General features: G+C 46.1%; 3 protein-coding genes across 4 annotated transcripts; all 3 read left to right on the forward strand.

Annotated features, from left to right (window-relative positions):
* The first annotated feature begins 6,126 nt into the window (after positions 1-6,126).
* Positions 6,127-11,801, forward strand: PRRG3 (proline rich and Gla domain 3). 2 transcript variants are annotated; one of them, XM_087829303.1, is made up of 4 exons: positions 6,127-6,247; positions 8,883-8,920; positions 10,014-10,174; positions 10,537-11,801. In XM_087829303.1, the coding sequence occupies exons 2-4, from the start codon at positions 8,914-8,916 to the stop codon at positions 11,062-11,064; spliced, it is 696 nt and encodes a 231-aa protein (XP_087685429.1). In that variant the 5' UTR covers positions 6,127-6,247; positions 8,883-8,913; the 3' UTR covers positions 11,065-11,801. The 2 variants fall into 2 exon arrangements, with proteins under 2 accessions (XP_087685429.1, XP_016071311.1); XM_016215825.2 differs by lacking the exon at positions 6,127-6,247 and adding an exon at positions 6,315-6,363.
* A 13,431-nt stretch (positions 11,802-25,232) lies between these two features.
* FATE1 (fetal and adult testis expressed 1) lies at positions 25,233-31,057 on the forward strand. Its single transcript, XM_016215818.1, has 5 exons — positions 25,233-25,338; positions 26,378-26,505; positions 29,602-29,708; positions 30,096-30,174; positions 30,926-31,057. Exons 1-5 carry the CDS (start codon positions 25,233-25,235, stop codon positions 31,055-31,057), a joined length of 552 nt encoding a protein of 183 aa, XP_016071304.1.
* A 13,580-nt stretch (positions 31,058-44,637) lies between these two features.
* On the forward strand, positions 44,638-49,693 carry CNGA2 (cyclic nucleotide gated channel subunit alpha 2). The gene is made up of 6 exons (XM_016215824.2): positions 44,638-44,747; positions 44,962-45,054; positions 45,681-45,851; positions 47,000-47,107; positions 47,909-48,015; positions 48,288-49,693. Exons 1-6 carry the CDS (start codon positions 44,638-44,640, stop codon positions 49,691-49,693), a joined length of 1,995 nt encoding a protein of 664 aa, XP_016071310.2.
* The last annotated feature ends 20,473 nt before the right edge of the window (positions 49,694-70,166 follow it).

Consider the following 70,166-nt stretch of genomic DNA (forward strand, 5'->3'; position numbering starts at 1 on the left):
ACCCTCTGGTGTTTCAGTCCCTTGACCTACTCTCCATCAATGCTGTTCCCCTGATCAACTTCAGCCACTTACTCCTGTGGTCACATGCTAAGACTTTGTCATAATCTATCATCACCACCACCTTTCCATGATCTACATTATATGATGCTCTCTGAAAACCAGCTCATTCTTTTTAACATTACATGAACTCCAAAAATCCTTTGACCATAATTGAGACCCTTTAACTACTGGGTGTTTTTGTTTTTTGTTTTCACTATCCTTCACCAAACCTCTATCCTTATTTCCTTCCTTACCCAGGCTAAAATTCATGATCTGTTATCATAATTTTCCCCTTAAATCCACAAAACCTCCTGTGTCCCTCTGTCATTTCTTTGCACTCATCTAGCAAAATCCAACCTGATAAAACCCACCTTTCCACCTACTTTGGGTCTACACCTATAAGATTGAACATAGCTGGAGAAATTCATGCAGACATGCTGAGTAATTTCACTTTAAATTAATAGCCACTAAACCTCAAGTGGACCCTTAATGCAGACCAATAATCACGCTACATTTCCAACCTCCTCATCTCCCAGAAGACTATTTCAAGCCTTCTCTCCTCAAACCACCAACAACCCCCTCTCCCAGTTGGTATCCTGGTGTCCTGTTTCTCTGACAAAATAGAAGCCATCAGAAGAGAACTGCTCCAAGCTCTACCTTCACCTCTGCTACCTACCTGCATCTGTGTACCTCTCTCTTGCATCAGCAGTTTTTCCTTCTTTACTGGCTCTTTGGCACACAGACATGTCACCATGCTTTAATTTTTCTCATGTTAAAAAAATACTTTTATCTTATCCCTTTGTAGTTCCCAAAGTACCACTCTCCCTTTTTTCTGCTCTCTTTTATAACAAAACTCCTCAAAAGGGTTTTCGGCCACTACTCACTAATGCCAATTTCTCTTTTCCACTCTTGATTGAAAGCACTCTGAACTGCCTTTATGCCCCCATGTCTCCTTGGAAATTGTTCTTGAAGGTCACCAATGACCTTCGCATTGGTAAACACAATAGTCAATTCTTTATCTTCCTCTTACTTGCCCAGTCAGTAGGATTTGAAGAATTGATCACTTTCTTGGTCCCATTTGCTGGTCCCTTCTCATCTACCCCACTTCTAAATGTTAGATGTCCAGGGCTTGATTGTTGTTTTTTTTCTTTTTCTGTACTCATTTCCTTGATCCCATCCAGTTTCATGACTTTTAATACTGATTAAATGCTACTGCCCGGCCTGGCGTGGCTCAGTGGTTGAGCATCGACCTAGGATCCAGGAGATCAGGGTTCGATTCCTGGTCAGGGCACATGCCCGGGTTGTGGGCTCGATCAATGACTCTCTCATCATTGATGTTTCTGTCTCTCTATCTCCCTCCCCTTTCCTCTCTCTGAAATCAATAAAGATATATTTAAAAAATAAATAAATGCTACTTACTTTCCAATTATTTCTCCAACCCTGATGTTTTTTAGCACTCCAGACTCTTTAGCCAACCTACTTCATTCTTCTTCTCCATCTTCCTCAGAGCTGTCCTTGACTCCTGTATTTCTGTCTTAGCTCATTATCAATCTGTCACCAAAATCTAATGATTCTACCATCAAAATCAACCCAGAATCTGCCTACATCTCCCTGCCTCCACTGCATCATCTCGTGTAGCCACCATTCTCTCCCACCTGAATTATTTCGATAGTCCTTAAATAATCCCAGCTTCCACCCTTGTCTTTCTTCAATCTGTTTTCATAAAGTAGCCAGATTGATCATATATATGAAAATAGAAATCAGCCTTACCTCAGATCCCTCAATGTCTCTCCACCTCACTCTAATAACCAAAGTCTTCACGATGGCCTGTGAAACTGTGCATGATCCCTTGCCACCCCCATCATGACTTCTCTGACCACATCTTCCACCATCCTCTTCTCTCACTCTTTCCATGTCAGCACACCAGCCTCCTGGCTGACCTAAAGATGTGTTAGGTATGCCTTTGATTCCAGGGCTTTTGCACATGTGGATCCTTCAACCTGGAACAGTATAGACCCTCATCTCCTTTAGGTCTTGGCTCAAATGCTATCTTCTCAATAGGGTCTTTCATGACCACATATTTAAACACTCCATGCCCCAAGACCATTCTCTGCTTTATTTTTCTCCATAACATTGATACTCACCTAACATCCTGTATTTATGACTTCTCTGTTTCTTTGTTTAATATCCATGACAATAGTTTTTGTTTGTTTGTTTGTTTGTTTCTTTGTTTGTTTTGTTGGCTTCTGCAATCCTGGGTCCTAGAAAAGTACCTGGCACATAGTAACCCTGAGTAAATACTCTGCTCAAGGCTAGAAGTTTGAGATCAAGGTGTCAGCAAGGTTGGTTTATTCAGAGGCCTTTTTCTCCTTGACTTGTAGATGGCTGTCTTCTCCCTGTGGCATCACATGGTCTTCTCTGTGAATTTCTGTGTCCTAATCTTCTCTTATTATAAGGATATCAGCTATATTGGAGTAGAGCCCACCCAAATGGCCTAATTTTACCTTAATTGTCATTGTAAAGACCCTATTTCCAAATATGGTCTAATTCTAGGGTAAGGGGGTTATAACTTCAACACATGAATGGGGGGGGAGCACAATTCAGTCCATAACACTTGATTAATTGGTTAATCAGTTTGCAGAGATTCCTTGAGGCTCTTATGGTATAAGGATCAGGTTTTAGGATCAAGGATGGAGTAAGACTTGGTGAAGACATAAGGGGATGGAGAGCAACAGGGCTCATTAAAAGGTTCAATTCTGGGGTGAATGAGGGTTGGGTAGAGTGAGGTGCCAGGATGAATGAGGCTGCAAAAGGGTACTTGTCTCAGCCAAAGAATGAGACACAAGGATGGGGTTAGGGAGAGGCTGTGTAGAAGATGAAGAAATTGGTGCACTGAGGGCTAAGGAAAGGAGAAGTTGGTCAAAGCTTGAAGAGAGGAGAATGGGAAGAGTCAGAAGAGTGGCAAGGTGGTTGAGAACCTGGAATAAGATCAAGGAATATCGCTGATGGGCAAAATCACTTACATATCTTGCAGGGCTCAGTGCAAAATGAAACTGCAGGTCTCTTGTTCAAAAAGTATTAAGAATTGCAAGATGGCAAAAGCCAAGCCTTAAACCAAGCATAGGGAACACTTCTAAGTATTGGACCCTGTCCAGCTTCATACTTCCAACACCCATGAAGCTGGTCCTGTCAGATGGGAGCTGGATCAGAAATGGAGACAGGTTAGAAGTTCGAACAAGGTTAGGGTGGAAGGTCTGTCTTCTCACACCATATTGGGAATTTTTATTGAAACATGATCTTCCTTTTGTCATCTTTTAAAATTATTAACAACTGTACGGTACACTTTTTTTGGTAGCTGGGTCCTCCCGTGATCCTTAGTGCACTACGCATGTGATTTTGAAGTGTGCCAAGGTGGGTTTGTTGAGATTGCCAATGCAATGAGTAAGAAAGAGAAGGGTGCATGATGGAAGTGATGGAGATAGGGGAGAGGGAGTGAAGGCTCACAGGAAGACCAGAACATCTCTCCAGAATTTAGATAATAAGGATCTAAACTGTGTCAGTAGCCTCAGGGAAGTTAAAGTAACCATGATTTGGTTGAAAAAAAAAATGCATCAAAGTGCCCAGTGCCTGGCCAATGCAGACAAGCCAGTGGCCAAGCCCTTTCCTTCCTAGTGCAGAAAGGAACTATTCAGATCAAGATCTAAAAACTGAGGGGAGGTGAGGATAAAGGGCTTCAGCACTCCTCAGACAATCTCCTGGAGTTCCTGAAACCATCCTGAGGGCAGTTAGAAAGTCCCCTGAGAATGCCAAGATCTGGAGCAAGCCAAGACTCAGGCTCCTCATGGGGAAGAAGCAGGGGCCAGAGTTGCTGGTGTTAAGTTGAAGGCTGAGCTTCACTCCAGCTTTACAACTCAGCCCCCCTCTCCCATCTCAGCTTTACAAGCATCTAGTAACCTTGTTGCAAATGAGGTTCTGTGTTGGATGCTGGGGACACATGAAGAGACAAGATCTCTGACCCCAAGGTAGAGGAGGCAAGTATGCACCCCATGAGCAACCAAATGAACACAATGCATCTGGATTTGACCAAAGCTGACCTGTATTAGGTTCATACTAAGCACCAGGCACACTTGATGTGATTATCCCACTTGCCTTCCTCACCACCTTTTGAGGCAGATACTATTATCATTATTTTTAGTTGACAGATGAGGAAACTGAGATGCAGACAGGTTAAATCACTTGCTGAGGATCACAGTGATGATCAGTGGTACTGCCAAATGTTGAAGCAGGCAGCATGTTTGAGAAATGCTGCTCTGAGTCCTTTCCACCCTTGGCATCTACAGACAACCCCCATTTATAGTCTCTGAAGACCGAGTGCTGAAAATGTAACTGTCAACAAAAGTGGGGGCAGAGAATCCCACAAGACTGCAGAGCAGAGATGTCATCTGAGGTATGTGGGAAGAATGAATACAATGCACAGAAGCTGACAGTGGGAAGAAAGGCATCCTGGGCTGAGAGGGAACTGTTAGACTGGTTATACTGGAGCCAGAGCTTATGTAGGGGACTGAGAGGAGGAAAGAAGCCATAGACCCTTGCCTCATACACTGAAAGCTGTGTGAAGTCTCATGTGAATATAGTGGTTAAGATCAGGATGGGGACATGGTGGTGGACTAGGAGACCCAGGAAGTAAATTCCTAAAGATCCCCAAACAGTTTCCCCTATTAATCATAACACAGGCTCCCTTCCCCTAAAATGAGGGTGCTTCTAAAACATATACAGTGTTTGGGCCCCAAAGGAACCCTATTCTCATTCTCAGGTGATCTTGATTTTTTTTTTCCCAGTGGTAGCTTACCCCACAAGCTAAGGGCTGTGGTCCTGCTGCCTTCAATAGGGGGAGGGTGCCAAGGGTCTCTCCTGGACAAGGAGGGAGCTCCTGCAGCCATAGAAAAGCAAGCAAGGCAGGGGAGGACTCTGAGGACTGGAGGCAGAGATAGAGAGGAAAGCACCTTTGAGAATGGGGGGAGGAGAGGAAGATGAGGAAGAGGGGGAGCTCACACCCACCAAGGCTGTTTTCTGCAGTCTTGGGAGCTGGACTGGAACAGATCCTGGGGTGATGGAGGTCTTTCCCAGCTATTTTTCCCTGTCACTCTGCAGCAGGACAGATTGGTGTTTCTCTGCTTGGAAACTGCCCCAAAGGGCTAAATTTGGAAGGAAGGTGCTCAATTCAAGTGCTTGGCTAGGTTCCAAAGGTGCAGAGAACAAAAAGAGCCCTGAAAACTGAGCAGGGCGCACCTGGCACCTTAGGAGGCTTTGGCAGAGGAGATCTTGAGCTCCCTTAGAATTGTCCTGCCCTCTTTTAGCAGTCCACCCCGTTGCCTGGTTCTCCCTAGACTTCTGTCACTCCTCTGCTACCAGGGTTTTGCCCTGTCAGGCTGAATCTCCCATAGTACTGCCTCTTGAGTGCCCCCACTCCTCCACCCACCCCGCGCTCCCCTTGTAGACCCAGGAGATTCCTTCCTCTCTTCTTTCTGCACCAAGCCCATTTCCTCTTTTATTTTGCTGCAGTCGCATGGGAGGATTCTCCCCATTTCCCGGATTTGACACGGAGAAGACTGGTCTTGGGGCAGGGCGGGAAGGGTATAAGTGAAGAAGCCAAGGTCACTCAGTCATTGGTGGACCTCAGCCTCGACTATGCCTTTCTTCTGCGGGCCCGTTGGAGCCCTGGCAACGTGGACCCAAACTGCTGTCCCATGTCCCTCTTTTCTTGGCTGGCATTCCCGCCGAACCGGGCGTAATGACAGGTGAGCCAGCGTAGGGGACAGTTGGAGGAGTTAGACTGCGCAGGGATCCCTTTTGTGCTGGCATTAGGCGCTCGCTCCAGAGCCTGCTGCAGCGCCTGGGTTTCGGAGGGGCTTTGCCTGGGAGCACGAAGGACCAGCACCTTTGGCGGAGGGTCCCCGGTAATCCCCGAGCCTTTGGGCCAGGCCCCGCCCTCCCCCCCAGGCACGGGCGGGGGCAGGGGCGGTGCCGGTGGAGTGGGGCGTGAGCGCGCTGTGCTTAGTGCGCGCTGCCGCCCCTCCCGCCCAGCTGGTCCGCCAGCCCGATCAACCCCCCTTGGATCCTCTCATCGTCCCCAACTCTCTCCTCTCCTCTTCCCGGCGGCCCGGTGTGCTGTGCGTCCGGAGGATCGCGGCCTGGCGATCGGGGCACGGTGGGCTTGGCGCTAGAGGGTGGCGCGCCAGGCGTGGGGGACGAGACCGGACCTGGTTCGGAGGGTTATTGGGAGACGGGCAGCCCCCAAAGGCCACCAGGGCAGGGGGTACCGAGGTAATGGGCAGGCCTGTGCGTCTGGCTGCGAGGGGCGGGAGCTCCAGGCTCACTTTGGCCCCAGCTGGGCCTGCAAGGGGGCGACCGGGTTGGCGGGAGGGCAACGGGTTGGGGTGAGTGGAAGGAGGAGAAGCCTAGGCTGGGCAGGGGGGTGGGGCTCGGACAGTACGGACCAGGTAGGCGGGGACAGGGGCCCTGCTAGGAGAAGCGCTGCGGTGAGGTGGCTGGCGGCATGAGCCAACAGGGCCTGGAGAACGGTGAGGCCCTTGGGGTTGGGTGCCCGAACCCCGAGGGCACGGTTCGGTGTCCAGGACCACTGAACTGGGCGTGGGGCACTATTGGGGGAGGATCTGGAGGTCCGACCGGGCCAAGGCGTTGGGAGTCTTGAGCAAACCCTGGAGAAGAGTGTTGCTGGACCAGAAGCAGGAGTTCGTGGACAGGGCGCTGGTGGCAGGCTATGGAAGGCGAGTACAGGCATTTTGAGGACTGACATGAATGGAAAGGGACGAGCAGAGTTTGAGTTGGAGCATAATTTGGGAGTTCTTTTTCACTGGGTGGGTTGATGAGTGTTAAGATTTGGAGACCACAGAAGCTTTCCCAGGGATCAGTTCTAATTGAGGGAAATAAAAAGGGCATGGATTTGGAGAAGTGGTTTAGAGGCCATGTCTTGGGATTCCAGGTCTGATGGCCCGCCAGTCCTCATGAGAGGAACTTTGAGAGCCAGGTCTCTGAGTGCTATGATTCCGAGGCTCCAGCCTGGGGTGGGGTTAAGGAAGGTCTTTGTGGTGGCCTTCCTTCCTTTTGTAGGCCTTCAGGATTCAGCTGTGTTGCTGTGGGGAGTGGGTTAAAAATTCTTCCGGCCTACAATCAGCCTTACAGTATCCCCCAGGACAGGAGGAACCTATACATGCGTGACTGCTGCAGCGTTCTCTGTGGTGTAGCCCTCAAACTTCCTCACTGTTGCCATAGTAACAGCCTATTGATGGTGTATTTATACCGGAAGAAGTAGGCAAGGCGCTACATTTGGGGGAAGGAGCAGGAGGAGGCCTCGTAGCTGCAGCAGCAGTGACATTGGCTACAGATTTGTTAATGGAGTGTGGCTATGCCTTGTGAGCTGTTTGGGGGAGTTCTTGGCTTGTTTGAAGCTTGAAAATGAACTAATGACTTTTGCAGGTATCAGGATAGCACACATTTGGGGTTATGGGATGTGTGGGTATGCAATACCATCAGGTGTTTGGGGGCAAGATGTGGCTATTTGTAAGCTATTATGTAATTTTTCCACGTAAAGATGAAAAAAAAAAATCTAATGCCGCAGTTCTCTTTGATAAACAATGAAACATATTTTTCTATCTTCACTTATTAGTAAAGCCTTTACTCATTCTCTTCAAAACCTGGCACAAAGGCTCCATCTTTCTTCAATCAAAAACCTTGCTGTTAGGCATGCCACACCCTCACTCTGGCCACATGGCCAGCGTTAGCTATAGGGGAACCTCAGAGATCCACAGTGGAGGGAGAATTTAGAGATAATAGTCCATCTTCATTCTCCTAAACACTGAGGGTCAACTTTCCTCATAATAGTAGGCCCATTATTGACAGATTCACACGTTGATAGTTTTGGATGGGATTGTTGTGGGGTTCAAAAGAGAAAAGCCCCCTTAACATGGTGTTTCCATAGATGGATGTTAGATGTACTGTTTTTCCTTTAGTTTTAATTTTATTTATGATTTCTATCCTGTTTGCCAAAAGGATTGGAAGATATATTTGAAATATACTTAAGACTTTGTAAACATAAGTTAAAAAGTGTATACTATGTCACAGGGGAGAAGTATATGTTCTGAACAGCTGGGCATCCAGGGCGCCTGTGCTTGATGGTCAATGTTAATGCTGAACTTCCTGGCAGCCTAAGAAAAAAGGGTAGCACAATGGGTTATACCGCTCACCTGTCCTGCATCCAGTTACTCTTAAAACCAGAGTTTCTGCTTGGGCAGTAGAGCTGTGGGGCGATTGCTTCTAGATGTGGACACTTGGGCCAGTGCTCTGGAATATGAACATGAGTGGGGAGGGTGTGTTGAATAGAGCAGTGTGCTATGGACGAGGTTTACATACTGGCTGGATAATTCCTGAGCAGGGGCAAATGTTTCAGACAATAGCTCACATCAGAGGCAACACTGAACAGATTCCTTGATGGAAGTGAGAAAGGAGAGCCTCAGTCTGTAGGAGTTTTTCAGAAAAAAGTCAAGGTCTAGGTCTTCTAAATTTTTAGAATATTCTTGGGGGACAGAGCTAGAATGTTTGCCTTGGGTCCTGCAGGGCTTTGGGGAGCTCTGGAGGAGAGCTCAGGGTAGAATGGGAAACAGTAGAGCTGTGAGTGGCCACACAGAGGGTGCTGTGCCACATAAGGTGCTGCTTTGACCTTTGACCAAACCATTGGGAGTTGGTTTACATGCTAGGGCCAAGAGGGTGCCCTGTAGGTTTTGGGGTGTGATTTCAACTGTGACTCTGCCTTTCTCTTTTGCCAGGCAAGTGAGAAGCTGGATCTGAGGGAGGACTATGGCAGGTGAGTTTTTCTGAGCCTGGACCAAGTGGGAAAGGCCCATGCCTAAAGGCTCATGGGAAAAGTACATATCTACCTTTCAATTCCTTCACAGCTTTCCTTTCCCCAGTTGTCCCTGTGGCCTCTGTCCAATTAGCTTTTTCTGGAGAACATGCTCATTTGGACATGTGCACCTACCCAGGCCACTATGAGAGAATCTAATGTGATAGACTATAAGGCCTGGGGAAGAATATCTGCCTGCTGGCAAAGCCCTACCTGCCTGGGCATGAGAGGGACTGGTTGACATGAGAACTAAGAAGTCTCACCTCTAGGGGAATATCAGGAGCAGATGTCACCTCTTCCTTTATTCTCTAAAGTCTCAGGTCAGGCTTATGGAGGTGCATAGCTCATATTATGCCAATCAGCTCAACTGTAGTTGAGTTTCTACCTTTGGAATAAGTAGATATAGTTACGACTTAATGGCATTTTTCCAGGAAGCAACTGTGCCCAGTCAACAAAGACTTAGATTTTCTTCATGGATCCTGCTACCCTCTTCCCAAGTTCATGTACATTTAGTCCTCTGATCTACCCCTGCCTGGGTTTGTGCTAGACTGTCTTGGGCATGGCTATTAATGACAGGCATTTTGATGGCACAGGTGGTGATTCAGGTAGAGGGAAGCCACCCTGATAGAGTCTTATGATGCTGTTTGGTATTGGTCACCAGCATCAGCTTCAAAGAATACATTCTCATGATAAGAGGTCTGATTTTATTTTGATATGAGGCAGGAGATAGTGTTTTTTCACTGGTGACTGCAATACTCAAAATCCTTCATGCCCATCGTTTCTACACAACGTGCACTCTCCATTTTCCTCCATAGCACCAGAGACATGAGTCTTGTTGGGTCCCTGGTATTCTAAGCAGATACATCATGGCATCATAGAAAGTCAGCCATTCCATTCTTGTCACAAAGGGCCAGCTATGTCTGAGATGGTGGCTAGCCAGGTGGCTTTGTCTTGCTTCCCTCCATCATTGTGCTTCTGTGCCTGGGTTGAGTCTGGTTTGAAGGAGTCCCTGGGCACCTCTCCATTCCAGGCTTCAGTGCAGCTTTCTCCTTAGTGTTTCTGGAGGCCAAGAATGCCCATTCGGTCCTGAAACGGTTCCCTCGTGCCAATGAGTTCCTGGAGGAGCTGCGCCAGGGTACCATCGAGCGGGAGTGTATGGAAGAGATCTGCAGCTACGAAGAGGTCAAGGAAGTGTTTGAGGACAAAGAGAAAACGGCATGTACTGCCCTGTGGCTGGGTTCTGGGAGAAAAGGTAACCTCAGGAATAACAAGAGCAGGCCCAGGTGCCTCAGATGGAACAGAAGCAATGAAGGAAAGATGGCCCAGTCCAAGACAGGGCCACTGGGGCCATAGAAAAACAGACAACATGTCCTTAGAGTCCCATCTGCCTGATTCTGGGGGTCTCTTCACATGGGAGTGTTGCTTTTTGTCCTTGGTGCATTTCATAGCCTCTCTGATAGCTCTTAGAGGCCAGTCAGATGGGGTGGAGTGGAGAGCAAACTTGTGAAAGGCCCCTGAGGTCTACCTGGGGCATGAGCTCTTGTGTATAAGTGTACGTGGTCCTTCTTCTTTTGCAGATGGAGTTCTGGAAGGGGTACCCAAATGCAGTCTACTCAGTCAGAGACCCTGCGCAGAGCTCAGATGCCATGTATGTGGTTGTGCCTCTTCTGGGAGTGGCGTTGCTGATTGTCATCGCCTTGTTCATCATCTGGAGGTGCCAGCTGCAGAAAGCTACCCGTCATCACCCCTCATATGCTCAGAACCGGTACCTAGCCAGTCGCACCACTCACAGCCTGCCCCGGGTGATGGTGTACCGGGGCACTGTGCATAGCCAAGGGGAGTCCTCTGGGCACCGGGAAGCAGGGAGCAACCAGCAGGTGGTGCTGGGATCCAGTCGGGGAGGCAGAACCACAGTCCGCCTTGAGAGCACCCTCTACCTTCCTGAGCTCTCTCTCTCCAGACTGTCCAGTGCCACTCCTCCTCCATCCTACGAGGAGGTGACTGCACCCCAGGAGAGCAGCAGTGAAGAGACAAGTGTCTCTTATAGTGATCCACCCCCAAAATATGAGGAGATAGTGGCTTCCAACCCTGGCTCAGACAAGTAATGGGACTTGTGTCCTATCTGGTATGAAAACCTCTTTCAGGAGTCTCCTATTTTCTTTTTAACTTTTTAAAGATTGTGCCACCACAAAACAGCCTTAGCCTCCTTGTTGCCAAATAATTTCCCAACCATGGATTTGTAGGAAGTCAGTTGTCAGAGACAGGTGGAGGGGAGTAGGGAGTATGCATGCCCCTGGAAAGTGACAGGCCACAGAGCCCAGCTCTTCCAGAAGCTCCCATTCCCCTCCATCCTGTCTTCCTGACAAGGACTGGCTTCTCTTATGCCAAAGGAATCACCCCAGGAGTTGACTGTGGCCAGAATGTTCATAGGCTTGGGCCCTGGGGCCACACAGCTGTCTGGAGACTTGTCTGTGTCTGGAAGCTTAGGCCACAGAAATGAGGGAGAGGAGCCAGACCTTCAGCACACTTTCCCCTTAACAGTCCTGTGCTTACTGTCCTGGCTTACATTTTGAGGACAAAAACAGGACTGAACAAAAAACAACAAAAAGACTAATAACAAACAAATAAATAACAAACACAATAAAACAAAACACTGTAACCTAGGCCATTCATAGGGACCAAGGGAAATCAATCTCACAGATTTGTGATGCCTCTCTCCCGCAACACCCACTCCCACCCTCCTGACCAGGTTAAAAGGAATGTCTAGAGCAACCTGGAAGGAGGGCAGGGTGTGTGAAGGATGAGGAGCAGGGACCTGGCTGGCAAAGCTGCCTTCTCCAGATTGAGCAAAAGGGTCTGAGTGAACTTTGCCATCCTGGAGTAGTAGCTCTGGTTCTGGTGTGCTTGGCATCTCGCAGACCTTGGCTCTCCAGACATGTGTACTGGCTGTGCTAAAACTGCTACCCACTGGTATGAGCCCAATCATAGCCCTGTGAAAATTTATCTGGCTGCCTCTGCCTGTGAAGTCCATGGCCTCTGAATGGTTGGGGTACAGGCTGGGGCAGAGAGCTGAGGTTTGCTCTTCATGAGGTTGATTGACCCATAGCACGATTAAACTCCTCATCAATGTGCTCTCTGGTTTTGAACTTTTGGGATACTCTCCTTTCATGAGTAGGTGCACTAAGTTAAAATTGAACTTTAGATGGCTCATTTCTCCTTAACGATGGTGCCCACCTGGGGAGAAGATCCTAAAGCGTCCAGTTTTAAAACTCTTTTCGAGGGAGATAAGGAAGCCCATGACCTGGGGTAGAAGGCACATCCAGAATTTTCCCTGTCATTGCCAGGTGCTGATCTGTTTTTATTAACCTCTTTCTGTGGCCCAGGAGCTGTTCATCTTTCCATTTCAGTGAGGTTTTGGACAGCACTGGGGCAGAGGTGACCTATATTTAACTGTCAATGACCACACAAAAGAATGTTGACACCATCTCCTTCACCCCTCCATCTCCATCCTCCTGGCCTTGGAGCCAAACTATTTTTCCTCTGTGGTGCTTTTTTAAATGTAGCAAATTTTTGTGGGGTCCAAAAGAGTGCACAGCCAGGGTCTCTTAGCAACCACAGCAGTTTAAAACCTACTGAGAAGACAAGCTTCTTTCTGTTTAAATAGCTTTCCAAGGCAGGCATCAGGTCTTCTTGTCTGAATGCAGCCCTGCCTTGTAGCCACAGATGACATCTGGAAGTTCCTTCAGTCCTACACACTTGCCCTGAGACTTGCTTCAAGTCAGGAAGCTTGTGTACTTATCCGAGTGAGGCCACCAGCTTGGACAACTTGACCCTGTGATTGGGGTTTTTCATCCTTCCCCCTACTTCACAAGAGGCTGACTGAGCTAATGCTTGTGTAGTACTATTTGCCCTTAGGAAAATTCTTCTAGAAATGTGTAAGTTGTAAGACAACAGTCTTAGTGGAGGCCTTCATATGACTCTGATGTTGAGTCTCAATCTGGGGAATCAGTCTTCTGCCAGTTGACCTTTTATTTTCCCTCCCCTGAGAGCTCCCTGATGCCAGAGGTGCTGACCAGGTGGCATTCCAACTTTCCTTCCTTCCTCTTTTCCTCCCTCTGTGTCTCTAGCACTATACTCCTACCCTTCCTCACAAAGTCATTTTTGGCCTGGAAAGCCCCTGCCGTTTCCATAAGGCTGGAGTCAATCCTATTTGGCCATGTTGGAGGACCTGGAGCAGTCTTAAACTCTGGGGCCAGCCCTTTTGCTCCCAGCATTTTCTCGAGCAATTACCTGCATGTCACCTGGGAGAAGACATCCCTATGAGTCTCCTTTCCACTTAGCAGAGGGCAAGGCATAGGCCTCATCTACCAGAGCCAAGGAATGCCTACTGCCTTTGGCATCTATTGAGCCTTTCCCTACTGAGCTGCCAGGTATTTTGCAGCTGGGTAGAGACAGGATAGATCTGGAAGCAGGAACTTGGCCTGATGGAAGGTGGCACGTGTCCCTTAGGCGCTGAGCACAGGCTTGCAAAGAGAGCTCATTTGGAAGCAGTTTCTTAAGGCCTTGTGCTCTCTGGTTCAGGTGCTTCACAGCATTCTTCTGGGTGGTCTCTGGGACATTTTTTTTGCAGTATATTGTAGAAAAAGACTGTGCAGTCCACAATTGGCGGTGCACATTTGGTTTTTATGAATGCTCTGTACATATCTTTCTAACTCTGTCTTTGTATGGACATTGATTTGATACAGTACTAATTCTGCGGTAGCCAGATTTTTGTTGTTTTTGGACTTGTGCGTGTGTATGTGTGTGTGTGTGTATTCTTGTGCATGTTGCCTTTTTCCACATGCTTATCTGAAACAATAGCCTGTGTGTGGCTATATTTGTACCAGGAATGTGGGTTTCAGTCTGAAGGGAGGAATGTCCCCTCTTGTGGCTAGGCAGCCTGATGACAAGGCCCCAAGTGAGGAAAGCTAAGATTTGCTGCTGGAGCCCCCCAAAGTTGCCACTTTTTGCCCCTGCTCACAAAAAGCTTTGGAAGAAGATGAAGCAGCTCCATCTTGGAGGCCTCTGCCTGCTGGGATCCCAACTCACATGCTCTTTTTGTTCGGCGCCCCTGGCTTTGGCTCCTGTTCTGTAGATGTGAGCAGCTGAAGGAAATCTGAGCGCTCCTGAGACTTATTTTTATTTTTCTGGTGGAAAGATGTGTCACTATTGACTTTGGGAATGGTGGGGCTAGTTATTTAGATATTTTTCATTTAAAAAGAAAAGGCTTTAAAAACTTCTTGAAATATGACTATCACTCATTTTCAACCAAAAACTTTCTAAGAATTTTAAAAACAAGAGTAACAATCTTGTCCTTTCCTTGCTGCTCCCTGTTGCCCAGGGTTTTCAAACCAAAAGCACAAGAGAAAGAGTGGAGATCACAGGTGCCCAGCATATGTGCACAGCATCAGTGTTGTGCCCTGGCTGATGGAAATGCACCTTGGAGCAACTGGAAGCCAAGGGCCTCCTCTTCTGTTTTCCAATCCCACTGCCATTAGTGTGAATTCCTTAGGGTGCTTTGGGAGACAGGAATCTGCCTGTTTTGTTGGATGTTGTCTTTTTTGTAGCCTGAATATGATGAATTCAGGACAAGAAAGTGTCTGTTAAGGAATTGGAACCTGATTGTTCCTCTCTGGCTGGCTGGGGTTTGATCTTTTGACAACCAAATAGCATCCCATGGGAAGAAGAAAAAAACAACACTGCCTCTAGATTGTTTTTTGATCTGAGAGATCACCGAAAGAGACTCTTACTCACTTGCGCTCTGTCTTTCTAGGAGTATGCACATGCGCTGCGTCTCATGTATGTGTCCTCACGTTTAAGGCTAAGATGGAGAGCTGGGCAGCAGAGTTGCTGGTATAGAGTGCTTTTCAGCTTAACATGTAATGAAGTTCCATTTTAGAATTGTGCTGATTCAGAAACAAGCACATCCTCCCCACTGAACTCTCTTCATATTAATTAGTATAATTAGCTAATTAAAAAGTACTATAATCAGACTGCTTGCAACTATGGTAAAAAGCCCATTAACTTGAAGCCCACTAATTCAGAACTTAGAGAAAATCACAACTTAAGATAATTCACTGTATCTGAAATTCTCGCACTGTATAAATATTTGAAATACTCTTCCCTTTAGTCAATTTTCCGGGTCATGTGTGTAAGAGGGTCATATGTGTAAAAGGTACTCATAAAATTAGTACCTTTTTCAAATGAAAGGCTCAAGATATTAAGGATCCCTGCACAGTGCCTTCAACTTTGGGGTTCAGCAAATTCTCATATGTAAGGCTCTTTCTGTACTGGATAATCTCTTGTTCTCTCTCCATAGTGGGGATGTTGAGTATTGCAGCTTTCCATTCTGCTCTTTTATTTACCTTAGAATAATATATTTTGTGAACTAGACTGCAATTTAAAGTAATATAACTGTGTATCTTGCTAAATATTCTGTAAAGCAGATGTTTTGCTGTCAGGCTGGCCATTTCTATCATTCACCCCCCCAATATTCAAACATAGGGAGTGTTTCATTTTACAGGCTGTGGGTGGTGAGTCTCTCTCTAGCAAGAATTTCTCTGACAAAGATATCCAAACAGCACACCCCCTCAGGCTCAATGCCTCAACAGTTGTTCCACTGTACTGAGATATCTGCCCATTGAACAGTGCCTGGCCTGCTCCCACCTTCAGCCTGAGTATTAACACAGATATTCAAGAATGGGATAAATCCCACAGCTACTTTTGCCTTCAAATCCATCTCCCCTTATGGATGCCACTTTCCCAGATCTGAACACACCTGTTATTTCACTCTGTGATTGTGAATTTGTGATAGTGGAAACTTTAATATGTGCAGCTGAGCTTATAGACATGATTACTGTGAAATGTATTAATTTTGGTACCACTTTAAACTGCTATTATTCATATGTTGACCCATGTCAGCTGGAAAATCTGTGCATTTAGTAATAGGTCAGGATTTCACTGGAGCCTGGAGGCAACAAACAAACTTTCCTCTCATCCCTCTCCCTCTCCCTCTCCCTCTCCCTCTCCCTCTCCCTCTCCCTCTCCCTCTCCCTCTCCCTCCCTCCCTCCCTCTCTCTCTCTCTCTCTCTCTCTCTCTCTCTCTCATCTTTCATTGTAATAATTGAGCTTAGCTGTTAAATTTTGTCTCTTTCTGTACAAGAAGATAATGAATAATAATAAAGAGCAAATGTCATTCCCTTGTGTTCTGTTCTCATCTATTTTGGATCCCCAGACTCCCATGGGGATATGGATGATTGTAAGCTAAACTGGGTTTTCCAAGTCAGGCTGTAGATAAGGAAACAGCCCAAACCAGTTTGTAAGCAGGAAGCAAAGATGTCCTGCATATTAATGTTTGTCCCCATGTGTGTAAGATGATCTCCTGCCCCACCCCCCTGGGATGAAGTTAGTAAGATCTGTCACAAATCAGTAACTTCCCTGTCACCTGATCCTTGGTTATTAACAGAGGTGTCACAGGCTAGGATGGCCTGTTTCATTTCAGAGCTGGGGGAGGAGCTGGAGGGAAGGTTTTTCCTGTGCCCTTTGTAGGTGGGACATGATACTCAGACTTTGTCCTGGCTCAGCTTCTTGAATTTTGAAGATGGCAAGAGTCAGAGACTATTCAAAGGGCAATGATGCCTTAACCCCCTCCTTGGTGTAAGTGTGATCTTAGTCCCAAACACACTCAGCTGTTGATGTGCAGTGAGATATGGCCATAGAGTGTCACTGGAACAAGTTGTGCCAATTCCCAGTAACGAAAATAATTCACTCTTTAATAGGAAAAACCATGGAAGTGTGAGATAATAGGAATAAAATCCAGGGCCTCCATCAAGGATTGAATTTAGAGGCTAAATGCCAAGAATGACAGCCAGAGACCTTGAGTTCCATTCTTATCCCAGCCTGGCTTGTTAAGTGATGCTAACTCTCTGGGGATGCTGTGAAGTCAAATAAAGACTCTTTAAGCAGGCTCCAGCACACAGATGGGCTTAGAACTTTAGGTTCTTTTACCAGAAATGAGCACTGTAGGTAGGCAATGACTTTGAGTCCCAGGCTAGCCCAGGCAAGGAAGGTAACTCATGACAGAGACCCCAGGCTTCCAAAGTCTCCCTTGGAGTACTAGCCAATATTTAAGTTTAGTATGGCTTCCTCAAGGAAGATTTCTTTGGCAGTCCCCATTCCAAGCACAATTTATAGATCTTCTCCACTGTCCTCTGTCCCTTCACTCCATGCAGTCTCAGGCCAACTGCTATAAGGGTGTAGCAATGGGAAAAGGGTGAGAAGAAGGGTCCCAACTTTCCAAACCTCCCTTTCTTATCTGCTGGCTGTATCATAAGACCATAGATTATAGGGCCAAAGCAGTTAGATTGCTTCAAGAGGATGAGGGTAAGTGAGGGAAGGGAGGGACTTAAAGAGGTGATGGTGAAGAGAAACAGTCCTACTTTGGTGTCTCCCAGTCCCTGCTGGAGCAGACACAGGGAATGAGGTGAAGGACAAAGACTGTGCTTTGGAGTTGTGACTTGGAAAGGTGGGACCCCTCTTCTCACCCTTTTCCCACTGCTACACCCTTGTAGCAGTTAGCCTGAGACTGCACGGAATGAAGGGACAGAGGACAATGGGGAAAATTCATGAATTGTGCTTGAAATGGGGACTGCCAAAGAAAGCCTCTCTGAGGAAGCCATGTTCAACTTAAATATTGAAAGATGAGTAGAAATCAGTTAGCAAAAAGCATGGAAGATTATTAAACCAGGCATAGGAGCAGCCTGTGAAGAGACCTGGAGTCCAACAAGCCCACCATATTTTTAAGGAAACAGAAGAAGCCAGAGTAGCATAAGACAAAGACTTGTGCAAGATGAAACTGGAAAAGTTGAGGGAAGTCCATGCAGAACTTCCTAGGCCACACTCAGAACTGTAGGGAGGTCACTGCGAAGTGCTTTAAGGAGCAAGGTGGCATGACCAGGCATGTTATATTTAAAACAACCTCTCTACCTACTGTGTGAAGAATGGACTAAAGGGACCATGATGGGATCAGAGAGATAAAGTAGGAAGCTATTGCAGTCATCCAAGCAAGAGATGCTGATGGGATTGGCTAGGTTGGTAACAGAAGAGACAGAGAGAAGTAGACTACTGAGAAGATTTTTGCTCAAACACTGAATTATGTATTTAAGAGGTTGTATTAGGGCACCACAGAGACACAGAATCAATAGGATGTGTGTGTGTGTGTGTGTGTGTGTGTAGAAAGAGAGATTAAACAGAGATATATAGATATATCTATTTGCTGTTGACCTTTGAACAACATGGGTTTAGACTATGAGTCCACTTATATACAGAAGATTTTCAATAAATAAACAGTCAGCCTTCCATATCCCCAGGTTTTGCATTTGCATATTCAACCAACCTAGGATCAAAAACAGTATTTTTGATCTGCAGCTTAGAATCCATGGATATGGAGGGCTGATTATATGCATTGTTCTTCGCCATTTTGTATAAGGTACTTGATCATCGAGGATTTTTATATCTGCTGGGGGTGGTGTGGTGGGTGGGGGGAAACTATGGGAGTATGGAGTCCTGGAAACCAAGGGAGTAAAGTCTTTCTAGATGGAGAGAGAAGACAATGATATGAAATGTTTCCAAGTAGTCAAATAACGAAGAGTGAAGCGGATTCATTGGATCTGGCTGCCAGGGGGTTATTGGTGACCTTGACCTGGGTGATTTCAGCTGAGTGATGGATGAAAAAGTCAGACTCGAATGAGGAGAGGAACATTTGGGAGATGAAAGAATGGAGACAGTATGCATGGGAGGGTGACTATCAGGGTGTTAAGGGAGGACAGTAGCATGAGTAAGGACAGGTTTTTGTTTGTTTGTTTTAATATTCAGGTCACTTAAATTAAGCAACTATTCAATGAGCTCCTACCACAAGTCAGGCAGTCAACAGGGGAGACAGACAGGGGTGAGAGAAACCGACAAGGTGCTGGGAAAGATGTGACAATATTTCCATGCCAAATTGAATCATCCTGGAGAGGTGAGGAGCTGAAGGCCCAGAAGAATGCAGAGAGATCACTGATAGAGTTGGAGCTGGAGCCACCAGCCTTGCTAGTGGCATGGACAGCTTGTCTTTTGCAAAGGGTGAGTCAGAAGGCCTTGTTGACTGTGGGAAAATCCTAGAAGCTTGGACTTTAAGCACTAGCTCTGCTAGGAGCTGAGTGCTTCACATTCCATGAGCCCTAATCTGTTTTTTCTAGGCAGGATCACTGAGGTACATTGTCTGGTGTCACCCAGCTAAGTGAGAAGCTAGGACTCAAATTCCATGATGAAGGGAAGGGCTTCTAGGACTGTAGAACTGGGCTCTGATTCACCTCACCCTCCTGGTGTGACTGCTGGCTCTGTCTTATAGGGGTGAAGGCATGTTAGAGTGAGATAGGTCAGGAGGATGTTTACTGAAATTCTCTTGAGCCAATTCCTCCCTGGGACCTCCCCCTGTTTTAGCAAGGACCCTGGATTGCCAGTCTGAAGACATCGGTTTACATAGAAGCCTTGCCACTGAATTGCTAAGTGAACTGAGTCATCTCCCAGCCCTCTCTGAGCATCAGCTGGTCCATCCGTAAAATATGGGATACTGAGAAGAGTGTCTGCTTCATAAGCTTGTCACTAGTTTCTTGTCTGAAAAAACAAGCAGCTTCTCAGGCCTGCTACTCCTCTCCTCCATGTCTTTATCCAGCTCAGAGTGGAGGCTGCTGCTTGTGCTTTTGAGGTGGTCAGTGTCTGAGACTTTGCACCACTTTTTCCACCTCCTCATTATTGTTGGCCACTTTCCTTTGGCCTCTGATTCTCCTGAATTTTACATACACATCATATTTCAGCCACTGGGTATGAAAACAATAAAAAGCAGATGCATTTCGACCTGAGGAGTCACCCCACAGGCAAAGTTGAGGGCTCTTCAAAGTCACCTTGTCCAATCCCCTCCCTGGGGGCCAGGAAAGAGTTCCTTCCCCACTTACTTCCCTGTACATGGGCAAAATTGACCAAATAGACAAGTGACTAAACCCCTCTGAGTTTCCAAATTTGCTGCCAGCTTTTGGGGGAAGAAATTCTTGGGCTAGCAGAGAAGAAGAAGGAGAAGCAGAAGCATCAGCTAGACATGGCCAGCATTTCCACCCAACTTGGAGAAGACTTTTCTACCAATCTGAGCCCCCTTGAGAGGTAGTGAGTTATCCTGGAGGTGTGCAGTCAGAGGCTGCAGGTGCTAGGGAAAATGGTCAGGCCCTTCCTCTTAGGTTGATAAAGTTCTAGGGAATCATCACACTCCTAAGGAGACAGTAGGTGGCAGGACGAAGGACAGGGCCACTACAAAAACAAACCCTGCTAATGCCCTCACAGATCCATGGACTTTCTGCCAACTCATGTGTTTCTATCTGCCCTCTAGAGCATGAGGTCCATGAGGATAGGGACCCTGTCCTTATTTCCAATGTCTGGCATTCAGTCAGTTTTGATTCAAAACAGCCATATTGAATGAGAGCAGCCCACACTTGGAAATCTAAATGTCCCCTGTAACCTCCTGCTGGTTGCCTTGTTCCCATGAGGGGTGGGTTCCAAGGGCTACCCAAGGTCCTGCCACTTATTTCCTTCTTTCTGCTCATGAGGTGACCCTCCTTTCCTAGCCAGCTCAGTCCCTGAAGTTTGCTCCTCTGTCCTTCCTGTCTCTTTAAGGAAATAAGACAACTGCAAGGCTCTGGTAGTCCCCCTTCCCCTTCCCCTCTGGCTGGGGGAGGGCCTGGGGCTCCAGGGATGACCTCAGGACTAGCTCCTTCCAGGAGCAGGAAGGAAAATTGTTTACAGATTCATAAGTTTTATTATCAAGTGGAGAGGAAGCTCCCAGTTGCCAAGGAAATCTGGGTTTGTAGCCAAAATCCGATTTTCTTGCTTGGGTTTGGGATTATAGCTGCCTGAGATGGGGCTCTATGCAGAGGAGGCAGCAGACAATCGTGCCCATTGGCTTTTTAAATTCCTTTCTCTTTTTCTCTTTCTCTTTCTTTCTTTCTTTCTTTCTTTCTTTCTTTCTTTCTTTCTTTCTTTCTTTCTTTCTTTCTTTCTTTCTTTCTTCTTTCTTTCTTCCTTTCTTCTTCCTTTCCTTTTCCTCCCTCCCTCCCTCCCTCCCTCCCTCCCTCCCTCCCTCCCTCCCTCCCTCCCTCCCTCCCTCCCTTCCTTCCTTCCTTCCTTCCTTCCTTCCTTCCTTCCTTCCTTCCTTCCTTCCTTCCTTCCTTCTCTCTTTCTTCCTTTCTCTCTTTCTTTCTTTCCTTCTTTAGCCCAATCTTCCATATGAAGGTGGGGATCTGAGGCTCAGAGCAGGGGAAACAACTTGCCTAAGATGACTCAGTGTCAGAACTAGAAGTAACTCCCAGGTGTGCTGACCCTGGGCCTGGGTCCTTGTCAACTACCACTACTGCTTGCAAGGTAGCACACAGGCCATCAGACCTCAAGCTGTTAGAGAATCTGAATAGAGTACATGGCTGGTTAAGCAGCTGGAAGAGGCCAGTGGTGGACACATGTGGTGGGGCAGGCAGAGAGACAGACACAAGACAAGGGCAGACAGATAGGAAGTCAACACCTGCCTGTGTTGCACACCTGTTCTGTGGGTGGCTGGATGCCCTCTAGATTTCAGCACAAACTTGGATGCAATTAATTGTGTTTGTTTGGTCCCCAGTAGAGGCTCTGTGCTCACGAACACCTTTAGGGAAGATTATGATATGTTTTCTTTGGAGATGCTTAGCTTGAATGGAGAGAGAGCTTTTGCCCCCATCCCTTTCTGTTAATAAAGGTGCTTTTATTTCAGTAAAGATCCAAGCCCTCCAGCAGACATTCACAGAAAAGGAACAGAGAAGATCAATAAGCATATGAAAAATTGCTCAGGTTTATTCATAATTAAAGAAATATAAATTAAAGCAACAATGCAATAGCTATCATTTTTCACCCATCATAATGATGCCTTTTAGAAAATTTTATAATACAGTATATTGATAATGCTATGAAGAATCTAGCACTTTCTTCCTTCGGTGAGGTCTCACTTGGTGCAGTCTCTTCAGAGGGAACATTGATAATATCAGTCAATATCAGTCAAAATTGTCAACACACATATCCTAGGACCCCACAATACCTCTTCTAAGCACTTACTCTACAAAATCATGTACCCATGTATGCGGAGGAATGGGCAGTAAAGCTGACTGCAACATTGTTTATAAAAGTGAAAAGCTCTAGACATCCAAAATGTCCATGAGCAGATCAATAAACTGTGGTGCAGCTGTGCAGCAAAATTCTGTGCTGTGTTTAAAAGATGTGAGGTACATTTCTTTTGACATGGAAGATTCCCCAAGGGACACAGTGCACTTAAAGTAAGTTGCAGAATAACATGTATCTCAAATGTATGATCTCATTTGTGTAAAACATGGCAAACATACACACACACACTTAAGCCAGATGTTCTCTAGATTCCCACCCTCCCCTTCCCAGAAGTATCTGTCTAACTTCTGAGGTGGTAAGAACTTTGGGTCCCTGGCCCTCTCCACTGGGGGCTTTCCACAGGGGTCCAGGTCACTGCAGCCCATCACTTACACTTGGCCATGGGCCATTCTCCTGGTCCCCATAAAGTTTGGCAAATCTCTCTGTTCTCTGGATACTCTAGTCCTTCAGGCCCCCAAGGCTGACATATGAGAAAGTGGGGGGTTTTCAGAGTGTTTGGAATGAGAATTTGGGGCAATTTCAGAAGAAAATTATGATAGAGGGAAAAGTTTAGCCTGCTGTAGAGACATATTAAGGAAAACATTCAAGACCCTTCCTCTGTCTGTCCTTAAAGAAGCCACATATCCTTTGCACTCTCTGGACAGCTTGCCTGCAGCAGTTCACCTCTTATGTACATGCTCTTCTCCAACATAAATCTCCCCCACCAAAAAAAAAAAAAAAAAGTGAGAAAGAAACAGCATGCAAATTTTGTCTCCCACACCCCAGCCATCCTTGGTGCCCAAGGTGAAATGTCAGGGTTTCTGGGTCTCATTGGGAGGTTGGAAGGGAAGTTTCCCCACCCATTTTGCTTGGCTTTAGGTAGTGGATTCCTTTGCCACCAGGAGTCAGTGCTTCTGCATGCACCTGGCCTAGTGCTCCAGTGCCCAGGAAGCCCCAACTGATCAAGACCAGTTGGCAGTCAGAAGATAATCTGATCTGAAGTTAATAATGCAAAGTCTTGCTTGTGCCTATCCACACTATTTCAACTCTGCTGACTTCAGTGTTCTCCCAATCCAGCCACCCTGTAGGGAGAGGATTGTTAACTTTACCATCCAATGAGTAGATTCAGGCCCCAAGAAAGGAAAGACTTGCTCAAGCTCAAATATTGAGATCGTGGTGAGGATGGACAGAGCATAGGGTTGCCAGATAAAATCCAGATACCCAGATAAATGTGAATGTCAGATAAACTGTGAATAATTTTAGTAAGACGTCTCAAATGTTTCATGGAGCATTTTACACTAAAAAGAATTATTTATTGTTTATTTGAGATTCAAATTCAGTTGACATCCTGTATTTTTATTTTCTCAATCTGGCAAGCCTGGTCTGGCAGAAACCCATGGCTCCTGTTTCCCAAGCTCCTGAGTCCCACAGAGTACACTTCTCTGCCCCTAAGGTGCCCATAGAAAGCTCAGATTTCATGACAGTTGCTCTGCTGGAGATAGGAAAGGCTCCTTCAAGGGCCCTCAGGAATGCAGGTAGGGCTTATGTCAGCTCTGCTCCAAAACTTGCTTAGAGAAGGTGGTGAAATCTTGGCTGCCTGTTGCCGTCCCTGGCCCCAACTGTCTAGCTCTGGGACCAATCTCTCTGGAGCAGAGTTGACAGGGGTGAGGGGGACAGGAAGAGATTAACCTAAGAATTTATATACACATATGCATAGCCCATGGACACAGGCAATAGTGTGGTGAAGGCCTGGGGTGGGGCAGGGACTGGGTGGAAGGGAGAAAGGGAGGAAATGGGGGACATCTGTAATACTGTCAACAATATAACAAACAAACAAACAAATAGCCTCCTCTTCCCCTAAGCTTTGGGGATGTTCTGAAGAGCTGAAAGTTCCCAAAGGCTGACCCATAGAGCCTTTGGTGGTTGTATCATCCAAGGGTTCTCAGAGAAAATGAACCAATAAGATGAATGAATATATATGCACATGTGTATGTGTATGTATATAGAAATTTACTTTAAGAAATTGATTCATACCATTGTGGGGCTAGGCAAGTCCAAAATTTGCAGGGAAGGCCAGCAGGCTGGAATCTTAAGCAGAGGTTGATGCTGAAGTCTTGAGATAGAATTTCTTCTCTAGGTAACCTCAGTGTATGCTTTTAAGGCCTTCCAACTGATTGGATGAGGCCCACCCACATTATCAAAGGTTAGTAGTCTTCTTAAAGTCCACTGACTGCAAATATTAATCACAGCTATAAAATATCTTCACAACAACATCCAGACTAGTGTTTGATGGAATAACTGGGGACTGTAAAGGTTTCCAGTGGCCACAACTTCACAGTGTTCTAATCAGTAAAGAAGCTAAGGGAGAATTTGAACTTAGATCAGAGCTGTGCAGGGTCTGGAAACCCCAGAGGCTCCAGTGCTGGCAAGCAGGTCCCTCCTCCTCTGCTTTTCTCTCCTTTGGTTCTCATTGTTCCTGCACAGGCTGACTCAGGGCATCCAAAGACCATCTCCCCTGCCTGGGAACTATGTAATGGGGGAGGCAGGATATGCTCTGCAGAGGATACCTCCAGAGGATGCCTCTAACCAGAGTTGAGCTTGCAGAAGACATGGCCTGGGATCTAACCCTGCTTTGGCCACTGATTGACTCTGGGGTCCTGTGCCAGTCCTTGCCTCTCTCTAAAAATTATGGAAGGTGAGCCCCACTTGCACCCCAATACAGTCAAATCAGATGGCCTGAGAGCCAGGGAAGTTCTCACAGGCAAAAGTTCTGGGCCTTATCTCTTCTCCTATGTTGCTTACAAAGTAGCAGGGAGAAGGCCACGGACACAGTCAACAAGATACAGCAGGAACAGAAGGTGCTGGTCCAATGTTTGAGTCCAAATGGAACTCTGGCTCCACCCCTATGTCAGGATATATTTTCTTGAGTTCTGGCCCTTTGAAGGGCTGATTTTCTGAGTGCTTCCTCTCTGCCTTGCTCCCTGTCCATTCCTGGGCATAGCTTACAAGTGAACAGCTGGTTGTGATGGCAGGAGGCCCCCCTAACATCAAGGAAGAGATAGAAATGTCCATGGATGAAGATCTGGTTCCTGGAAACTATGGGCAAAGTCAAGAGCACCTGGTTATAGCAGGTGAGGATCCCCTGAAATGTCCCTTCCCTCAGGTGTCTGCACCTGTGCATGTGTGATGGAGGAAGTGTTTGTGTGGCTGGGCAGACACTCATATATATGCATGTGTATGTTTGAATGCATGTGTGGGTATATGTGACTGTGCTTTGGTATGTATATACATGTATTGTGGCTTGAGTGACAGAGAGCTGGGGGTAAAGGGATTGATGTGAACATTTTACAATCCATGAGGGAGGAGGGTGGGACAAATATGTTTGGTCCCTTCGCCTCTGCTTCATCCAAGCCACCACTGTATCTACTGCAAAACATTCAGAGGGCTTAATTTATAAGAGCAATCAGGTCAATTCTCTTTCTTAACTCTCCAGTGCTTTCTCCTGCCCTTTAGAGTGAAATCTAAACTCCTTACCATGATCTACAAGATATGATCAAAGTCACCTTCTCAACATATCTCATGCTGTGGCATGGTGACCCAGTCTACACTGAACTTATGTTTGTTTTTATACTACCCCAAGACTGGTTCTTCCTCACAGCCCATGTGCTAGCTGTTCCTTCTTTCAGGAATGCTGTTTCCTTAGATTTTCCATGGCTGACTTTTTTTTCTTGTTTGGGTCTCTATCTCAATGTTGTTTTTTACTTTTCCAGAAGTAGCTCCTTCCTTCTGTCATGTTAGCCTGTTTTTATCATTTTGGACACATATGTCTCTTGATTTGAACTTAAAGTGATGGCTTGTTTTCTGTTTTGCCCCCTTATTCCTCTTGTATATGCACAGATAGTCAGTTTCTTGATTGCTGCGATCTTGTCTCTTGGTCATTGCTCTCTCCCCAGTAACTTACCTCAGAACTTGACCCTCAGTAAATACTTGCCAATCTGTTGAACAGATGAACAAACTGGGACCTGGGGTTGGCCAGTGGACAGCAGTGAATGGATGTTGAGTGATTCCTAAGAAGTTTTGAGACCCAAACTCTTTCTGGTGTGTCCTATGCCCAGGAAGCCTTGGTAAAGCCTCTACGGGTATTCTTGGGGCCTTTGTTCTTCTCCCCAGAAATAATAGAGCATGGACCCCGGTCCCTGGGTATCTCTCAGCGGCGACAGAAGTTGGAATCAAAGGATGCTGGCTCTGCTGCAGGCCAACGCATTTGGAATATGACTGCCTGCCGGCCCAAGAAAGTGGTACTCTATGGGGCCCTTGGCACGTGGTGGCTGGGTTCGGGTTGGTAGTACTGGCTATAGGGGCTCCAGCCTGATGATGGTAGTTTGTGCAGGGTGAGATGTTGACTTGGGAGGAGGAGGAAGCAAGCAAATGAGGACAGGGACATCCAGCAAGAGGTCAGAGCCATCTTTTGGTAGGCTGGGAGTTCAACCTTGAGAGTCCAGAATGCCTGAGAACATATTGCTTGGGGAGTACATATATACTTTATTCTGCAAAACTCCAGTTTGTGTGAAATGACACTTCCTTTTATTAAAAAAATAAATAAGTATATATTGCTTTCTATATATCTTAATATATCTATATTTCTATACTTATATATAGAAATAGAAATATTTTAAATACAAATATATTTAAATAAAAAATTATATATCTCAGGGTTGAGACAATGGTAAGGCAAGTGAGGTTCCTATGCTTTCTGGCTGTTAGGAAATTCAGTCAATGGAATCTGACCATTTTTGTAGCTAATCCTTTAAGCTACATTCACCATGGGTGAGGAAACATTCTAGGGAAAAAAATGTTGGCCATATTGTTGCAAAGGACACTGAGAAAAGTCAGCTCATTTGTAGAGAAGAAAGATCTGTTTGTTCTAGGGAATCATTTGAGTCCAGTATTTCTGTAGCCAATTCTGTTAGCTACATTGGGTAAAGAAAAGTTTTAGAAAAATGGTTGTTACACTGTTGCAAATGTTCCTGGGGAAAGGCAACAAGGTTGGAGAGCAGGACCACCTGATTGTTCTAGGGAAGGATTAAGACAAATGTTGAAATGACTCAACCTTCAATGAATAAACAGAAAAAGAACTCCCAGGTCAGAGACCTCCTGGGAATAAAAATAAGTCAGACATATTGAATTGGCATCCTGTGTCCAAAGGCTGAAGCCAAATCAAGCTGCTCCAACAGACCAGGCTCCATCCAGCAAGCCACTTACGGCCCTAAAACTGAGGGAGTGGTGGTAATGGTATAACATATGGACTAATTAATGTTACCTGTTAGGACCAGATAAATGCACTTTTAAAAAGTAAAATCAGCCCTAGCTGGTTTGGTTCAGTGGCTACAGTGTCGGCCTGCGGACTGAAGGGTCCTGGATTCGATTCTGGCCAAAGGCACATACCCAGGTTGCAAGCACCATTCCCGGCCTTGGTCAGGAAGGGTGCAGGAGGCAAACAACTGATGTGTCTCTCTCACATCGATGTTTCTCTCTTTATTCTCTCCCATCCACTCTCTATAAAAAGCAATGGAAAAAATACCTTCAGGTAAGGATTAAAACAACAACAACAATAAAATCATTATATGGACCTTAGAAATAAATTTAGACATTTAGAATTAAGAAAATTATCTTCTATTTATCCATTATTTTGGAGTAAAGAAAAACAATGAAACTATTACTGCCTCTAAGAGAACCAAAACATGAAAGGACAAAAAATAATAATACTGTTCTGCTGATTCTGGGGGGAAAAGTAATGTGTCTTAAAAAGTACATGAAAATAAAGATAACACTTTTAAAATTAATTAACAGAGGAGCTTGGACTTTCAGCAGTTCATAGATTTTCCTAATCTCCATCAAATTTATATAAAGCTCTTATGTTCTAAACTGTATATAATTCTAAATAGAGGTTTTCTAAAATAATCAAGACAATTGTTTTTGAAGTTAGACCTGTTTAATGAAGGGTGATGAAAATAAATTATCACTGAAATACAGATGTTATTAAATTAATTCTTATTACATTAATGTGTTAAAACAAACTATGATATCACCAACTAAGAAACAAACTCTAGCTACCTGTCACTAACCCTCTGTTCCATGTATATTAACTGTTTCAGTTAATGCCACTGTTTTTCTTTCCACCCTGGTCCTGAAGACCACCCCAGTGTCCCTGCAGCCTCCGAGTCTGGATCCTCTCTGGGCGCTGCCAGATTGGGGAGGGGGGGTTCCTCCTCAGCTGCTCCTCATCTGCTTGTGAGCCACACTGAGGCTTGCTTCATTCACCTTCATCTTCCTTATTCGTACTTTCTGAATTCTACAATGTTGTTGAACTCTTTCATTCTCTGTTGCCTCTACCATTATCTACTTTCTTATAGGCTTATACCATTTTGCTGTCTTCAGTGTCACTTCAATGTAGTCTTAAGGGGAAAGTGTCAAATATGAGAGGTATCACAGTGTACTTATTAAGAGCACAAACTCTATAACAAAATGTCCTGGGTTCAAATTACTGCTCAGGTACTTACCAGTTATGCTATGTGGGCAAGTTATTTGACCTCTTGTGTCTCAATGTTCTCATCTTTCAAAATGGGGCAATAGTAATGCCTGTTTCAAAGGGTCATGATGAAGATTTAATGGCTTGATATTGGTAAGGGTTTAGAGGATGACATGGTTCCTAGCATGTCATAAGTGTGTTTTAAATAAGCATCTTGTGAGATATTTCATCTTGCTCTGGAAAAACAGAACTGAGATTCAAACCCCGGTGGGTATGTCATGCTCTGTTCCTCTAGCTCACACTGGCTCTTTAAGGCATGAGAGACCTGGCCCAGAGCTCTGGCCCAGAGACATCCACTCTAGAAAGCCATTAGGAAATGGATAGAAATGAAAGACATCGGGATGGCTGGGCTGACCCAGAGAAAGAGAAGGAGGCTATGGTTTCCCAGTAGCCAGGCTTCTACCCTGAGTTCTGATACCATGTGTCTCTGGGAAGTGCAGTCACCTCTCTAGGAATCAATTTCCTTGGCTCTAAAATCCATGTTTTCTGTTCTCCTTCTGTGGTTGCTGAGACTCAGCTGATTCCTGCAGGTGACAGTGCTGGCAAAACACAGGGTCCCCTATTACTGCTTTTCCTTCACTGCAGCTTAGATGACCAGGAGCTACTGAGGATCATGGTGTGGGTGGGGTGGTGGCAGGCAGCCAATTTGTGAGGTTCTCAGGCTCCCCTAATGGTATGAAGCTTCAAGACCCTGATTCTGGAGGATCAGATACCATGTGACTCTTGGGCAAAGTGTGGGGCAAAGTGTGGAGCAGCCACATTTCTAAGCTGGGGCTGAGGTTACTTTGGTCATTCTTTTACTTAGGGTACGCAGCTGCCAATACGCAGAATATCAAGAGAACCAGACCATGGAGATGTTCATCCTCAGGAGTATCCTGGTGGCTTCCAAAGCATGAGATTCCATTATGAGCAGTAAGAAACCCTGCAAGGGAACAGGATGAGCTTTTGGGGCAGGGACCAGGGTGGGTCAGAGGGTTTGGCAAGCAGACAGGTCGGGGGCTTGTGGGCAGATGGCCATGATTATTGGAGACCTGTTGCCTCCTCATCACACTTCCTGAGCCTTCTTGCCCCTTGCCCATTTAAGCCTTCCAAATGCTCTTCAGCTGGGCTGGGCCAGGTCCTAGCCCACAGGCCCTAGGATCTGCTTACCGAAAAAAGGAAGGACTAGAGGCTGGCAGAGTCACTGTCTAGAGAAGCTCCCAATGTTACCCGCTTGCCCTCATAGCCTTCCTGTGTTTCCTGCCAAGCCTGGCCTGGAACAACCAGCAGCTCTGGCTTCTGTCTTTTCTTATTTCCCAGCAACTCAGAGGCAGATATGATTGCAGAGATTGGCCTGGAAGAGGTAAATGGACTGGAGATGGAACTAATGAGAAAACAGGTGAGAGCCTGCTGTGCTGGGGACTCGCTTGGAGGACAGAGCAGAATCATGATGTTTGGGGGGCAGGTGGGCCTCAACAGTGGTAAATCCATCCTCCTTGAGATTGTACAGCCATTCCAGTCATCTTACCATCTATCAGTTGAAGTGCGGTCAGGCTCTCCTCCCCTACCTCTCAATCCCCATGGCTCCCGAGTCCAATCTTGCTGCCAGCCTTAAACCTGCCTTAAAGAGAAGAGAAAAGGATGACAAAGAGGGAAACTAAGAGGATGGTGGCATTTATGCAGAAAGAATGGCTCTGAGGTCTGAGATAGGGGTCTTCTTGGGTGGGCAGAGACTGCAGCAGTCATGGGCATGGATGTGGGCATCGAGGGCTATCAGTCTAGTGGTCCTCTCTGTCCCCTGAGTGTCACCTTGGAGCCTCCACTCCAGTGCTGCTGCTTCCAGCACACCAGCCCTCTTCAGGATTAAATGCCCTTCCCTGCTCACCCTGCACAGCTGGGAAGGGCTGGCTTCATTCAGGCAACTTGATGCATTCGGAAGAGGGTGCAAAGCAGCTGGGCCTGCCAACACAGGCCGCCCAACCCACTCCATGCCCCTGGTCTCAGCTGCTTCTTATCCAAAGGCAGTTTGGCCGACCTCCCAAAGGCAACAAAGCCCCTTCCTATTCTAACTCCATATGTTTTACAACTGGTGGGCTGTGGGCTTCCCTAGAACAGCCTTGTTTACCAGCCTGCTCTTGGTTTCTCTGCAGCTGCGAGTGATCAATGAGCGTCTGTACACCTTGGAGGACCAGGAAGTCACCAGACGCCAGAGGGAAGTTGTGTTCTTCACCATGCTGCTGTCAGTCTGCATTGCTAACCTGTGGCTGTGGATGCGCCAGTGATGTTTTACCTGCCATCCTACCGACAGAGCTCTCTCCTCCTTCCCCTTATTCTTTTATTTCCCTGAGCCACCCTTGGCCTTCCTCCTTATGTCTCCCAGCAATTCCCAGCAGCAGCAGCATCAGGGCCATTTTCCAAGTCTAGTTAGACCCCCTGCTAGGGGAGGCCTTAGCTGCTGGGAATTGCAGGAAGATCTGAATGGGCTGAGATGCAGCCATTTGGAAGGTGAGAGGTTACTGCCACAGTAACATCAGTGGCAGGTACTTCCTGCTTGTCCATCAAGACTCCATGGTGACCATCTTGTTCCTTCGGTTCCATCCTATGTGGCAAGGGCTTGGTTATGTCTTCCTGTTTTCTTTCACGTTGTACACACGGCTCTGCACAGAGAAAATTCTCAATAAAAGTTCAGTGATAGTGGTAAACTCTGGAGGCTGAGCTTCTTGAATCTAGGATTCATGTGGGGCTCTGATTCCCCCTCCCTTCCCCCCTACCACTGTTCCCAGCCCAGGCAGGGGCCTTCTTAGGGGCAGGACTTGCAGGTCCTTCCTGTTGGGCTCAGGCTAGCAAGTGACTGCAGGGAAGTGCTTCTGCAGCAGCTTGTCTGGGCCACGTGTTTCAGAGACTCAATCAGAGGAAATCTCCTGGAAGGGACCAGAAAACTTTTCATTTGCCCAGGAGGAAATTGAGTCCAAAGAAGGGGAACATGGCCCTGAGATTGTCCAGCAAGACCAGGTCAGGGCTGGGCCTTGGATGTGTTTTCTTGAGTCCCTCCTACAGACTTGCTGGGGATGAGGCCCCAACTCATCTATGGAAGATGGATGGGAGACCACATGGAGGGACTTTGAACTTTATTCATCCATGTCCACAGCCCTGTGAAGCTCACCTCAGACAGGGTGGATTGCTAGGTAGGGCAGTGGGAGTAAGCTTGAGGAGACGAGTGTCACTGCTTGGGGCCCAAACACAGGGCAGGTGTGCTGAGTTGCAGGCCTTTGGAAGAATTGCTGTCCCTTTCCTTGGGACAAATGGACAAATGCATGGCTCCTGGGAGTAGGGACCCAGAACATTCTCATTGGTTTTTGTGGCCAACCAGACCATTCGCTACCCCCTAAATTTGTCATGAGTTCTCCATTATAAAGAAGAGAATGTGTGTTAATCATGAGATGTAAAATAGACATGACTGCACACACGTGTGTTTGAAAGACAGAGAGACAGAGAATAAAGAAGAGAGAGGAGATAGAAGAGAAGAGATAGGAGAGGGAGGGTATGAGACTGAAGGGAAGGAGAAGAGAGACTTGAGCCTTTAAGCCTGCTTTGCCTCTACTCCACCCTTCTTTGGTTCTCTTTGGCCCAATAAAATGAAGTGGTTCCTCCTCTCCTGACTCTAAGGATTGCAATGCTTCCAAGAACCAAGAGGTCTGGGTAGAACCTGGAACCTCCCTGCCCCCTCCTAATGGGTCCTGGAGTCCCTGGAATCACCAGAGCTAGAAGGAAGACTGGGGTTCCTCCTTGCAGTCCATGCCTCCACTCCCTACAGCCTCAGGACAGACTCAAGGTGTAGGAACTAATTAAAAGGAACAGCCCAATGTTCAGTTTCAGTGAGGGGAAGCATAACTTCCTGCTACCATCCCCAAATCCCTACTGCCTTTGATGACATGGAAGGTAAGCCAAGCAGAGTGAAGCTGACTGGAGCTAAGGATGCCAGGAAGCTTGCTCTCAAGTGGCCTTCCTCAAGCTGCCCCATTCTTCTGTTTCAGCTGGGTCACACAGGAAAGCTAAGAGGAAGAGAAGGCTGGGGCAAGGCCTGCCTTTGGGACATGTGTGTACACTTTTGTGAACAGATAAGAACATGTTTGCAGAAAAAGTCTGGTTGAAAATATGTTGTGAAACAAAGATTCACCCTTGGGAGCAATTTAGCTGAGATGCAAACAGTGTGGTGGTCCCTTGGAGAAATACCTACTGGGCTGAGGGAGCTAAGGTGGAGCCCTTGCCTGAGCCCTGGCTATTCCTCTACCCAGTATGACATGTGACTGCCTGTTCCTAGCCCTGCCTGTCTGCTCCATCTCCAGAGTATTCCAGAGGGAAATCAGAGCCAGAGCTGCTCCATGCCGGCCTCCACCACAGCTTTGGAACTATACAGTAGGCCCCTCTGCAAGGTTCTGTGAGGGGCACTATTGTGGGAGCTGGCACCACCTGCCTGACTCTCTGGATATTACCTGTCTGAATTGTCTGCCCCTTTGATGTTATTTCCCTGCCACGCTGCCTTGGCCCTTACCCAAGCTCTCTAGCATGAGGTCAACCCTCTCCCAACAAGCCTGGAACTTTCTCATGGACAAGTAGAGGGGAGGCTGGGACTCATTTATAGTTAGGGGTATGGGAGGGAGTTTTTCTGCAACATGTTGTTTATTGCTCCTCTGTGAAAATTCCCATGGGTTACCCAGGCTTGGTATTAGAGGTATATATAGCCAGTCTAGTCTCCCCATTGGATCAGGAGCTGCTTGAAGGCAGGGGCTAACTTCCATTGCCTTCCATATCCATAGCATGCAACAGGAGTAAATGGCTGGCCAGAAGGCCTCCAACCAGGGTCCCCAGAGAGAATTTCTGGCCTGATTGCCTCCCTGAAGGGAGAGCTGGCTTTGCCTTGGTCATACAAGTCTGGCCTTTAGGGCATGTCCTCTGTGGAAAAGCCTTTTACATAAAAGTAAATTCTGACCACTACTTTCTCTGGCGCATGTACTATGTGCCAGAATGTTACATTTATAAAATATTGGACTACACAAATCCTATTTGACGATAGCCTCTTGAAAAATGTAAACATTACAAGTGTAGTTAACGAAGTCCCTTGCCCCACAGTGTCAAGCCACTCCAGAGCTAACTTCCGTGGTTGGCTTGGTGTGCATCCTTGCAAACTCTTGCTGTCACATGCAGATATGTGCACCTGTATGTACCCTAGGCTCTGTGCACAGGGTCTCACATAAGCTGCCTTACACAGTCTTCTAAGAGAGAGGACAGTCCCCCAAGCCATGTGTGCAGGTGTGAAAACTATAAGCCTGTGGTTGTGCTACCCTGCTGGGCAGGCCCCAGACCCTTGCTAGCCCCAGCAGAAGCTGAAACTCAATATTCCAGGTTTTCTGTCTCAGGCTGGCTTCCCAGCAGCTGGGGGTAGACAGGCAGAAGAAGGTGAGCATGTGGGTCAGGGAGATGAGGGTACACAGAGCGGGGCTGTGTTGTACCTGGGAACAACCTAGGATCCTGGCTTCTTCAAAAGGAACAAATGACTCACCATCCAAGGGATCTTGCCTACTTTCCTTTCCCCAAACCTGGTCCTTCTAGGAAGCCAAGTCCAGGGAGGGAAAGAAATGGATTTCCCCTCAGCCGTGTCCCATCTCAGGTACCTCTTCTCTCTCCCAGGTTTCTCACTGGCTTACCTTCTGGCCAGGTAGGCTGACTGGGACTGTTACTAAGGATGGAAGGCAGGTGCATGAGAGTAGTGAGCTTGTGGCTTTGAGTCCCCAGACGCAAAGCCCTGAGTGATGCATGCTCCATGTAAGAGAGGGCTCCTCAGGGAGCTTAGGAGGGGCTGGCTTCTGGGTCTGGGCAGACAAGCAGCTTTTACAGCTGGGCAGTCCAGCATCCAGCATCTGCTGAGAGCTTGGAGTGTGCAGGGCCCACAGTGAGAAGGTCAGCCATCCAGCCAGCAGGCAGAACAGCTTCTCCAGTGAGCAAGTGCTACCCTGGGCCGGGGTCTTCAGCTTGCCTCAGTGGTCATGAGCTCTTCTGGTCCACTGCCAGCCTCCCATGCTGACATTGGGCAAGGTGGGGCAGCTCTGTGACTAGGAGGCTGCTAGCTGCATGGGAGTTCAAAGAACTTACTGGCCTAAAGACAGGAGTGCCAGGTGGTCTCTGCAAGCTTCAGGTGTTAATGATTCTCCAAGGGCTCATCTCTGATTGGACAGACCAACGGATGCTGACCGTGGCCAGGGACATCCTGCCTCTGAAGCCGTCTGATTGGTGAGGAAATTGGCTGGCATTGGACTGAGACAACCACTGACCAAGCCTGACATCTTCCTGCAGCCATAAGCCAATGGCTTTTATGGGGTTGGGGCTAGAGCTCATGAAAATGTGCAGGTCCTAGAGCCAGCTTAGACATGGGCCCTCGTGTGCCTGTTCTGCCTAAGTTGCTGAGGGAAAGTAACTGTGTGGAGAACCTTTGTCCCTTGTTAAAGCAGCCAAATGAAATCTTGGGGCTATAGGAGGATGGAAGCACTGAGAACTTTGAGGAAAAGCACCTGCTGTGGGCCTCTTAGGCTAAAGGAGCCTGCCCCTTCTGCCACTGGGGCAAATGCACCTGCAGCTTCTAGCTGAGAGAAGATTCTAGCACCAGGTAACAAGCATGAGACAGAGACAGGCTCCCCATTTTGGCTATGCAATTGAGCTTGACCTCCATCTCCACTTGAGCCCAGACCAGCAAATGTTGACTCCATCCATGTCATACAAAGGCCATAGGAAACAGTCAGTGCTGGGATAGCTTATTTTCTAGACCTCCTGCCAATTCTGGGCCCTGCTCTTGGAAGAGCATGGGCAAAGCCCTTAACATTTGTAAAATGGAAGCTCCCAGGGTGATGGCTGCCTTCTCCAGAGGGAGAGACACTGAATGCTTGGATTGGGCACATGTACTTTGAGTTGAGCCCCAACTGTGGCTGACAAGATGTGTACCTGATTGGTCCTCAGGTGCCCTGATGGCCTCAGAACTTCCAGGACCAGCACTGGCCACACCCCACCAGGCTCCAACATGATGTGATCCTATAGGAGATGAGACTCCAAAGATAAGTCTAGGATGATCTAGAAGGGAGTTGAATGCCTAAGTGCAAAATTTAGAATGTATCATGTAGATGACATCTCCATCCATTCAACAAGTACCTGACACTATCCTTAGTCTTGGGACTCAGCACAGAACAAGTCACACCCGGTCTCTGCTCATATGGATGTTACCATCTTGTGGAAGACAGATAATAAGCAAATAAATAATTGTCAGAACATGATAAATCTGTGATACAAATAAAGTGGGGGAAAGTGGACATGAAACAAGGTGTGGATTTGGGAAAATGCAGAGAAAATTTAAGGAATGCATTCATTCATTCACTTGCCAAATTATGTACTGCTTGACACTGGGCTAAGCTCTGGGGATTAATGACTAAAACACCCAGACAAGTTCCTGCCTTGAGAAAGTTTATTTCTAGAATGAGGGCATCTGTCCATTGGTATTCGAAGCAGGAGTGACAGACAGATCCAGGTGTGGACTCACTGAACTCACGTACGTAAGAGGAAGGGCTGGGGATCTGAAGGCTAAGAGACAATGAGTCAGAACATTTTAACAAGAGTTGAGGCCAGGCCTAAGGCAGCAGCATTCAGGATGGACAGGGAAGAAAGTAATGGAAACAGATTTCAGCAGAAGAGCCAACACGATTTGAGGCTTAGGTGAGGGTATCAAGGATGAGTCCCATGTTTCTGGATTGAGCACATGTGGGAGAGAGGTGTTTTTCTTGAGATAAGGCATTGGGAAGATAGGAGCTGGAGCTGAGGTCAGAAGGTCATGTCAGTTTGGGATATCTTGAGTTCAGGGGCCCAGTGACTGCCTCCAGGAAATAGAGATGGCCCCTGAGCACCTGAGGATGTAGAGCACAGGAGTTTCTCAGTGAAAGGAGCAGGGGTTGGGATCTGGCCTGTCCCCCTAAGAGGGGCCTCCCCTGGGGTATGAACTAAATATGGCTGATGTCAGATATACTGCTGTGGTCCTATCTTTGTAAAGAAATGAAGCCTCCCTTGGCAAAAGAAGCCCAGCCATGGCAAGTTTGTGATGTAATGGTGTCTGGAGTAGAGGCTCCAGCTCTTTGTCAAAGTAGTGACTGACCACACTGGCCTGCCAGGCCTCTGTGTCCCACTGGAGATTTCATTTATTTACTCAACAAATAGTTCTCAAGCATCTATTTCATAAAGGTGCTAGGATGAAGCCTGACTTCAAAGTGTCTGATTATAGTAAAAGGTGAATCAGCATCTAGGACCCACTGTCTGCCTAGTGAGTGCCAAGTACTCTCTTCATCTCCAGCTTGAGGTTGCCTACCCTCAGCCCCTGAAACTCTCTTCCATGGCTGGGCCCCCTCCAACTGTCTCCCTGGCCTGGGACACAAGGAGGTCGTTGCAGCTTCAGCTCCACACTCAAAAGTCAGCCCCAAGAGCCTGCTGAACCTGGTGCAGTTCTGACCTAACTTTCTTTTCCCTATTGTCCAAGCCCCTGGCTCTGTTCACCTGCCAGGCTGGGCCTGTGGCTGAGTGTAGTTTTGAAACCAGATTGCTTGCCTGTGAATCTCTGCAATGGGGATAACAACAGTATCAACCTTCTCAGGTTGTTGTGAGGATTAAATGGTTAACTTAGCATGTGGGAGCTACTCAATAAATAAGAAGTTTCCCCTCACCCCCAAGATCAAGCTTCCACTTCTCTCTCCTTTCTGCTATCTGCCTGCCTGCCCACATCCCTGATTTTCTGCCTGCCTACCCTATGCCCTGCCACCCATGATGTGCATGACCCTCCCCTTGGCCTGCTGCCGAGGAATTTTTCCACTGCAATGGCCAGAATTGAATATCTGGGGAACTAGTTTCTGGATGAGACTTGGAGCCTGCCTTTTTAGACTTCTAGTTATGGAAGAATTCCCTTCCCAATCACATTGGAAAAACTTTGGCTGAAGTTAACTTGAATCTGAGGCCAGGAAGACCTGGAGTATAAAAGAAAGCTGGATTACCTGGCAACCTGGAAGGTTTCATGTTCCCTCTGGAAAGACCCACTGGAGCTAGTCTCTCCTATTAGCAACTCTGTCTTCTGAGATTTCTCAGAACTGCACCAAGGTCTAACCTTTATGTATTCTTTCCTCCCTCCCTTACTCCCTTCTTTCCACCCTCCCTCCTTTCCTTCTTTCTTCCTTCCAACAATATGTATAGAGGAGTGCTCTCCAGGAGCCAGCCCCACTGCTATGTGAGGATGCAGTATATAATAATGCAGAAACTGATACTTGCCCTCAGGCAGTGCATACTCTAGTGCAGAAGGGTGATGGCAAGAGGGGTGGCATAGTCTGGACTGAGGTTTCACCCCAGGACCATGGGGAAGTTGGCAAGAAGCTGTGCACAGGCTGAATGAACATGGACATACTCTTCAGGGAGATGTTTGAGTGTCAAGCCATCCTGAAGGCCAGAAGCCAAAGGTTTAAAGTCTCAGTCTGTCACAAATGTCTAAGGGCCAATGGTAATGATGAATTCAGTGTGATTGGGGACAAGGTAAGTTGTGCCTGACAAAGGGCAGCCAGAGTGTAATGCCCAGTTGGAAGTTGGAAGGAAAGCCTGAAGCTCAGCAGAAAGGTGCTGCTGTCATCCTCACCTTTGTTACTGGATATTTGATGTCCTCCTTATTTTTGTGACTGTACATACTGTGTTTTCTTTCTCTGGCTACTTTTAAAATTTTCCTGTTGTCAATGAATTTGTGCAATTTGATTATAATGTACCTTGGTGTAGTTTTCTTCATGTTTACTGTGCTTGAGTGTTATTGAGTGTTATTGAATTTCATCAAATTTGGAAAACCTTTGGCGATGATTATTTTTTCTTTTCGTTTTTTAATCTTCACCTGAGGATATGTTTATTGATTTTGGAGAGAGAGAGAGAGAAAGAGAGAGAAAGAGAGAGAAAGAGAGAGAGAGAGAGAGAGGGGGAGAGAGAGAGAGACGGAGAGAGAAAGTGAGAGAGATCAGTTGCCTCCCATACATGCCCCAATCATGGATCAAACCAACAACATAGTTATGTGCCTTGACCAGGAATCAAGCCTGCAACATTTTTGGTATAAGGGATGATGCTCTAACCTACTGAACCACCCAGCCAAGGCATTTGGTCATTATTTTTTCAAATATCTTCTCTCTCCCCCATCTTTTGAGAACTTCAGCTACACCTATGTTAAAGCATTTAAAGTTGTGCCAGAATTTGCTGATGTTTGCTCTTTCTTTTTCTGATTTGCTTTTCTCTCTGTGCTTCATTTTGGGTAGTTTTATTGTGTTCTATCTCTCTCTCTCTCCCCCCGTCTCCCTTCTATCTTTAAAAATCAATAAAATTTAAATAAAAATAAAAACAATTTTAAGATTTTGAGATTTGTCCCCATTATAGATGCAAGGCACTTCTGGATACACTACCCAATTCCCAGTGAATCATTAAGTTTTCCAGTCTAGTTGGTAGCATCAGGCACTATTTCAAGCCTTGTGTTAAGGATGGGGACTATAAGCTCTACTTTTGGGGGATAGCTCTTTTCCCAAACATGGATAGCTTCCTCATAGTGTGCACTGGTAAGTACTTGGCTGAATACTTGAGAAGGACTCTGCAGATCTCCAGCATTCTCTCTCTGTGCATCTCTCTTCTCTGTCTTCTCAACCTAGGGAATCTGTCAGGCTCCACCTGAGTTTCCCCTTCTTGTGCCATGGCTTGGAAACTCTCATGAGAGAATAATCTGGAGCAATTGTATGGATCACCTCATTTGCTTTCTGTTTCTTAGGGATCACTGGTCACTGTTGCCTAATGTCTAATGTCTTGAAAACTGATGTTTCATATAGTTTGCTTAAGTTTGGCTATTTTATTCTGGAGAGTGTATCTGGCCCCTGTTACTCCATCTTATCCAGATGCAGAAGTGTTATATATTCCTTTAGAATAAATTAATTGATATAGTGGAGGCCTAAGCTGAGTAAATGGAAGTAGAAAGAGAGGAAGTAATCATCTTGGAAAGGTGCATTGACTATTCATGAAAAACTTACTTATTGAACATGTACCATGTGCCAGGCAAATGAGAAAAGGTGGTATTTGGACTGAGGTGTTAATGGTAGAGATAGTGAAAAGTGATTGGATACAGGGTGTGTTTTGAAGTTAGAGTTCACATAATTTGCATAGGTAGAGTGTGGGGATATAAAAGAAAGAGAGGAGTAAAGGATGGCTTTGACTAAAAAACCTCAAAAACTGGGAGAATGACAGTGCCTTTGCTAAGATGCAGATGAGTATGGGAGGATAAAGTTTGGAGGGGAAGATTAAGAGCCCAATTTTAGACATATTCAGCCTGAGACCTATGCACCATACTAGAGGTAATGTCAGGGAGGCAAACTGGAGTTCAGGGGAGAGGCTGGGCTACTGTTATAAATTTGCAAGTCATCAGCATACAGCTGTGTTTGAAGCCACAGGACTGGATGAGGAAATGAAGATATATAAGGTAAGGATTCCATACAAACACTGAGCTCAGGAAACTCCAAACTTTACAGTTAGGAAAGAGGAGGGGGCTTCTTCAGAGGACACTATGAAAGTGTCCAGTGAGGGAAGCAGAAAACCAGGAGAGGGAACCCATTATTTCAAGAAGGAGAGAGTGGATAAATTGTATCAAATGCTACTGAAAAACAGAATAGATATGGACAAACACGTGACTCAGGATGAATTGCATTCCTGGCTGTTTTCTTTTATTCTGGGAACAACACTGAGGTCAGAAACTGCCAGATTCATCTCCCTAACCTCAGAGTTTAGCACTTACCTGGTGCACAACAGGTGCCTTGGGAATATGTATGGACTACATGAGTGGAAAAAACAAAACAAAACACTGGACAGCAGTGAACATTTGAAAGAGCCACAAACTAGAAGTTAGTTGCTTTTGTTTCTATTCTTGGCTATATGACTAACTTATCCCTTTAGTCTCTGGCTTTAACATCTCTAAAGGAATTGTCCTCAGAATGCTTTCACCCAGGGTCCAAGACACTTCTCGGATCAGGCTGGATTTTCTATAAAAGTCTTGGGCTGGTTGTTTTACTTGTGGATGAGGAGAAAAGAGGCCCAGAAGTATACCATGATTAATGTTGGACTTTTTACAGAATAATTGTGCCTTACTCTAAGTATAAGAGTCTCCCTTCTTAAGGAAACCACTTTCCATCTAAGACCTCTGCCCATCTCTCTTCTCTTTGTCAACTACATGATCTGATGTATTCTTTGCCCATCCCAGCCCTGCCCTCACACTTGTTGGGTTTCTCCCATGCAACCCTGCAGCAACTGTTGTAAACCTTCTGGCCTCCTCCAAAGTCTGCATCTATTGCTGCCTGATACCTCTCCCATTTCACTGAGAATGATGAAGTTTTGTATGAGTGAGCCTCTTCAACTGTCTCTCACTGTACCCCACCCCCATCTAAAATGTTTGTCTATCACCTTTTCCCCTCCTAGCCTGTTAATCAGTGGCCCCTTCCCCTGTGTGCCTGATAAGGCTCCTCTCACCAATTCTGGTATGTGTACTCACACATTATATCCATCTTTCATGAACTCCAGCCTTAACTGGAGTTGGTCACAAGCACAAATATTTTCATTATACATTTAATCCCTTCTCAAAACATTTACACTTACTTTATTATCTCCTTTCTGTAATAAAAACAATAGAAACACAGAGAACCCTTTGCAACCTCATATGATCCAGTTTCCACCTTATCTCTCTTTTCTTACTCAGTCAAGATTCTAGAAAGAGTTAGATACATTCTCTATCTCTTGTTCCTCACCTCCTACTACTTATTCTGAAACTCTGAAAAATATGCCTTCTTTTCCCACCATTCCTGAGGCTTCTCTGGATAAGGTCACCAGCAAGGCCTCTGTTGGTGGATGCAGGACCTCCCTCCCCCAGCTCTCATCTCATGGGGAAGAAGATGCAGGATAAACAGTCCTGCTCTTCCTGACATGGGGGGTGAGGTGTTGATCCTGCAGACTCCTCCCTTCCTGAGAGCTTCCCTGAAACCTGTCCTCCTCAGTTTCCTCCACTTGGTCAGTTCTTGAGTACTCTGTCACCTTTCCAGCTCTTGAGATTTCCCCTCAGCCTCCTTCTTTGCTCTTATGCTATGGGATTGGATAGTGGGCAGCTCATCTCCCTCTGAGAACTTTAACTCCCAGCAAACCCTAATGGTGTCTATGTTTCCTCTCCAGTTCAGACCCCAGTGAGTGCTGGGCCAGTGAGTCTGCTGCAGCAGACCTGGAGTGACAGTGAATGCTCGAGACCAGAACAGGCCTTGGGCACAGAAGGCAGTAGTTAGAAATATATTTGACACTTCGGGGGGGGGGGGGGGGGGGAGGGGAAGCTGACTAAAGACAGAGGCTGCTTGGATTGAAGATAACAAGAAGTATGCTTGATATCCAGGTTTCCAGCTTGGGTGACTGGGTAAGAGGTGGGTAAATTGGAGGAGAAACCAATTTGTAGTTAAGGGTGTCAAGTTCAGTTTTGGCTATGCTGGGTTTGAAGTGCCTCAAAAGAGAAGCAACTGGAGATATGGGTGGGCAGCTTGGGAGAGACACCTCATTTGGATCATGATGGTAACTGAAGACTTGGGACTAGATGAGTTTTCTTGGAGAGAGTATGACAACCAGTGGCCTGTTTCCTGGGAAGTGATCTGAGGGAGCAGTTCTGATGCAGGGGAGTGAGTGTGGCAAAGTAGCTGCCTCTGGGCAGTCAGACTCAGGGAAGAGCTTGTTCCTGGCAGAGAAGGATCAGGAATCATGGGAGAGGAATCTCTCTTGGTGCCAGAACCTTAGAGAAAGCATAGCTGGTGTAGTGGTCCCTTAGCTGCCCTCTTATGGGCTCAGGGTCACTGCTATAGGGGATTATCAATAAGAAGGGGAGGAATCCAAGTACTGGCAGGCAGGACTTATACTGTTTCTCTGTCAATGAGAGGCTGTCCCAAGTTCTCTGCCTGGTGTTTGCAGCCTCCCTGAGCTGTCCTTGTCCTACTCTGTCTTATTCTTATCAGCACAGCTCACACTCCAGCCCAGATCCAGCCTCCCCACACCAGTGCCCCCTCCATCCCTACAATGGGTTTGCTTTTCACTGTCCCTCCTCTACCACTGCCCTCCATTCATTGTGGTATAACCCCTCTTAGACTTCAGGATTCCAGGAGGGCAGACCTGAAACCCTTATCAGCATGAGTGGCCTCAGCTTTGTTTGTGTTGCTTGGAAGTTTCTGTCTCCATGATCTGTTGCCTCTAGAGTCCAAACAGGTTCCTCTCCCTCAGGTGCCCTTATTAGCATCCCAGTGCTGTAGTCCCAAAGAGAGCACCAGGTGAGCATCTCTGATGTTGTTTATTATTACCACTCACCACAGAGGTCAACATGCCTGCTATCGCCATGGTGACAGCTTCAGAAGCTGGAACAAGCTAGAGGGAGGTGCTCCAGCAGTAGGGGCCACAATCAATCTTGCAGGGGTGCTGACAATTTCTGACCAAATCTGGTGGGGCATGCCAATCATCCTCAACAAGGAAAAGCCTCTCTGACTCTCCTTTACCCCAGCCTCCCTGACCCCACGGCAGACACTGTGAAACACAATCTCCTGTCTCTCTTCTGGATTTTTCCCCCTCAAGCTGCTCCTTCTTAGTCTATTTTGTCGACATCTCCTTCTTTACTCAACTCTTAAATGTTGGTGTTCTCAGGGGCTCTGCCCTGGACCCTCACTCTGTATTCTCTTCTTGCATGATTCCACCCACTTGTTCTCCCTTGTTCCCCATATCCAATCCTTTTCTGACTCCTGTTCATTCTCCTTCCTAAATATTTCTCTATTTTGCCCTGTCTCAGGCTTTAGTGGCACCATCTTCTCCAGTCTTCTCTCTACCACCTCATTTTTGCTCTTGCTTCCCCTATAATCCAGTCTCCACCTAGTAGCCACAAGGATCTTACTAGAATATAATGCTGTTCTTGTCATATTCCTGATCAGCCCTTCCAAGACTCCCCATAGCCCAAAGGAGAGAGTCCTGACTTGGACCACTGCCTGTGGAGCCTATTGGAACTTTTCCTTCTCTTCTCCTCACTCTTTTCCCCACCCACAGGGCTCCTTTCTGTTCCTCAGCTTGAGTGACATTATTTGAGGGTGCTGGAATGAATGTGATTTGAATTGAAAGGAAGGAACAGACCTTGGTTGAAAAAGTCAATTAGAGATGGGACTCCTAACTGAGGAGCATGAGCTCTGGGACTGCCTTGGGTTAGGAGAACCAGAGAGATGGGGGTTGGGTGGCAGCTGCTTTGGGCCAAAGAGATACATCTCCTCCCATGGAGCAGGATTTGGGGGCAGTGGCTGTTTGAAGGCACTCAGTAGCCTAAGTATATGCCACACATCTGCAAATCAGGCCACCAGAAGGTGGCTTAAAAAGCTTTTTTTTTTGTTTTGTTTTGTATTAGATTTGATAGTTCACATGTCAAAGGTTTCACTGAAGTGAAAGAAAAAGAACACATTTTTCAATTTAACACCACTTGCCTTTTAAATTATCTATCAGAATGGGGAGAGCATATCATCTTCTTGCTGCTTGTAGCCTGGCACTTAAGCAATGCTGGGTCCCCCCTGCCCTGCACTGCAAAGCAGTACCCAGAGGTGCTGGTGTTTGCCAGGTGGGCCCTGGTTCCCTTCTCACTGCTCACTTTCAACTCTCTTGACTTATATGGGTATTAGGGTCCTCTGTGACCTTCCTCTTTGTCCTCTTCCTAGCAGGTGAGGGTCCCAGTTGTACATGGAGGATGACAGAAAAATCTAATGGTGTGACGAGCTCCCCAGCCAATAACCACAAGCATCATGCACCTCCTGCCATCAAGGCCAATGGCAAAGATGATCATAGGACGAGTAGCAGGTGAGTCTGCTGAGGCTGGATCATTTCAGAGATGGCCTGGAGGCTGTTACTTCCTTCAAGCTCTGTCTCCTTGTCACAAAGCAAACAATCTTTGACTCAAGAACTTCCTCTAAAGCAACCATGGGATGTCTAGGCACTTCATAGGAAGGAACAGTGTTGATAAGAGACAAGGTATGCTTAGAGAATCCTTGGTCAACTGCTTTTTCCTCTGCAGGCCACAGTCTGCCACTGAAGATGACACCTCCTCAGAACTGCAGAGGCTGGCAGAGTTGGATGCCCCCCAGTGGAGGAGGGGTGGTTTCCGCAGGTGGGTTCCACCATGGCCCTGCTGCTACTTCCTCCTGCCAACAGGGACTGTCAAAGTGGATACCATGATTTTCCTTCTCTCAGTCCCTCTGGGCCTTTCCAGCAAGACATCTGGGAAACACTGTCAGTACTCTCCTAGCTCAACTCTTTCCTCCTGAGGAGGTTCCTTTGAACAAGCTTGGAGTAGCCAGAGGAGGCTTCTCTTTAGACTTACCTGTCTCAGTGTAGGGGGGGAAGATCCTTCCCAGCAGAGGAGCCTATGTAGAGGGCCCTGAGGTTTGCAGCCCAGAGATATAGGTTTCATAGGGAAATCAAGAAGTTTGGGACAATCTTTCTTTTGGCCTGTCTTCCCTCAACCTCCACTTTGTCTTAGAGGCCTCCTATTTGTTCTTCACAACCAACTGAGATGGTACCTCCTACAGGAAGTCTTCCCTTTCCTCTCAGGCTGCATTCTGAGTCATGTCTGAGTCCCAGCTCCCTGCCCTCAGCACTGGCCTTGATTCCAGTTCTTAGCACTGGGAAATAATGACCTGGCCCATTTCCCATCTCCTTCATCACACACCGAGCTCCCAGATGCAGGTTCTAATCACATAGTTCTCTCTGGCTCATGATTCTTCTCACCTCTAGGGTCATCCTCCTGGTGGGAGTCATTAGAGAGTGGACTAATAAGAATTTCCGAAAGGAGGAACCTAGACCTGACTCGTTCCTTGAGCGTTTCCGTGGTCCTGAGCTCCAGACGGTGACAACACAGCAAGGAGATGGCAAAGGCAACAAGGATGGCGAGGGCAGAGGCACCAAGTATGGCAGTACAGCTTGTGAGACTGGAAGGGTTTCCAAGCATGCAATCGGAGGGTTCAGGGGGTTTCATATGCCACCACCATGGGTGGACTATAGTCCACACCAAGCCCTGCCATGGCAGGAAAAGGGGTGGGGATAGAAGACCTGCTATGTTGTGTGTTTTTGTGTGTGTGTGTTTTTTAATATGTTTTTATTGACTTTTTAGAGAGAGGAAAAGAGAGAGAGTAACATCAATGATGAGAAAGTCATTGATCGACTGCCCCTTTCACACCCCCTACTGGGGATTGAGCCCACAACCCAGGTGTGTCCCCCTTGCCAGATGCCCTCTTGTTGTTTATGAAGCAAGTAGCAAGGACACCTGAACATGGGCAGAGGAGAGCTCAGTTGCAGCCACAGAAGAGGGCACAATTACAGAGTGCTGTTGAGACTGTGCCCATACCAGTGCCAATGTGGGCCTGGAGGTGAGCTTTTGAAGAGGCCATGCTGGAGGTTCACTGGCAGGGAAGGCCTAGGAACAATTGAGCAAGAGGGGATGGGGAGAACAGAGAAGTCAGAGCTGGAGGGTCTGTTCTTGGAGGAGTATGTAAGCAACTGCAGATGTCTGGCCAAGCCGATATTCCCCACCTCTGGCCAGTATAAGATAAGAGTTCTTGCCAAGGCCAGATGCAACATCTAGGAAAGTGATTTGGAGGCTGGAGGCCAGGTAGCAAACAGAGAGGGCAAGGCAGGAAACATGTGGCACTCACTTGCTTGGACCTCCTCTCTCTTCCCTGGAGAGTTGTAGGAACAGGTCCTGAGCCCTCATTACCATCTTGTGGAAGTCCCTCTCCAGGCTCTGAAGCCCACCCTAATAAAAGCACTGCTTTTTGTCATCCCCTCTGGGCAAGGGGCCTCCAGAGGGCATGGGAGCCAATGGGCCTATGAGGGGGTTAAAATGGGAAAAGGAGTGTCCTTTGCCCATCTGAATTCTGCTCAGATACCCAGTACCAGGTTGTGGCTCCTTGAAAAACAGGGCCTTAAGTCAACCTACCCTTTACCCCCCACATCCCCTTAGGCGTTGCTTCTTATGGACCCCTGGCCTCTGGGAGTAGGGGTGTTGCCACAATGAGGGCTTGGTCCCCAAGTCTGGCCCCTGTCTGTCTCCTCAGGAAGAAATTCAAACTATTTGTCTTGGACCCAGCTGGGGACTGGTACTACCGCTGGCTATTTGTCATTGCCATGCCTGTTCTCTACAACTGGTGCCTGCTGGTGGCCAGGTGAGTAGAGAGGGTCTAGGAAGGGTTTGCCAAAGCAGCTCCAGTCCACAGACCTTGGGGTTGAGAGCATACCAGTCTTAGCTGTGGACACAGAGCTTACCCTAAGCCTCTTTCTGCCTTATTGAAGCCCCCCTGCTCTTGATTTAATATGATACAAAAGTTTCATGTTTATCCTTTTATCCCTTTTCCTGGTGTCTGTGATCTTTTCCTACTTCTCCATTCCCACCAATACTGTCCTAGGTGAGGTTACTTACCATCTCTCCCTGGCACAACTAAGCCCCACACCCATTTTTTGCAGGCACTCTTGCCTTCCCTCTAACTCATCCTCCACACTTGCAACTAGCATGGTTGCTAGAAACTGGGGTTTGATTATGCCACTCCTCCCCCCAAAACTCTTCAATGGCCCCTATTGCCCACAGGATGAAGCTCAAACCCTTAGCATGGCTTTCAAGACCATCTGGACCTGGCCTCTCTAGCTCCACCTTCTGGACATACCAACCTCCAGCACTCACTATTATAAGATCACAACATGGGGTTTCCTCAAGCGAAAATTTCCTCTTCCCATTTTCAACCTCTGGAGATTCTTCTTGCAGTCTCAGTTCTCTACATTAGCTTTCCTTGACAACATGTTCCACCCCAGTCATTCATTCAGCAAGGATTTGACTGAGCGCTAGGCTGACTGTGACTCATCAGTTCCCTTGGTAGCCATCCCACACCCTGCACACAATGGGCATTAAGTTTGGGGCCTCTAGGGGACCTTGGCTGGAATTGAGGGTAAAGCCCAACCCTGTTTTCCTGTAGAGCCTGCTTCAGTGACCTACAGAAAGGCTACTACCTAGTGTGGCTGGTGTTGGACTACTTCTCAGATGTGATCTATATTGCAGACCTCTTCATCCGGTTGCGTACAGGTAAGTGAGCAACTGAGAAGCACAAGCAGGAGCATGACCCATATGTCCAAAGGTCTGAATCCAAAATTTCAGGTAGCCCTCTCAACACAGTGTTAGACTCAACTGCCTGGCTGGGACTTGGGTTGGTGACTGCCCCTTTTTGAACCGCATGGTCCTCACATGCTTAGTAAGAAGTGTTGAGTGAGAAGTTTGTTCCTTGCTGAGTGTTAGCTTATCAAGAGGGAGAGGGCTCTTGAAGGCAGAGGTGATATGTTGGTGTGTATCTCTACTAGGTTTCCTAGAGCAGGGGCTGCTGGTCAAAGATCCCAAGAAGCTGCGGGACAACTACATCCACACTCTGCAGTTCAAGCTAGATGTGGCTTCTATCATCCCCACAGACCTAGTCTATTTTGCTGTGGGCATCCACAGCCCTGAGCTGCGCTTCAACCGCCTGCTACACTTTGCCCGCATGTTTGAATTCTTTGACCGCACCGAAACACGCACCAGTTACCCCAATATCTTCCGCATCAGCAACCTGGTTCTCTACATCTTGGTCATCATCCACTGGAATGCCTGCATCTACTATGCCATCTCCAAGTCCATTGGCTTTGGGGTTGACACCTGGGTTTATCCCAACATCACTGACCCTGAGTATGGCTACCTGGCTAGGGAATACATCTACTGCCTTTACTGGTCTACACTGACCCTCACAACCATTGGGGAGACACCACCCCCTGTAAAGGATGAGGAGTACCTGTTTGTCATCTTTGATTTCCTGATTGGTGTCCTCATCTTTGCCACCATAGTGGGAAACGTGGGCTCCATGATCTCCAACATGAATGCCACCCGGGCTGAGTTCCAGGCCAAGATCGATGCGGTCAAACATTACATGCAGTTCCGCAAGGTCAGCAAGGAGATGGAAGCCAAGGTCATTAAGTGGTTTGACTACCTGTGGACTAATAAGAAGACTGTGGATGAGCGGGAAGTTCTCAAAAACCTGCCAGCCAAGCTGAGGGCTGAGATAGCCATCAATGTCCACCTGTCCACACTCAAGAAAGTGCGCATCTTCCAGGATTGTGAGGCTGGCTTGCTGGTGGAGCTGGTATTGAAGCTTCGTCCTCAGGTCTTCAGCCCTGGGGATTACATTTGCCGCAAGGGGGATATTGGCAAGGAGATGTACATAATCAAGGAGGGCAAGTTGGCAGTGGTGGCTGATGATGGTGTCACTCAGTATGCCCTGCTCTCAGCTGGGAGTTGCTTTGGAGAGATCAGTATACTTAACATTAAGGGTAGCAAAATGGGCAATAGACGCACGGCCAATATCCGCAGCCTGGGCTACTCAGATCTCTTCTGCTTGTCCAAGGATGATCTTATGGAAGCTGTGACTGAGTACCCTGATGCCAAGAAGGTCTTGGAGGAGAGGGGCCGGGAGATTCTGATGAAAGAGGGGCTGCTGGATGAGAATGAGGTGGCAGCCACCATGGAGGTTGATGTGCAGGAGAAGCTAGAACAGCTGGAGACAAACATGGAGACTTTATACACTCGCTTTAGCCGCCTGCTGGCTGAGTACACGGGGGCCCAGCAGAAGCTCAAGCAGCGCATCACTATTCTGGAAACAAAGATGAAGCAGAACAATGAGGATGATTACCTTTCTGATGGGGTGAACAGCCCCGAGCCAGCTCTTGCTGAAAAGTCATAAGGGTTTGGGCCTAACTGCCTCTCCAACCTTGGCATTGACCCCAAGAGCTAGAAGAGCCGTGTAGGTCTTCACATTTGAATACATTACCCCCATGTTGCCTTGAATTCTCTCCAAAGCCTCTCTGTTACCAGGTTTTTGGCTCAATCACCCAGGAGCCCTCTTCTAAGTCCAGCTAACAGCTAAGCTTTTGCACAGTGCAAAATGTGCTGGCTTGCCTTCCAGGAACTTCAGCCTGTCCCAGTCTGAGGAAGAAACAGGGGAGCAGCTGAACTGTCTTCAAGGGTTCTCTCCTGGAAAAGGGAGCTTAAGCAATAATCTCTGAAGAAACCTATCTGCAGATAGAATGGTGTGCACTCTGTTGCAGTACTCCCTTATCTTTGTGTACTCAGCCACTTCCCACTTGGTTCTGGCTCTTGCTTTTTCTAATATATTTTCTGAATATCCCCATTTCATGCACATATATGTAATTCAAATACTGGTTGCAGACATTTAGCCCAGGCACCCACTGTATGTCTTCCAAGTCAGTCAAAGAGTGGGGAGGGGAGGAGGGAAGAAGGTGCTCACTCAGGGATGCCTCTCCCTGCCAGGCACTCCAGCTCCTGCTCTGTTAATATGTCTGTCTGCCAGCCAGGAGTGGGATCTCTGCAGTCTTTTCTGGATTAGAGAGGTGATGATGCTTCTAGCTTCTGGTCCATTCCAGGGCAGAGAGTGAGGAGCAATGTAACTGGCAGTCAGCTAGCGGGCAATGCCACTGGGAGAAGGAGTTGGTCAGGAGCTCTGGCCATCATCCCTCTATGCAGAACATTTCCGAAGAGGCCCTGAGGCTGGTGGTAGATGGAAGACACTTCAAGTTAATATCTGCAATACAAGTTAATAGAAGCCTTTGAATCATTTGTGGTTATCTCTCAGCTCTGTTATTCACATTCTTTCCCTTCCTCTCTCAACCCCTCTCTTTTTCCCATATTTCTCTTTCCCCCTTATCCAGGACTTACTCACCTGCAATGTCCTTTGCTGTCTTCCTCTGCCTGCCTAAGCCCTCCTGGTCCCTCAGGACTCTCAGCTTAGGTCCCACCTTCTAGGAGAAGATCCCCTTGACTGCGCTTGCTCCCATGCTATACAGTCAATCACCCCCCTCTCTAGGCATTCATTATGCTCACTGGTTCATAACACACTCTGTGGTTGGTTTTGAAGAATCTTATTTCCCTGCAGACTGTGGGCTCTGATGGCAGGGCCAAGACAGTCTCCCTCTCTGCTCTATCTGCAGCTTTGTCATAGAGGAGAATGTTTATTCACGGTGGCAGTAATCAAACACACCAAGCTCCTATGCTTCCATTTGCCAGCAGCCATGTCTTAACAGAAACACTGGCTATGTCTGGGAAGTTGGGAAGGACCTCCTGGAGGAGCAGATATTTGAGTGGGTACCACCAGATGACCAGGAACCTAAAGGACAAGTGTTAATTAGTGGGCAAGAAGATCTAGGTGCAGACCATTTCTCCTCCCTTTAATTGTGGTATAATACACATAAAATTTACCATCTTGAATATTTTAAAGTGTGAAGCTTGGTAGTGTAAAGTACATTCACATTTTTGTGAAACAAATTTTCAGAACTCTTTTATTTTCCAAAACTAAAACTCTGTCCTCATTAAATAGCTCCCCCACCCAGTCCCTGGTATCCAGCATTCTGCTTTCTGTCTGTGAATTTGCCTACTTTAGATGCCTCATAAAAGTGGTGTCATGCGCTATCCTTTTGTAGCTGGCTTATTTCACTTGATATAACATCCTCAAAGTTCATCCATGTTGTAGCATGTGTCAGAATTTCCTTCCTTTTTAAGGCTGAATAATATTCCATTGTATTAAACCACATTTTATTTAGCCATTTATCCATCAATGGACATTCGGGTTCTATCCGTTTTGGGGCTACTATGAATAAGGTTGCTATGCACATGAGTGTACAAATACCCGTTTAGGTTTATGCTTTTACTTCTTTTGAGAATATAGCCGGAAGTGGAATTGCTGCATCATACAGTAATTCTATTTTTAATTTTTTGAGGAACCACTATACTACTTTCTCTAGCAACTGTTCCATTTTATATTCACAGCAAGAAGTGCACAGGCTTCCAGTTTCTTCACATCCTCACCAACACTTGTTTTCTGTGTTTTTTTTGTTTGTTTTTTGTTTTTTTTTATCTACAGCCTTTTTTATGGGTGTGAGGTGATATTTCATTGTAGTTTTGATATTCATTTCCTTGATGACTAGCAATGTTAAACATCTCTTCATATGCTTGTTCACGTCATTTGTCTTCTTTGGAAAGAGTCTGTTTAGTTGTTTGCTAATTTTTAATTGGGTTGTTTGGAGATTTTTGTTGTTGTTAAGTTGTAAGAGTTCTTTATATATTCTGGATATTAACCATATCAGTTATATGATTTGCAGTTTTTCCCCATTCCATAAGTTGCCTTTTCATTCTGTCAATTATCTCCTTTGATACAGTTTTAAATTTGATGTAGTCCAATTTATTTATTTTTACTTTTGTTGCCTGAGTTTTAATGTCAAATTCATTTTTATTAGAATTCATCTTTCTAGTCTTCTTTCAAATTTAATGTAATTTCTTGGCCTTTTTCCTAGTTTACAGTAATAAATCTTAACCTGAGGCAGGCTCAAGTGAAGGGACCTGTAACATTACCCATGCCTAAGCTCTGGTTCCTGAGAATGGTAGCAGTAAGAAGAGAGTATTCATGATGGAACAGTGTTCTTTGTATGTTCTCCCTTTGGGTTGGAAGAAAAGGCTCTAAGTCCCTTTATTGCAAGAGAGTAATTTCTCCGCAGAGCCTGGATAACCCTCAGTCTAGCCCCAAAGGGTGCCCAATTTCCAGCTCACTTCAATTGGGCAAACATTGCACCTTGAATCTGGTTTTTCCCAGGTCAAAGAAGCTCTCACCCTCACCTAGACATCCTTGGGTACAATCAACTACGACTTTTTGCAGTGCCTCAAGTGTCTATGTTCTTTTAAGCTTCCTGGACTTTTCTTATGCTGTTTGTGCTGCCTGGATAACCCTTTCCTGTCTTTTCTTCCTCTGAGCCCTTCCTCTGAACCCCACCACAACCTTCTATGTGAGACACCCTTTCGCACTGGACTACAAGTGTCTTTCACAATTGATCTTTTCTCATCTAAACACATTTTGTTCATTGAGAAAAAGAAGTGACAGAAAGACTATCCATGTAGCTTGGTGTGTGTGTGTGTGTGTGTGTGTGTGTGTGTGTGTGTGTGTATGTGCAGGGGGCGGGGGGGGCAGAGAGAGGGAGAGAGTGAATGCGTGTGTGCATATGCCTGTGTGGACACCTGTGTGGATGTGGTGTGGATGCTTATCTGAGCACCTGGATGTCAGCCTAGAGAGGCAGTGTTTATCTCTGCTGCTCTCCTCTCAGCTTCCTTCTTGATTGCCCTGTCTCTGCAAGAATGTGACTCCTGCCCATTGTCAGCTGCCACCCAGGCTTCTCTCCTATAACTGGCTGTACTATAAGAACTGAAGTATATTTTCCATTGCATACTGTATTTATTCATTATTCCATTGTGTACTGTCTGATGTTCCCTGCTCTTAATTTTAAAATGTTTAAATTGGAGTGTTTTTTTATTTTCTTTTGAAAGTACCCACCTAAGGTATAGTGCCTTATTTGTATATGGCCATCAATTTCCTTTTCTCTGCATTGGTAAGCTTTTATAGAAAACAAAGGCCCCTGCTCTCACCCACCACTCTCCCTCCCTTTTGGATCTGAACTTTGCTGGCCCATGCCTGTCTTGAAGACTGCCACCCTTACCTCGGCCCAGTCTGAGTCCCAGCTTCAGCAGCATCTATCTGTCCCTCAGTCTGGATCTTAAAGCTAGTCTGACCTCTTGCCACCTCCCTTCAAGGGAGGCCAAGGCAGAGGGTCCTCCTCTTTTGTGTAGCCAGGAAACAAGTTCAGAAGCTACCAGTCCACAGAGACAAGGAACCCAGCCGCCAGAGGGCGTAGGAACCTAAAGAAAGGGTGGTGGCCTTTGCTCTGTGAACCCCACTCTCCCTCCACCATGAAACAGAGGCTGACTAGGGTCCACTTAGGTGACTTCCCCCAGGACCTCATCAAGCTGTAGGACCAGGTCTCTCTCCCTGAATGCTCCACCATTATCACTTTGAATGCCCTCAGAGGTTTTTGGGTATCAAAGCCAATGATTCAGTTCAATTTGTGTATGCTAGGTGCCCAGACTCAGCTGGAGATTGGGGATGGAAAACATCAAGACTGAACTGCAAGGGGACTTAGGAACTATGGTTGTCATTATTTATTTTAATATGTATTCAGAAAAAATACTACTAGTCAACAAAACCATTGATGTTATGGATATTATTGCTTAGCATGGAGCTAAAGAAAAAAGTGATCTGATTTAACATTAATTTAAAGAAAATAATAATGTAAATAATTTTTCCAATGGCACATGAAGGTAGTGGACAAGTAATGATGAATATCCAAATACCTGCCTGACACCACCATGGTATTTCAAAATTAACACAGTCATGACTTACCTCTTGATTGCTTTTCTCCCAAAACAAATTCCTCCTATCTTCCCCATGCCAGTATTGGCATGCCCCCCTTTCTAGTTGCTCAGCCCAAACTTGTGAAGTCATCCTGGACTTCTCTCTTTCTTTTAACCACCATATCCAATCAGCCATTTTTAGATTGGATTGTTTGTCTTCCTCTTGCTGAGTTGTATGAGTTCTTTGTATATTTTGAAAATTAACCCCTTATTACATTCATCCTTGGAAAATATGTTCTCTCAAATCACGAGGTTCTTTGTATTTTGAGGCTGATTTCTTTCTCTGTGCAGAAGCTTTTTAGTTAGATGTAGTCTTCTTTGCTTAATTATTCCTGTGTTTCTCATGCCCTAGGAGATGTATCGTGAAAATTGCACTAGGTGAGATGTCTGAGGCTTTATTGCCTGTTTTCTTCCAGGACTTTTACAGTTTCATGACTTACATTTAAGTGTTAGATGGTTTATTAGAACTATTTATTGTTTCTTGAAGTATATCTGTAATGCTTTGAATTTTCCTCTCAGGACTGCTTTCACTGTGTTCTGTAGGTTTTGGGCTGTTGTGTGTTCACTTTCTTTTGTTTCCAGGAAGTTTTTGATTTCTTCCTTGATCTCATTGGTAACCCGTTCATTGTTTAGTAACCTGCTATTTAACCTTCATGTTTTTGAATATTTTTTTAGCTTTTTTTTTTTAGTGGTTGATTTCTAGTTTCATGCCACTGTGATCTTAGAAAATGCTTGATATGTTTCCAATATTCTTGAACTTGTATAGCCTTGTTTTGTGTCCTAAAATGTGGTCTATTTTTGAGAATGTTCCATGTGCACTTGAGAAGAATGTGTATTCTGCTGCTTTGGGATGAAATATTTTGTAAATGTCAATTAAATTCATTAGATCTAGTGTGTCATTTAAGGTCTGTGTTTCCCTGTTGATTTTTTGTCTTGATGATCTGTCCAATGATGACAGTGGAGTTTTAAAGTCCCCCACTATTATTATGTTGCTGTCGATCTCCCCCTTAATGTCCACCAAGAAATTTTTTATATATTCAAGTGCTCTTATATTGGGTGCATGTATATTTATAAGGGTTATTTTCTCTTGTCGGATTGATCTTTTTAACATTATGTAGTGACCTCCTATGTCTCATTGTAAGGTCTTTATTCTGAAGCCTATTTTTTGTCAGAAATAAGTATTGCTGCCCCAACTTTTTTTTTTTTTTTTCGTTTCCGTTTGCTTGGAATATTTTTTTCCATCCCTTCACTTTCAGTTTGTGTGACCCTTTTGCTCTGAGGTGGGTTTCTTGTACAAAGCATATCTTTGGGTCATGTTGTCTTATCCATTCAGGCATCCTATGTCTTTTCATTAGAGCATTTATTCCATTTATATTTAAGGTTATTATTGATATATACATATTTAATGCCATTTTTCTCTTTTATGCCTATGTACTTTTCTCTCAATATTTCTTCTTCTTCTTAAAGCAGTCCCTTTAGCATTTCTTGCAATGCTGGTTTGGTGGTACTGAACTCCTTTTGGCTTCTTTTGTTTGGGAAACTCTTTATTTCATCTTTGATTTTAAATGATAGCTTTGCTGGGTAAAGCAGTCTTGGTTGCAGGTTCTTGTTTTTCACCACTTTGATAACTTCATGCCAAACCCTTCTCGCCTGAAGTATTTCTGTTGAGAAACCTGAGAGCCTTATGGGGGCTCCCTTGTAGGTCACTGATTTTCCTTCTCTTGAGGCCCTTAAGATGCTCTCTTTGTCCTTAACATTTGCCCTTTTAATTATGATGTGTATTGGATTGGATCTTTGGGTTCCTCTTGTTTGGAACCCTCTGTGCTTCTTCCTTTACCAACTCAAAGAAGTTTTCTGTCATTATTTTTTCCAACAAGTTCTTTATCCCTTCATCACTTTCTCCCCCCCCCCCTTTACCCCTATGATGTGGGTGTTGTTTCATTTCATGTCGTTCCAAAGTTCCCTTAAATTTTCCTCATGCTTTTTAAGTGTTTTTTTTTTTTTCTTTTTGCTTCTCTGATTGAGTGCTTTTTCTGCCTCACCTTCTAAGTCACTTATTTTATCCTCTGCTTCACTGAGCCTTCTTTTAATTCCTTCCAGCCTATTCTTTTTTTTTTTTTAAATATATCTTTATTGATTTCAGAGAGAGGGAAAGAGAGGGAGAGAGAGAGATAGAAACATCAATGATGAGAGAGTCACTGATCGAGCCCGAAACCCGGGCATGTGCCCTGACCGGGAATCGAACCCTGATGGCCTGGATCCTAGGTTGACGCTCAACCGCTGAGCCACATTCAGCAGGGCTCTAGCCTATTCTTGATGTCAGATATAGTATTCTTCACGTCTGCCTGGTACTTACTTATCATATCTATATCTTCTTTCATGCTGATGTAGCTTTCATTAATTTCCTGGAGCTTCCCATTAACTGTCTTGTGGTTCTCATTAATTTCCTTGAGCGTCTTTATAACTATTACTCTGAACTCTATTTCTGATAACTTGCTTACCTCCATTTCATTGAGGTATTTTTCTAGTGATTTTTCCTTTTCTTTAGTTTGAATGTTATTTGTCCCCCCGTTTTAGTTGTCTCATTGTGTTTGTGTTTGTTTATTAGATATGTTTGCTCTCTCCCAGGCTTGAGGGGTGAACTTTTGTAGTGAATGTCTTGTGGGACACAGAGATGTGTTTTCCTCATACTTCTGAGATGTATGCTCTAAGTGTGCCCCCTTTGTGGGTTATTTGGACTTTTTTGTTGTGATTGGGTCTAGATTTTTGTTGTCTTGTTTGTAGGAGAACTCTCCTCTCAGGCTGTCTAACTATGAGGCTCAACCAATGTTATGTTATCTATTGTACAGGTTCTGACAGGGCAAAACAAAACACAAACAAACTTCCAGGAAACAAACAGTAACTTACAAAATATCCTGACAATCACAATTAAAACAACCCAAAATAAAGTAGAATTAAGAAAGTGAAGAGAGGACACAAGTACTAAGGCAAAAAAAATCAAGAGAGAAAAGGATATTATTGCTATTATTAAAAAATAAAGAAGCTACTGCAAGATAAAAGGAGCAGAGAAAAGATTCTGAAAGGAAAGAAGGGAGAGTAAAAATATGGGTACAGAGTAGGAATAGGAAAATGGTTTAAAAAAGACAGGGAGACAGAGAAAGAAATGGGAAAAAAACTTATGACAAGGGAACAAGAAGAGAAAAGGAAAGCAAGAGTAAGGAAGGAGGCCAATAAGGGATATGTAAGAATACAGAAAAGCAATAAACTAAATAAAAATAATAATATCTAAGCAATAAAGCAGAAAATATCAAGAAAATTTTGAAAAACAAAACAAAACAAACAAACAACCAAAAGCAACAAGGAAAGCAAGACAAAACAAATCCAAATTTATTTATTTTTTTAAAGCCAGCCAAGTGAAGTTCATCTGGGCAGCTTATGTTGTCTGACCTTCCTTATTTTGTATGCTGATTTCAGTTTTCCTGGGAGGTGCTTTTGTGTCAGTCAATGTCTGGAGCTGTATAGGTTTGGCTCTGGTGTCCTTATGTACCTGGTTAGTCTGAGGCTCTCTGTGGACAACCTCTTCCTGTTAGCTATTTTGCCTCTCCCCTGTGGTTGCCTGGCCTTACTCCAGCATCTTCCTAAGAGAGTGTAGGGTGCTGGCAGGCTAGTGTAGCTCAGGCTATTGGGCCCCTTGTTTAAAGGTTTTGCTGACAGACACTCACTGTGGGGAAATTAATCTGCTTCAAAGCCAGCTCTTCAGTTTCTATCATATGGTCCAATTTTAGTTCCCCCTAAAATGGTCCAGTGCAGGTTCAGATTGAATTCAGTCTGTTGCCTTTTCTGTATGGGTAGTTTCAGCTGGCCAGGACTCAGTGGGAATGATCAAGAGACTCAGGTGATCATGTTTCTTGCCCAACCCACAGAAGGGGTTTTGAGCATTTCCTCTGGTTCCCAAACAATAGTCCCTGAGAGTCTTACTCTTGTAATGCCTTCCCCTGAGTTGTTCTCCCTTCCCCTACCAAGCTGTGCCTGGGGGGGTTGTATCTCGGACTTCAGTGAGCTGAACCAGCCCCTTTCCTTTTGGGGGTAGTGCTCCTCATCTGCAGGAGAGGTAGGCCTACTCCACCCCTCATTTCCCAGTTCTGGTTGGTTGATCTCACAAGGCACTGGGTTCAAACTCTGCTCAATGCAGACACAATACCCAGCTTTCGCTGATCTGTCTCCCCAGTGTAAGCCAAGAAGGTGGATGCCATGAGGTGCTGTCCAATAATCAAAAAGATATAAAGTAACACACAGGTAGAAAACCTGCTTTGCGAAGGCCGGGCACCCTTGTGCTTCCAGTCCAAGCAGAAGGGGTTACAAAATCAGCCCCAGGTAGCTCTCCCTCACATCTAACTCAGTAGGGGTGGTGCCATGATTCTCAACTACTATTGCTATACTAGATCTCTTTAGAGCAGGTCAAAAATCCTCTCTTTGCCATTACAGCAGCTCTGGTGTCTCTCTGGTGGAGGGAGGGCTCCCTTCCCCTTCCCCACACTACACAGTTCAAATGTTCCCTGGGCTCTGTACAACGCTTTACAGGAAAGGAGAGGGTCCCTTTAGGTCACTGCTGTGTGCAGCCCATAGGTCCATTTCTATTCTGGACAGGCAGACTCTTCCCCAGGCTCCCTCTACCTGGCATGCAAGGGCTCTCCTTCCCTCTTCCACTGCTCAGGGTTTGAGATTCCTGCTTTTGGATGGCAGTCCACACTGCCAAAGAGAAGGAGCTTTGCAGCCTCCAACCTTCAGGCCTTTCTGCCAACCACGGGCTTCAGGGGGGATTCCCCCTTTGCAAGACTTCCCCTCTCTTACCAATTTCTACAATGTTTCTTCAGTGCTCCTTGGTCAATATACTGTACGTCAATTAGCTATATTTCTCTTATTTTTCTGAGCCTACTGTACAGTATTTTAACTGTAAATCCAGTCTGTGGCTGGGAGTAAGGGGACTCCGCTTCTTGTTAGACTGCAGCCATCTTTGAAGTAGTGCTCTTTATTTTCTTTTAATTTTTTAAAATTGAAATGCTGAATGCTGGGAACTTCTTGAATGACTCGCTCCCTCCCCACTCTCTAATGGATTAGATCACATGTTCTCAGGCTCATCTCTCTCTGCCCAGCTTCATGTGCCCTGAGAGTGTTGTGGCCTTACAAGGCCTTTGCCATTACATAACCCACCTGGAACTGTCCCACAGAGAACTCAGCTTATACCTACCTCTCCCTTCAAATTTTCGTTTATAGTATCCTTCTCATCCTTCAATGTCAGCCTTAATGCCACCTCCTCCTGGAAACTTTCTTTGATTCCTTACAATTAAGTGTATTGTCTTTGTCCCCACTGCTCATTTGTATTTGTGTATTTCTTTTCCTTGCTCCTTAGGGAGAGGTCTATGTGGGAGTTATATTGTCTTCCCCATAGTAAAGGCTATTTGGGGCTGGGGGTATGAGTGGGGATTTTGCTCCTAGAGGCCTCTGCTAAAGGTGGAGTTCCATAAGCTCAACAGGGAGCTGGAATAGGCAGGCATGAGGTGCCATCTGGTCCTAGTGGGAAGAATGTCTTGCCATACTGGCTGCGGGTTCAGTTGCAGGTCACCTTCACCGTGGCATTGATTGAGATGCCACATACTAAGTGATTTTACTTCTCTCCAAGGCATACATTTCCTTGGAAGGATACTCCAGCCCTGATTTAGGACCCAGCACCAAGTCAGCATCAGTTAGACCCAATAGAGAAGGTGGTGAAAATGCCTTTCTAATTAAAAAGTTTGCTAAGCACAGGTACAATGGGGCTCAGTGCTGTGGTTGGGACTAGGGCCATGCCAGTGGAAGTCCTGACAGGGACATTGGACTGGGAGATCAGGAACTTAAGCTATGTTTTGTTCTACCCTGTTTGCTGGGGACTTGGAAATTTCTGTCCTTGGAAACCTGGTACATAGCACAGTGGGGGAGTTGGGGAAAAAGACATTTTACTTATTTCCAGTCAAACCATCCTTTCTTGGCTCTTCAAGCTTGCTGAGGCTGTGGTCTTTTATAACACTTTCCACCTAGTTGTACTCACATGACTAAAACTGGATAATATTCTAAGGGGGTCAGAACAAGTTGCTGCTTTGCCTTCCATGGATAGATTTGTCCCTGAGAACCTGATGTTTGCCCAGGGTCTTGAAGGATTCAAAGGAGCTGTTTGGGTAATCTGGATGGTGCACCAGATCCAAGGAGCCAATTGGGCAAAGATGTTGAAAAACAAGGCCAAGGGCCCCAGTCTTTGGCTGGAGTGGAGCATGAATCAAGTGCTCTCTTGGGCTCCACAGACGCTGGAATTAATTTGGCCTCACTGCTTAAACTTAGACAAGTTTCTTTCCCTTTTAGACTGTTTTCAACTTATTTTAAAGAAAAAGTTTCCCAAGGCCCTTTGCAGCCCTCTTGGGGATGGGAGGAGATGGTTTATGTTATTTCAACTCATACTTTTGTGTCACTCAAGTTTGTCGAACCACTAACTTCCATGTAGACTTTCAGATTTGCCAGTTTCTATGGATCAATGTATTTAATTAGATGGGTTTTCTTGTTTCTCCTTTATTGGATCAAGTAAGCGAATTAAATTGGGAAATATGTTGTTAGATCATTTAAATGCTAACTTAGTTTCATAATCTGGGTTTGTGCTATATGCAAGTCCTTCTACCCTTGTCCCAGAGTGGTAAAATCAGAGGCCAGTTGCAGGAGTTATCCCTGGGACCTGTAGGTTGATCCTCTGGCTCTTGAGGGTCTGAGTCCTGGAGCATAACCAGACTCTCTTTGCAGGTGTAAGAGGGCAAGGTGGGTGGTTAGAGGGACTTCAGGACTAGCACTGGATAGGAAAAGTGGTGGGATAATAATAATCAGAAATTCCCAGAGTTGCCCATGAACAAGGGTCTGCCCTGAATTTTCAGCCCCTGTTTTCATATCTGTATAGTAAGTAAGGTCTTTGGAGACTTTCCCACTGTGGATTTTTGGGACACTCAGGTTCTGGAGAAGTGGGAACTGACACAGGCTAGAGGGGTATGCAGCCTTTGGGACACAGGTCTTGGAGGACAAGTGAGGTGGGTGGGCAGGCGGCTGGGGTGGGGGTGAGCAGCAACCTGGAAAGGGGCCTGGGAGGCACCAGCTGGCCTGGCTGTTTCAGGCTCAAGACCTCCCTCCCATTTGCTTTTGCACCATGACTAGAACATAGTGCTGCCCTTTCAAAGACCTTACCCACCCTCCACTTAGCGAAGAACTTTTGAGGGACCTATACTCCAGAGAGTGGGAGCACTCCAAGACCTCTGGAGAGAAGGGGTTTGAGAGTGGTTAAAAGTTTGACTGTGGGCACAAGGCATGGCAGGAGAAAGCTATCCTGCTCTTGGTTTCTCCTTTCCCTCCACGAAGCCGGGACCCTTCACTTCCTCTTCTCACTGCCTGGAATCTGACAACATCTTCCAGCAGCACAGTGCCACACTGCAGAGTCATTGTTCCCTTTCCTTTCTTGTGTGAGGAAAGGCAAGAAGGGCATAGCTGTGACTTGGAACCTGCTCTGAGAGAAGGTGGGGCTCAAGCCTCTCGGCCAACTTCCTGGTTCTTAGAGCCACAAGAGTGAGCAGGGGAGTATATAGTTAGGTTGCCCAAACCTGTTGAATTCAGGAAGATAGTGACAGGACGTGACAGATGTACAGGGACGATGGCCAGAGGGCTCTAGCAGGGGCTAAGAACAAGCATTCGGGACATGGGGCTTGGTATATAACATTAATAAGGTGACAAGCTTAGCAGGCAAATTGGGAATGCAGACAGGACTCCGTGATTGAGTTGTCTCTCAGCATGTGAGTCACCTCTGCAGATTGATTTCATTCCTGAGAACTAGGATATGCAATGCTTTTAGAAAGAGAGGCTGGGTTGAAGCCTTCCTTCAAAACAATGGAACAAATTGGGGTGCCTCACAGTGGCCCAGGAGCATTGCCTCCTTATGCCAAGCCCAGAGCCATGACCTTTGTTTCCTCCTCTCCTTGGCCCCTGTTTTGCAAGGGCTAGGATCAGTTCCTCAGGTTTCAAGTTGAAATTGACCTTCTCCAAAGGCACCCTGATTTGAGAGTCTCCAAAGATCTCCTCAGCTCCATTTGATCAAGTCACCTCGTGTGGCTCAATATCCTTGTCCTTGTTCACTGCCTGACCCAGAGTAGATACCAGTAAATAGCTGTTGAAGAATGAGGAAACCAGTGTATTTTTTTAATTTTTTAAAAAAATTTACCTTTATTGTTGAAAGCACTACAGGTGTCTCATTTTTCCTCCCAGTTGACCCCCTCCACCTCACTCCCACCTCCTCCCCAGGCCTTCACCTTATCATTGTCTGTGTCCATGGATTATGCATATATGCATATAACTTCTTTGGTTAATCTCCTCCCACCCTCCACCCCCTTTCCCTCTTCCCTCTGAAATATGACTCTCTGTTGCATGTGTCAATGTCGTGGATGCATTTAGTTTGTCATATTCTTTTGTTCACTAGCTTCTTCTTAAAGAAGACCCTTCAACATTTCATGTAATACTGGCCTAGTGGTGATGAACTCCTTTAGCTTTTCCTTGTCTGAGAAGCTCTTTATCTGACCTTCAATTCTAAATGATAGTTTTGCTGGGTAGAGTAATCTTGGTTGTAGTTCCATGTTTTTCATCACTTTGAATATTTCTTGCCACTCCCTTCTGACCTGTAAGGTTTCTGTTGAGAAATCAGCTGACAGTCGTATGGGTGCTCCCTTGTAGGTAACTAACTGCTTTTCTCTTGCTACTTTTAAGATTATCTCTCCCTCTTTAACCTTTGGCATTTTAATTATGATGTGCCTTGCTGTGGGCCTCTTTGGGTTCCTTTTGTTTGGGACTCTCTGTGCTTCCTGGACTTGTAAGTCTATTTCTTTTCGCAGGTAGGGGAAGTTTTCTGTCATTATTTTTTCAAATAGGTTTTCAATTTTTTTGCTCTCTTTCTTCTCCTTATAGCAACTCAATAATGCAAATGTTGGGCCTCTTGAAGTTGTCTCAGAGACACCTTACACTATTTTCATATTTCTGGATTCTTTTTTCTTTTTGCTCTTCTGGTTGGGTGTTTTTTATTTCCTCATGTTCCAAATTGCTGATTTGATTCTCAGCATCCTCTACTCTACTCTTGATTCCTTGTAAATTATTCTTCATTTCAGTTCTTGTAGCCTTCATTTCTGATAGATATTTTATTAGGTCATCGAAGGTCACACTTGTTTTTGTAAGAGTCTTACTAATATGCTTGAGTATCCTTATTACCAAAATTCTGAACTCTGTTTCTGTTAGCTTGCTTGATTCCATTTCCTTTAGTTCTCTTTCTGGAGATTTCTTATGTTCTTTCTTTTGTGGTATGTTTCTTTGCCTCCACATTTTGGCTGTTCCCAGGTGTTTGTTTCTATGTATTAGGTAGAGCTGCTATGTCTCCTGGAATTTGTAAAGTGGCTTTGTATAGTAAGTGTCCTCAGCCTCCCCAGTCACCTGAGCTGGGTCTTCTAGGTGCTCCCATGTGTGGGCTGTGTGCACTGTCCTGTTGTAGTTGAGCCTTGGTTGCTGTTGGTGTCACTGGGAGTAATCGACTCCCAGGCCAATTGGCTGTGAGAACCAGTTGCAACTACAGCCAAAGAGCTGCTAGGCTGGAGACACTCCTATGGAGCAGGATTTACTTCAGTGGAGCTTTGGTGTCCACCAAGTGTGGCCCTTGAGTGTGTCACTAGTGGATGTGGTAAGGTTGTAATCCAGTGTGGTCAAGTCTGACCACCAGGTGCACAGTCTCTGGGGCTTCCCGGGAGGTGCAAAGTCAACCTGTGACAGTGCCTTTCCCAGGGCCACCCAGCATGAGCTACACAGCAAATTGTAGTTGGCTGCTACTTGTGCTGGGATTGGAGGTGTCCAGAGAGGCCAAGCTATGAACCAATGCAGGCTGCCATTAGTGCCAGGCCTGGGGCCATTTATCAAGATGTATGGGTCATGCTGCTGCTTGTTTGAGAGATTTTAGGAAAGTCCTAAGCATGGGACTTGAGAGGCCACTTGCATAGAAAAGCCACTGGAAATGGCTTGAATGAGCTTGCAGGTAGGGAGGGGCCAAAGGTGTGAGTCAGATGCTGGAATTTCAAATATGGCACCTGCTTGCTGGATCTGTGGGGAGATTGCTTGCCAAAGAAGCAAGCCAGCTCTTCTGCCTGGGAGAAAGCTACCTCTCCATCTCTTGCCCCAATTTCAGGCAGGTTAGTTTCTCGCCAAATGTCCCATGTTCCTTTCAAGCTGCTGTCCAGTGCTGGAGATCAGATGGAGGGCATCTGAGTGAATCTGTGTGTAAGCCCTTTAAGAGGAAAGCTTGGACTCCTGCAGCCTCTGCATCTGCAGGGACAGTCCCCACTGGTTTTTACAGCCCAAAGTTGTGGGGACTTCTCTTCCCAGCCCTGGAGTCCTGGGCTGGGAACCCGATGTGGGGCTGGAACTCCTCATTCCTCTGGGAAACCTCCACCCACAAGATATCCCTCCAGGGTTTAAACTGAGGCACTGGATAGGGGCCCACGGATGAGTCTCTAGGATTCAGCCCCGATCTGCCTGCATCTCCACCCCTCCTATGGGTCTCGATGCTTCTTCAGTTCCCTGGTTGTAGGACTTCTGTTCAGCTAGATTTCAAGAGGTTCTGAGTGATGGTTGTCCTGTGTTTTTGTTGCAATTTTGATGTGGTTGTGGGAGGTGGTGGATACAGCTATTACTTGTGCCACCATCTTGTTTCCAGACCTCTAATTTTTAAATGTGCTTGGGTTTGTCTTTGTACTACACATATGAAATAAAATACAGCCCTTTAGGAAACAAACCTGTGTCCACTGTGTCCATAGCACTGCAGGAGTTTCAGGAAAAAAAACAGTTCTGTGCAGGTACAAGCCAGGGGGTAGGTGGGGAAATAGTCTGGGATAGAAAAAATCTGCCTGGAAAGAATCCCAGGAATGCAGTTCATTTTGCAAGCATATTCTTGTTCTTCCTTTTCTGTTCTGACCATGTGGAACAGAAAGCAGTTTTCCTTGGCCCAAAGACAAGGTAGGAAAGGCAGTAACTGTGTAAATGTGCTGAGAGCTAATTGTGGGTGTTATGGGACAGCTTTAGACACTTTCTGTGGAAAGATCCATTGAGTGGGAAGTTTCAAGCGCTGGCTGCCATAGGGATTGTGAACCAGAAGCTGTTCTTGAACCCAGGCAACAGCAGGCCCCAACTGAGCCACCATGGGTTCAAACCCCAACTGTCTGGTGAGTTGTTTACCCAAATGCAGATATAACATCACAGTCAGATGAAGGAAGCACTGATTGGTGACATTCGAGGATTTTGAGTTGGAGCTAGCTGGAACTTGATATTTGCCTATTTTTCAAATTTTGCTGTGTATTGCATCATTTTTTTGCATTTAATATATTATTTTTATTATTAGTTTTATTTTTAATTTTTATTGAATTTATTTGGGTGATGTTGATTAATAAAATTATTGAATCATTTTTTGAATGGCACAAAAATCTTTTCCACCAGCTGTTATTTTAAGAGCACACTTTTCATAGCCAGTGACCACAACTAAATCTGTCGTGTTTCCCATACTTTTGGGGAGGCTTTGATATTAGTGGCCTTGGAAAACCACAAACTGAACTGGAGGCGGCCTGCCCCTTGCTACACAAAAGAGCAGAATCCATAGCAATTGGCCAGCTGTGAGGTGCTGCCGCAAACATACCTGAGTTCTTCCTGGCTTCCACTGTGGGACTTCAACCTGGACCTGGAACTGGGTCCAGACCTCCACCTACCTCACTGGGGCATCAGGAGCCTTGGGGGACATGTGAGGCTGTGGCAGGCTCTGAATGGAGAAATAAAAAATGAAGGAAGGAGGGAGGAGAGAGAGAAAGAATGAAGGGAGGAAAGGAGGGAGGGAAGAAAAAAGGAGGGAAGGAGCAAGGGAAGGAGGATGCAGAGAGGGAGGGAAGCAGACAGGGAGACTTCTGAGCCTTTTGCTTGGTGACTCGTGGCCACAGAGTGATGAAAGCTGGAAAAGCTTAGCTGCCTCTCAAGCCAGGCCAAGATCGAATACCCAGCACTTAGTGCTCAGCAATGTGGGGTAGCAGGGTTAGTCCAGAGGAGACTGGTACAAGTGTCAGTCATTGAGTGAAAACAGCCTTGACAGGTCATGCAGGTGTGCTGGGTTTACTCTGTCAGGGAAGTGTGACACTGTCTCCTGAGAACCTGGCCAGCAGGTCATTGTCATGTCCACTCTGAAATGGATCCTCACAGGCTTGACTGGTCATCAAGGTGCTCAGGTCACAGGTGCCATGTGAAGTGGTCTTCCCTGCCTTTAGCCATTTTTGGCTTCCTTTCTCTGGATTTTTTTGTTATTCCCTCTTCTCTCTTCCTCCTTTCTCCCTCTCAAGGCTTCTTCTCATCTTCCCCTCAGCTCCCCCACTCACTCCTACTTGCTCTCTTTCTCCTGTTTCTCTTGCCTTCTCCTCTTACATCTCCTCTCTCTCCTTCTGTAGTTCTCTCACTTGTCTGTACTCCTCTGGCTTTTTCTTTGCCTTTCTTCTGCTCCTTTCTTTTTCCTTCCTCCCTCTTTTTGTCCCTTTGTCTCCCTTTTTCCTCCCCCCTCCTTGTCTCACCCTAAGGCTCTCTCACCTTGTTATTTTTTTTCCCCCTTGCCTCTTTTCCTCTCATCCTTTTCTCTTTCTCCCCCTTCCTCATCCATCTCCTCATAATAATGTCCCTCGTTTGTAGTCACTCCTTCAATATGTCTCTGCTTTCCTTTCCCATTCTCCTCACTTCCCTCTTCTCACTCTTCTCTCCCTCTTCTCCATAGCTCTGTTTTCTCTAGCCAGCACTTGTCTGTTTAGTTCATGTCCTCTCTCTCTCTCTCTCTCCCATCTCCTCCTCTCCCTCCCTCCAAGTGTCTTCTTTCTGCCACAAAGCTCTCTTCATCTTCCTTCTTTCCCTCAAACTGCCCCTCCAGCTCCTTCTCCTCCCCCTTTCCTTCTCAGTCTCTCCTCTCCCCATTTCTTAGACCTCTAGCTTGCCTTTTTCCTTCCACCCTTGTCAACATCCCAAGCAACAGAATCCTAAGAGCAGCCTCTGGAGCTGGTGAGAATTTTGCCTTTATGGAGTTTTCATTGAGTCCAAGGGCCTGGACACAATCCTCCAGCCCTCACTTACTCCCCCAACTGCCCTAAGCCTTACCTCTGGAAGCGAAGATTCAGGAGAGTCAGTGAGAAACAGAGAGAAGGGTAAGTCCTGGGAGTCAGGCATGCTGGGGTAGAGTCCTAGCTTTTAGTTAACATGCCTGGTGTGGCTGCTGATGCCTACCTGGACAGTGACAAGTGGGGTCTATGAAGGCTCCTAGGCATCAGTGGGTTCCTAGTCAGTGTGCCATCAATGGCAGTTGCTTCTGATGGGCACCCACAGTGATGAGCCATCTATGAGGGAACAAGGTCACGAGCTGAGCTTTAGGCAGATCTCATGTAAGATGACCCTTTTGTCTTCCTCTTGGGACCTCCCTTGGCCTCCCTTTCCATAGGGCCTGGCCATCCTCATCCATCACCTGCTTCCTTAACTGCTAATTATCCTGGCCTGTGTCTCTCAGACCTGAAGCTCATGTCCTGGTTGCCTTGTTCTCTGCCTCTGCCCAATTTGTAGCCTGTTCCTCTGCTCCCACCCAACTGTGAGACAGCAGAGGAAGGCTCCTTAGGATGCTGTTGGGGTTACTCATTATAAAAGAGGTAGTAGAGTTGGCAGGGGAATTTCTGAAGATGACAAGGACACTAGCACAACCCAATCATGAGCTTTGTGTCAAAGCAGGAAAAGCCATCAATCTTCCCCTTTCCAAATGAGGATCTTGACCTTTACAAAGACAACTCACCAGGTCCAGGGTAGCTCCTGGAGATGCAGCACACAGATCACCTACTAGGTGCATTTCTGTAATGGCACCAAGACCTGCCAGAGGACAGTGGCAACATTATTCTGGAGATTTGCAAAGTACCCAAGGGAGCCGAGGATGGGGATGGATGCACAGAAATTGTCTCAATTTTCTTGTACAGGGGTTACTGAGGGTCAGTTAAGGCCTTATATTTAGGCAGTCCAAGAACTGAGGCAAATCTAAGGTGACATTTGGCAAGCCTGGGCCTCGGAGTCCCCATATTAAACAGAGGACTGGACTAATTGGCCTTTCAGATGTGGTGATACTTGTTTATCTAGGCCCATTTTACTCCAGGCAATGTTCATATGTGCTTTCATTTAATCCTTTCATTAACTTGACAACTTGGGGCTCCCCATTTTGCACGTGCAATAACCAAGGCACAGGAAACTTAAGAGGTTGGCCACAGATGCATAGTGAGAAAGTGGAAAATCTGGGGCTGGAACATGGGTCATTTGGCTCAACACCTCCTTGGTTTGTCATATCAAGGTATACTTCCTGATGGAGTTGGTCCAGGGGCCTGGAACTCTGAGCTCTTACCCAGTAGCAGCAACTTGACAGATAGAAAGGCAAATCTGATGGGGACAAACCTAAAAACTGCTCAAGGGAGGTGGTTGCCTTCAGCCATTTGTCTTCCTCCTGTCCCTGCTAGAAGTTGTTAAGTAGAGCACCTCCCACAAGGTGGTGGGAGTTTAATCATTGTTTCAATGACAGAAGAGGCTCTGAATGTTTGCTTAATTACTTGCTGTTTCCACTGCCTGCATCCTCTGTCCCCCAATCTCTACATTACTGACTCCTTGACATTCAGTCCTTAGCTTAAGTCTCACCATGTTTGGACACCCACTTTAAAGTGGCCATTCAGCCCCTTTCTGTCATATCACCCCATCTTAATTTTCTGACCAGCACTGCTCACTTATATTGTCATCTTTTATTGCTTTCTTTGTTAAATGCCCCTCTTTCTCTCCTCTCACTAGACTGCCAACCCTGTCAGTATAAGACCACTTTTCTCTTGATCCCTTTTGTAACCCTAAGGCTTGGCACTGTGCTTGACACCCAGCGGAGGCTCAATGAATATTTGCTGTAAACTCCAGGAGAAATAGTGACTAACTCTGTATGGGAGCATTAGGGAAGATATTGAAGGATAAGTAGGAGTTTTTCAGGCAGAGAAACAAGACAAGACATTTTTAGTAAGGGAAATATATGCACAAAATCTAAGATAGGAAAAAGCTTGTTGGGTTTGGAAGAATGGGGAAATTCTTTAGCTGAAGTGCTGGGTGTGTAAGAAGACAATAGATAAAACAGGAAAGGAGGGCAAAAGACTGATCATGCAGTTTGTTAGGTTGTCTACAACATTTGAAAACAGGGGAGACATTCATTCAGATCTTCATTTTAATGCAGTGTCTCTGCTGTCTAGCAACATGGAGGGTCAGCAGTGAGCTATTTCACTGCTGAGAGAAGAGTCCATGCCAAAGGCTCTGTCAGACAGGAAGGTACACGTGGGCCATGTGCAGTGATCCAGTTTGTAAAAGAACAAAAGGCACATGTGTTGGAATGTTAGCATTACCAGCTCCAGCCTTGACTTTCCTTGACCAAAGGTACTGGGCTTGAACACCAAGACCTTGGGGAGGGCTGCCTTACTGAGAACCAGTGGCACCAAGAATGTAACTACAGGGGTCTCCAAACAAAGAAAGAGCTTCAAGAAGCCCCTCTAAAGACAGGAAATGTCCTATGTGTTCTACCAGTTTGTCCTGCAGCCTGCACAAAGTTGGGTCCTCTGAGGACATCTCCATGCAGGGTGAGGATTAAAGCCCCAGGCACACAGTGTGGCGCATGGCCCCAAATCTATGTATGTGTGTGTGCGCACACACACACACACACACACACACATGCACTGTAGGCTTGGGGTTCTGGGACATAC

Source organism: Miniopterus natalensis, chromosome X (genome assembly GCF_054644295.1).
Source record: "Miniopterus natalensis isolate mMinNat1 chromosome X, mMinNat1.hap1, whole genome shotgun sequence".
Taxonomy (NCBI): Eukaryota; Metazoa; Chordata; class Mammalia; order Chiroptera; family Miniopteridae; genus Miniopterus; species Miniopterus natalensis.

Coding starts and splice junctions, on each gene's coding strand:
- PRRG3 (XM_087829303.1), top strand. Junction 10,175..10,536: donor TTGAGGACAAAGAGAAAACG/GCATGTACTGCC, acceptor CTTCTTTTGCAG/ATGGAGTTCTGGAAGGGGTA.
- CNGA2 (XM_016215824.2), top strand. CDS start 44,638: ATGACAGAAAAATCTAATGGTGTGACGAGCTCCCCAGCCAATAACCAC. Junction 44,748..44,961: donor GATCATAGGACGAGTAGCAG/GTGAGTCTGCTG, acceptor TTTCCTCTGCAG/GCCACAGTCTGCCACTGAAG. Junction 48,016..48,287: donor CTTCATCCGGTTGCGTACAG/GTAAGTGAGCAA, acceptor TATCTCTACTAG/GTTTCCTAGAGCAGGGGCTG.
- FATE1 (XM_016215818.1), top strand. CDS start 25,233: ATGGCAGGAGGCCCCCCTAACATCAAGGAAGAGATAGAAATGTCCATG. Junction 25,339..26,377: donor AGAGCACCTGGTTATAGCAG/GTGAGGATCCCC, acceptor TCTTCTCCCCAG/AAATAATAGAGCATGGACCC. Junction 30,175..30,925: donor TGGAACTAATGAGAAAACAG/GTGAGAGCCTGC, acceptor GTTTCTCTGCAG/CTGCGAGTGATCAATGAGCG.